Source organism: Nicotiana tomentosiformis, chromosome 12 (genome assembly GCF_000390325.3).
Source record: "Nicotiana tomentosiformis chromosome 12, ASM39032v3, whole genome shotgun sequence".
In the NCBI taxonomy this organism is placed as follows: domain Eukaryota; kingdom Viridiplantae; phylum Streptophyta; class Magnoliopsida; order Solanales; family Solanaceae; genus Nicotiana; species Nicotiana tomentosiformis.
Genome location: NC_090823.1, coordinates 3772851 through 3844939, shown reverse-complemented (window position 1 = coordinate 3844939; position 72089 = coordinate 3772851). Strand labels below are relative to the sequence as shown.

The 72089-nt window shown below is 38.2% G+C and overlaps 2 protein-coding genes across 2 annotated transcripts; both read left to right on the top strand.

Moving 5' to 3' along the window:
* The first annotated feature begins 3879 nt into the window (after positions 1-3879).
* On the top strand, positions 3880-4928 carry LOC138902176 (uncharacterized). The gene is made up of 4 exons (XM_070190013.1): positions 3880-3956; positions 4096-4332; positions 4533-4702; positions 4807-4928. The coding sequence occupies exons 1-4, from the start codon at positions 3880-3882 to the stop codon at positions 4926-4928; spliced, it is 606 nt and encodes a 201-aa protein (XP_070046114.1).
* A 28486-nt stretch (positions 4929-33414) lies between these two features.
* On the top strand, positions 33415-34790 carry LOC104112725 (ethylene-responsive transcription factor ERF027-like). Its single transcript, XM_009622730.4, has 2 exons — positions 33415-34073; positions 34476-34790. Exons 1-2 carry the CDS (start codon positions 33578-33580, stop codon positions 34631-34633), a joined length of 654 nt encoding a protein of 217 aa, XP_009621025.1. The 5' UTR covers positions 33415-33577; the 3' UTR covers positions 34634-34790.
* The last annotated feature ends 37299 nt before the right edge of the window (positions 34791-72089 follow it).

Genomic DNA, 72089 nt, shown 5'->3' with positions numbered 1-72089 from the left:
AAGATCTGATCATGGTACAAAATTCGACAATGCAAAGTTCGACGAGTTCTGTGCTGAAAATGGTATAAGTCACAATTTTTCAGCTCCAAGAACACCTCAACAAAACGGTGTCGTGGAGAGAAAAAATAGGACTCTTGAAGACATGACTAGGAAAATGCTGATTGATAGTGGTTTTGCAAAAGGTTTATGGGAAGAGGCAGTCAACACTGCATGCTACTTAGTGAACCGGTGCATGATCAGGTCCCTCATGAACAAAACCCCGTATGAACTGCTATATGGGAGAAAACCTAAGCTAACACACTTGAGGACATTTGGTTGCAAATGCTTTGTCCTCAACAATGGTAAGGAAGCTCTGGGAAAGTTTGATGACAATAGTGATGAAGGAATATTTCTTGGATATTCATCTCAAAGCAAAGCCTACAAGGTATACAACAAAAGAACTCAATGTGTTGAGGAAAGCATACATGTGATCTTTGACAAAGCACAACACCCTCATAGAAAAGCTGCACATGATAAGGCTGATCAAGATGGAGAGTTATCAAATGTACTTGGTGAAGTTATTAACATGGCAAATGGAAAGGACGATATGATAAGTCAGGTCAAGGAATCAAATGACAATGGCACATCTGAATCTCCAGTTGACATAGAGGAACCTGGTCCCTCAATCATAATAACTGAAGCATAAAACAGAGTTGTGGATGATGTACATGGAACTCCAGCTGTTGAGGTGAGGAACATGACACATGGATCATATGCAGAAGAACCTGGAACCTCTCAAAATGAGATTCAGGTGTCCAACTGGAAGCACAAAAGCTCACACCTTCTTCAAAATGTGATCACCCCCTTGACTTAAGAATTCAAACTAGATCAAAGTCTAGAAACTCACTTGCCTTATCTGCATTTCTCTCTCAAATTGAGCCCAAAAATATCAAAGAATCATTGAAAGATACTGACTGGATTACGGCTATGCAAGATGAGCTTCATCAATTTGAGAGGAACATTGTATGGCACTTAGTTCCTTGACCCGCTGACAGAACTGTCATAGGAACCCTGTGGGTATTTAGAAATGAACTTGATGAGTTTGGAAACACCACAAGAAATAAGGCAAGGTTAGTAGTTCAAGGTTATAATCAAGAAGAAGGAATCGACTATGATGAAACTTTTGCTCCAGTTGCTCGAATGGAGGCCATCAGAATCCTTATTGCCTTTGCATCTCATATGGAATTCAAATTGTTTCAAATAGATGTCAAAAGTTCATTTCTGAATGGCTTTCTGAAAGAAGAAGTTTTCGTCAAGCAACCACCTGGTTTCAAGTTCCATGAGCATCCTTAGCACGTCTTTAAACTTGACAAGACATTATATGGACTGAAGCAGGCTCCTCATGCATGGTATGAAAGGTTGTCCAAGTTTCTTCTAGAAAATGGCTTTACAAGAGGGAAAATTGACAATACTCTATTACTGAAGAAACGAGGAAGGAACTTGCTCATAGTGCAAGTCTATATTGATGAAATTATCTTCGGAGCAACAAATGACTCTTTGTGTGAAGAATTTGCAAGACTCATGGGAAATGAGTTTGAAATGTGCATGATGGGGTAATTGAATTTATTCTTGGGTCTACAAGTTATGCAAACTCCTAGGGGCACAATGATAAGTCAGCAAAAGTACATCAAACAGCTTCTGAAGAGATTTGAGATTGAGAGTTGAAAGATCATTGATACGCCTATTGCCACTACCACTCGCCTGAATATCGATGAACCTAGTTCTCCTGTAAACGATACTATGTATAGAGGCATTATTGGGTCACTTCTGTATCTCACAGCAAGTAGACCAGACATTGTTTTTAGTGTAGAACTCTGTGCCACGTTTCAATCCAATCCAAAAGAGTTTCATCTTAAGGCTGCAAAGAGAATTCTGAGGTATCTCAAAGGAACGCAGGACCTGATTCTCTACTATCCCTCAGGAGATAAGTTTGACTTAATATGGTATGCTGATGCTAACTATGCTGGTTATCTAGTGGATAGGAAAAACACTTCTAATATGGCACATTTTTTGGGTTCGTGTCTAATTTCATGGGCACTAGAAAACAAAACTCAGTGGCCCTTTCAACTGCTGAACACTACTAGAAATTCGGCAAAAAAAGACCAAGGTTGACCGACAAATTTTGGTCGGTCAAAAAATCGGCCAAAAAACCGACCAAAGTAGATTGATTTTTCAAAATATTTTATTTTTTAATTTTTTTAGTTGGTCGGTTTTCTTTGGCCCAAAAATGCCTAAAACTATTTTTGAGTCCCGCGAAATTTATATTTCAAGAAACCGACCAATTTTGGTCGGTTTTTCAATTAAAATAAATAAAAATTAATATTAAAAAAATAACCAAATTGGTCGGTTAATTCGGCCAGTCATTTTAAAAAAACGACCAACTTTGATCGGTAATTTTATTTTTTAATAAATCCGACCAACTTTGGTTGGTTATTTTCATGCAAAAATTCAATTAAAGGGTATAAATCAAATAAAAGACAGTCTTAAAGCAAAATGCACCAATGATCTAATGGTAGAATAGTATCCTACTACAGTACAGACCCCGGTTCGATTCTCAAATGGTGAATCTTTTGATTACATAATTAAAATACCGACCAACTTTGGTCGGTTGTTTTTGCAATATTATTTTTTGAATTTAATTGTTACCGACCAACTTTTGTCGGTATGCCTTTCCGACCTCTAAAATACCGTCCACACGTAAATGGATGTTTTGGACGGTTATTGGTTATTACCGACCAAAGTTGATCGGTTATTTTGGTCGGTATTTACCGTATTTCTAGTAGTAGAAGCTGTGCTCAACTGCTGTGGATCAAGCAGCAACTAGAAGATTTCGGTGTGTTTTCTGATTGTGTGCCCTTACTATGTGACAACACTAGTGCTCTCAACATGGCAAAAAATCTAGTTCAATATAAGAGAACAAAGCATATTTATGTGCGACATTACTTCCTCAGAGACAATGTTGAGAAAGGGCTCATATGCATGAAGTTTTGCAGCACAGAAGATCAAATTGCATATATCTTTACCAAAGCACTTAGCAGAGAACACTTTGAAAAGAATCGCTTGGCACTAGGGTTGATGAAATCTAGCTAGGTACCTGGTCCCTCGATGATTGGCTATGAAATAAATGTATAGGTAAAATAGCTAAAAAGTGTTTTCTGGCAAAGTCCAACTCATCTTTATACCATTGCAGGTAGACACACATGACGATTATTGAGAAAACAAGTTGCCAATGATATCGCATTTTAGTCAAAAGGATGAAGTTTACATTTACAAAATCTATCAGGGAACCTGGTTCCTTTGACACAGGTTAGTAGTTTCTATATACCCCCATCCACATCTTTTTAATGGCTGAAATGGTGCTACGCCATTAGAATGTCAATCTTTCCTTTATCTCTCTCTTTGGAACTCAAGCGTCCTACCCGTTATGAAACGACCCGTCTACCCAACTTGATACCCGTTCCTAACCGGTACCTCACCCCTCTTAAATAACCTTTCTCACGGTCACTATCATAACTGTTCATATCAAAGCCAAATATTTCCTTTTTTTCTTCAAACCAAACACTCTCTTCTTCCATCAAACTCTCACTATCCTTTGCCATGTCTAAAAATCTGGAGACTTGGACTATTCCAATAATCGTCCCCACTGTGTCTTCACCCATTGAAACTCCAGTACTAGAGCCTATAATCCCTACACCATCTAGTCCAAACCCTAAGCTAGAGTCACAAACACATACCGGTTCCTCTCCAACTCAGTCGAGTACTGGCTCTCATAGGAGTCGCAAAACCTTGACTCCCAAGAAATTTCTGGAAGCAACCCCTCATTTTGTCTCGTCGAAAAAAATGGTAGAAGCAGATACAGTGGCGGAAAAAGACAATCAGAAAATTTCTAGTCGACCAATGGAAAAATGTTCTGAGATGTAAGGACTGGGTTGTAACAGTGATAAATCGGCACAAACTACCCCAGGTCTTGACTTGAATGTCGTTGAGTCTACATGTAATGTCCTATGTCTTCTGAGTTTACTTCGGTTTGTAAGAACAAGATGCTATATAGAATAGGTTGTCAATCGCTGCTGAGGGCTGTGTAGTTGGTGAGTATGAAGGCGTGTCTGAAACAAATAGGTCTAAGGGGGAAGGTGATAGTCTACTGGTGGAGGGAAGGGAACTGGTGCCTGTCAAAAATCTGGCACCAGATAGTATTACTGGGGAACTTCCTGAGGGACCTGATCCATCCACACAAGAGGAGCACTATGCTCCTACTTGGGATGAAACTCCTTGTTCTTCTAAAGAACCCAAGTCAGTACTGATCCCGCTCCATCTCCTCATTTTTATGCTGAGCCATTGGCCATTGTTCCTCTCGAGATGAGATCTCCGTCGGAGGAGGAAAATGAAGGGAGTGAAGATGACTATAACAATGTGGCTTTTGCGAGCTTCATCAGGGAAAGGAGTAGAAAGGAAAGTCCCTAGGGGTCAACTTCTAAGAGACCTATCCCTAGGTTGCAGAAGAAGGAAGAACTTGAGTCAATTTTAAGGAAAAGAAAAAAGGAAAAGAAGAAGAAGAGGATATTGGTGAAATATGAAAAAGTTGTAAATAAGAAGATAGTGCCTCATGCACTAGTTGTTGATGTTGATGATGAGGTAGAAGAGGAACTTGGTTCCTTGGTTCGTAAGTCCTCAAAGAAACTTAATGTTCCAAAGTCCAAAACGGAGTCATTTGTGAGTGAAATGGTTTTGAGCAAGTTTGAGGGCAAAAAATCTTATGAAACGTAGCTGAGAAATCTGGTGAGAGAGTGGTTGAGGATTCTGGTGACAAAGTGGTTGAGGAGTCTGCTGAGAAGGTTTCCAAGAAATCTGCATACAAAGGAAATAGTGTAAGAAAATCAGTGAAGTAAAAGGCTGGTGCTAATGTGATGACCCAAAATATCATCTTTAAAGTTAATAATTAATTCTATATTCTAAGACCTCAAAAAACACTATTTATTATTACTCGACTTACGTGCGCAGTCCGTAAAATTTTTCGGAAAGTTTTTATGTGAAAAGTGGATTAAAATATGAATTAAGAGCTTTAAAACTCAACTAAGTTGACTTTGGTCAACATTTTGAGAAAACGGACTCAAATCAGTATTTTGACAGTTTTGGTAGGTCTGTATCGTGATTTGAGACTTGGGCGTATGCCCAAAATCAAAATCCGATGTCCCTAGTCCGAGATATGGAATTTTGATGAAAAATTAAAAGTTTAAGTTCAAATAGTGACCGGGTGTCGAATTATGTGCAAATGACCCTAGAATAGAATTTTGATGATTTCAATAGCTCTATATGGTAATTTTGGATTTAGGAGCATGATAGGAATTTTATTTGGAACTCCATAGTGAAATTAGGCTTGAAATGGCTAAAATAAGAATTTAAAGTTTGGAAGTTTGACCGGGGAGTTTTCTTTTTGATATCGGGGTCAGAATCTAGTTCTGAAAATTTTTATAGCTCCACTATATCATTTATGACTTGTGTGCAAAATTTGATGTCAATTGAACTTGATTTGATAGGTTTCGACATCGAATGTAGAAGTTGAAAATTCCAAGTTTCATTAAGCTTGAATTGGAGCATGATTCATGATTTTAGCATTATTTGATATGATTTGAGGTTTTAAATAAGTTTGTATAATGTTTTAGGACTTGTTGGTGTATTTGATTGAGGTCACGAGGGTCTCGGGTGAGTTTCGGATGGTTAACGAATCAAAAATAGGACTTAAACAGCTGCTGCAAAAGCTGTTGCAAATATTCTTCTACTGAGCAATCGAGCCCAGAAGTCGAGCCCAAAAATAATCGAAGGCCAAAAATCGAGCCCAGAAATCGAGGATCGAAGGCAAGGCTCGAGAGCCATAATCAAAGGCAGGCTCGAGAGCCATGATCTAAGGCAAGGCTCGAGGACCATGATCGAAGGCAAGCTCGAAGGCCACTGATCGATGGCCCACGATCGAGGCTCAGGATCGAAGGCTATGACCAAGGCCAGTGATCGAAGGCCATAAATATCGAAGCAATGATCGATAGCCAGGACCTATGGCTTTGATCAAGCCCCAGGGTCGAGGGCCATGATCGAAGGCCATGACCCAGGTCCAGCCCGGACAGATCTGTAAGTTTATAAAACTGGGGATTTCGTCCCATTTACCATTTTTGACGAACTTGAGCTTGAGCAGAAGCGATTTTTGATAGATTTTCAAGGAAAAACATTTGAGTAAGTGATTCTTAATCGGATTTGGTCAATATACATGAATATATCATTGTTTTCACCATTTAATTAGTGTATTGAGATGAAAATTTGGGAAAATTTTAGAAATCTCATAAAAATGAAGTTTTGAGATTTCTATGTCGATTCAGAGTCGGATTTGAGTGAAACTGGTATGGTTGGACTCATAATTAAATGGGTTGTCATATTTTATAAGTCTCACCAGATTCCAAGACGTGGGCCCCACGAGCGATGTTTTAACTAATTTCGGATTATATTGAAAATATAATATTTTCTGATGGAATTGATTCCTATAATTTTATTTGATTGTATCGAATTAATAATGACTAGATACAAGTTGATCAGAGTCAGAAAATCGAGGAAAAGGCATACTACTTGGTTAAATTGGAGCAAGTTGAGGTAAGTGACTTGTCTAACCTTGTGTGAGGGAAATTTTCTCTAGGATTGGTAATGTGTTAAAAGTCGTATACACTAGGTGACGAGTGTGTACACGGGCTAAATGTGAAAGATTATGTTTTTAAAATTTCGTAGATCATTGTTGCGCATTAATTAAACTATTTTATTCTGATATATTCTTCATCATTGATTTAATGTTTTAAAGTTGCTTGACCTTTTCCTGCTAATTGTTTTACCTGTTTAGTTGAAATTTGGTTTCTTTTATTTTGTGCATTATTTGAAGAAAATTTTCTTAAAATTAAATGTTATTAATATGAAGTATTTGACATTTTTAAATTTGGTATTGAAGCAACATATTAAAGATTTTGAAATATTATTTTGCTGAATCATTTATTCTTGAATATTTTTGTAAGATTTTCGTACTCATTGTGATGGAGGTATGAGCTCTTTATTGCGGAAAAATATTATTGATGATTTATGTTGGCATGAGCCGTTAGCTCTTTATTGTGAAAAAATATTGTTGTTGAAGTATTTTGGCAAGTTAAATTATTTGAGCACTTGAGGTGCATATTGTGATATATTGTGATGTTGATACGCATGCGGTGATATAAGGTCTGGGTATTGAAATAAATACAGTGATATAAGGGCGGCTTGATACGCGTGGCTAGTAGGGGAAACTACTAGAAATCATGCGGTGTGATAAGGATGACAAAAACGCGGGATGCTATTTCGTAAAAAATGTTTTCTTTAAAATAAATTATGAAGGCTCCCGCGGTGAGATAAGGAAATGAGATATTCTCGTGAGTGCCCTTGTTGATATTGATTTATGGCCATAGTTGCCTTTGATTATTTGTTGTGGTTTTCATAAAGTTGAAAGGAAATTCTGTTTTGATTCCTCGAGATATTATTTGCCATTATTTTGTTTAACTAAATGGTGACATGCTACTTGATTCATTTCCATTGTCATTTTATTTTATTATATTGTTAAAGATTTTACCATGAAATTATTATTTTCCAGTAGGGCCTGACCTAACCTCGTCACTACTCTACCAGTTTAGGCTTGGCACTTACTAGGTACCGCTGTGGTGTACTCATACTACACTTCTGCATATCTTTTTGTACAAATCCAGTACTCCTTACCAGCCCCGATATCAGTGAGTTACATGTACACGGAGACTTCGAGGTATATTTGTCAGCGTCCGCAGACTCCGGAGTCCCCTTCAATCATTATTGTGTTGCTTCTTTTTTTGTTTTAGACCTTGATATATATAGAGACATTGAGGATTAATTCTTAGAAGCTTGTGACTTATTTCTACCGGGTTTTGGGAGTTGAAATTGTTTGAATTGTAGTTTATTTATTTCAGATTTAAATTTTTATTTCTCATTGATAGGCTTACCTAGTCTTAGAGACTAGGTGCCATCAGGACATCCTACAAAATGGATTTGGGGTCGTAACAAGTTGGTATCAGAGCTCTAGGTTCATAGGTGTTATGAGTCACAAGCAGGTTTGGTAAAGTCTTGCGGATCGATACGGAGACATATGTACTTATCTTCGAGAGGCTATGGAACTGTTAGGAAATATTCACTTCTTTGATTCCTTATCGTGCGTATTTGTTGACTTCAAGATTTTAAACCATTGTCTTTCTCACGGATGGTGAGGACACACATAACTGGATATGATGATCAGACACCTGCGCCCCCTATTGGAGCTGCAAGAGGCGAGGGTCGGGGCAGAGGCCGAGGAAGACCACGTGGCGTAGCCAGAGCACCTGCACCTGAGCCACAAGTAGCTCAAGTTGGAGAGCAGGCACCTGGGACACCTGTTACTACTTCTGCACTTCAGGAGACTCTTGCCCAGTGTTTGAGCATGTTTGGCACTCTAGCTCAGGTAGGGTTGATTCCACTTGCTTCTGCCACATCTCAAGCCGGGGGAGGAGCACAGACTCCCGCCGCCCGTACTCCAGAACCACGGGCCCAAGTTGACCATGCCCCAGAGGTTATACCAGTGCAACCAGTTGTCCTAAATCGGCTTGATATTAGGACAGCAGTTTCAGGGGGGGAGCAACTCAGGCTCGAGAGGTACAAGAAGTACCACCCTCCCACTTTCAGCGGCTTAGCTTTAAAGGATGCTAAGGGTTTTCTGGAGGAATGTTATAGTATCCTTCGTACTATGGGTATTGTGGATTCTAGTGGGGTTTCTTTCACGGCATTCCAATTTAAAGGAGTAGCCTACCAGTGGTGGCAGGCGTATGAATTGGATAGTCCTCCTGAGGCATCTTCACTCACTTGGACTCAATTTTCAGATATGTTCTTAAAAGAGTATGTTCCTCAGAGTCTTAGAGATGCATGGCGAACAGAGTTTGAGCAGCTGCGCTAGGGTTCTATGACTGTGTCAGAGTATGCGGTCTGATTCAGTGATTTGGCGAGGCATGCACCAACCTTAGTTGCTACTATTCGAGAGCGGGTACGCAGATTTATTGAGGGTCTCCACCCTAATATCAGACATCGTATGGCCCGAGAGCTAGAGGTGGATATCGCATACCAGCAGGTGGTGTCAATCGCTAGGAGATTGGAAGGTATGCGGATCCGAGAGAGGGAAGAGAGGGAAGCTAAGAGACCCCAAGATTCTAGCACATATAATAATTCTCGTGCCCCAGTTGCAGCCCGTCATGGTAGAGGTTATGTGAGCCGTCCTATTCACTCAGCACTTCCATCTTCCAGTGGTATTCCGGCTACTCCCAGACCTCAAATTCTATATTATGCACCGCCAGTGTCTTCTGTACCTCCTGTACGGGGTGCTTTCAGTGGGCAGTGTAGTCGATCAGGCCCTAGTCAGTCCCAGCAGCCACGTCCTCTGAGGGCTTATTTTGAGTGTGGTGACACTCTTCATATCATGAGGGATTGCCCCAAACTTTGGAGGGGTGCACCTCTACGGATTTCTCAGGCCCCACCTATTCCACAGGGCCCTCAGGCTTCTCAGGCCATGATTACTGCATCAGTTGCTACTCCACTTGCACAACCAGCCAAAGGTGGAGGACGGACATGTAGAGGTCTCCCTAGAGGGGGAGGCTGAATAAGGCCAAACCTACACCACTATAGAGTAGCGAGGATGGTCGATGCAGTTTTACCCAACGAGGTCAGGATCAATTTCCATAGGAGTTAATTTGGCTTGGAGTTGGGTATCTAACTAATATAGATGTGCGTGTTGTTCCTAATTGCACCTCCAAACATTGTTTCGATTGATTCTATTCTAATTTTATACTGTTATATGCTAAGTGTAAGCTAAGTACAATATTTTTGGTGAAAGTTTTCAAGGATTTGGCTTTTTCAAGCCCAAATGGGTGTTCATACAATACAAGTAAAATTAGATCAAGTCGGGTATTACTATCTATAGGTTTAACCCTTTAATTGGGTCTATCAATCTCTTGAGTTCACCCCAATTCCTTGTTAGCCTAATTTTCCTAGACTTAGTCCCTCTTTCTCAAGAAGAGCCTAAGTCATAAAGGCATGAGTTAGTGTTTGCAACCACTAATTTTATAATTTTAGCATGAATTAGGATAAATATCACTAACTTATAAATAATAAAGCCCTAAAATTCAAGACCCATTAAATACCCACACTATGGTTGGGTCACAACCCTAGCTATGGGGTCTAGCTACTCATAATAACAGCAGAAATCAAAGATAAAGATGAAATATAAGCCATAATATTAAAGTACAAAATGAAAATCTAAAGTTTGAAGGTAAATCTACCCTAAAATTTTCCAAAAAGGGAAAAACCAGTCGTTCACGTGCTCTGCTAAAAAAAGCTTCTTTTAAAAATGTCAAAAAGGTTTATTTATACACAGCTAAACATTTCGGACAAAAATGCCCCTACGAAGGATTCGTGGACACGTAATTCTGACCGCGTCCACGCTTGAGCTTTTGCGGCCGCGTAATAATGAGCGCGGTCTGCATTTATTCAATACTGGACTTAGATTGGGCTTAATTTCACGGACCGCGTAATTTCAACCGTGTCCGCGTGTGCTTCCATCGCGGCCGCGTAATTTGGACACGGACCGCGTCCTACAGTTAAGCCCGACTTGTAGGGTCTCTGAACCTTAAGATGCGCTCTCAGCGGAATTCCCTTCGCGTCCGTGTAAGATTAATTCGCGGCCGCGTATTTTGGACGCGGGCCGCATTCTTCATTTGAGCCCAAATTGTAGAGTCTCTGAACGTTGAACCACGTTTTCAGCGAAAATCCCCTCGTGGCCGCGCCAAAGATTTCGTGGTCATGCCTTTCCAACGCGGTCAACGGTGATTTTAGTACTCAAAGCAGCTTCTCTGAATCTACTTTTGCGGACCGCGTAATAGTGGTCGCCTCAGTGGTGGTCCTTACGCGGCCGTGCTTTTCTGTCGCTCTCAGCGCTCCAGTCTCAGCCTTGGATTCGTGCAGGTTTAACTCCTTCGTGAGTTGATTATGGATTCTTTGCGTTATTTTGACCAAACCCTGCAAGCAAGCACATTAAGTTAGTTTTCGGAAATACCTTTACGCATTTTTGACCCAAAACCTAAGCAAAAGAGAGCAAATAATAGGCTAAAATCCCTAGTTATCAACTTCCCCAAACTTAAGCTTTTGCTTGTCCTCAATCAAACAAGGTAATTCCCACCTCCACAAGAAAAAGAAAGGAAAGTTTCAGCTTTCCTAAGGTGACTTCATTAAGCATCAATTAGGACTAACAATTACCCTCAACACAAATGCATTATCAACAACATCATGCTATGACTTCTTGAGTTCCATAGTTATAATGTGACACAAAAGTATCAAGAGTTGACTCCATTAATCAAGGAAGCTCGCTCTCTCACATAGGTCATTGTGGATACCAGACTCCTCCTCCTCTACTCCCCATGAGCTAATCTCACCTTATAGAATGTGACACTCAAAACAGGGATTGTAAAGAAGTGCGCTCATCACTCTCAAAAGAATGTCACAAGTCCGACTCTAAGTACCATAAGCTTGCCCCTCATATAAATCACCACTAATGTAAGCTCACTCAACTTGAAATCCTATAGCTTTAGCGGAATGTAATGAAGGCTTTTTGGATCAAGGTAGGACATAATAAACTATGACGGTATCATCTTTCCTTAAGCACTCCATTTTCTCATTGTGGCTCATATTTTCTTGACCATTTTGAGTCATTTTCTTCTTACTTAGGGGAACTAGAGAGACATATTGTCACTCTTTCTTCTTCATGATAATCATTTTTCTCGTCTTTCAACATTGTTGTTTTTTGAATCCCATGCCTTTCAACATTGTTTTCTTGAATCCTTTCAACCTTTACTTTCTTTTTGACATGCTTCTTTTTGGTTTTTCTTCCTTTTCTTTGCCTTTCCTTTTCATCAATTCTTTTTGTTCTTTGAAACTTTCATCACTTTGAAATTCCTCGTCTCTCCCCCAAACTTATATTTTTGCCAAATGTTCATCATGAATGCTAAGGAAAGATTGGGTGCCAAGAGAGGGTCATTATAAAACGGATGAGGGCTTGTAACGTGGTTATTGATTGAAAAAGGCTTAGGCTAAAGGGGTTTGACTAAGGATATCATAATGGTAGGCTATGGAAGTTTTCAAAGTTCAGATGAGACCAAAGAGAGCCTATAATCACTTCTCAAGTCGAGCTACACTTAGAATTTCGCCTAGAAAAGCATTTAGGGTAAGTTCTAGACTTGTTGGCATGAGACTTAGACTTGCAATTCAATACCTCACCTCTCAAGCTACTGGATTGTTAAAGAGAATAGAGTCGAGGGCCCACAAAAACCCCAACTAAGATTGAAGATCACATATGGCTCACAGAAACCACTTGATGATAGTTTTAGTCAACTCAAGAGTCTAAAGGTCACAACTAGAGCTAATCTCGTCAACAAACTTGTCTCTAACCATGAAGTCGAAGGTAAATGTGTTAGTTCCAAGTGAAGCCTACTTGAGACACTTTTATTCATTACTACTATATATCAAAATAGAAAGAAAAATAGACTCAATCCCTTAAGAAGGTTGTCACGTCATCCATCGTTGGGAAGAGCCACCCGGATCACACAACATCCACCTTTGGAAAGAACCGTGGCATTACAAAAACCAAAGGCTTATTGATCATGCAGAAATGTAAAAAGAGGCTACAAGCTCAAAAATAAGCTACTAAAAGAAATAAGAAGCTAAGTTATTGAGGAAAATTACAAAAGAAGTTATAAAGTAAAATATGAAAAGTAAAATAAATATGTACAATTGGGGAGTGAAATGAATATACACAAAATGGTGATGAATATATACATGGTATGGTAAAGTTATATACATACCAAAAGTGAAAAATAACGAAAATGAAAAATAACGATAAGTAAAAATAAAGAAAAATAGTATCATAATTATTACATGCCAGTCATCAAAGTCATCAAATCAAAATAAGACCCCCCCCCCCAAAAAAAATAGAAGTTAGCATTATCCTCAATGCTAAAAGTAAAAAATAAGATTAGGGGAGGGGTAGAGAGTAAAGAAAACTCCCTATGTGGTCTTTGTATGCATGAGATCAGGTACTCTAGTAGGGTCCTCAGACTGTGTAGGCTCATCAGATCCATCAGGATCCTCTAGCTGAATCTCCAAGTCCTCGGTCTGGGGTACCACAAATCTTCTCACCAGCTCTCTGTCAGCCTCCTGATCTGATTCCTGTGATGTTTGTGCTGATGAGGCAGTCTTCTCCATAAAGAGGTCCAAAGGAATATCTCCGGTGGAAGTAAGATTCTCCACTTCCTTCTTTAACAACTCTAGATTCTTCTTCACCTTCTTGACATGTTTTCCCATCTCCTTGATTACCTTCTCATGAGTACTCATAGTCTCCAGAATTTTCTTTTGGTTGTCAAGGATCTTCTTCAATAAATCCTCCACTGACGGAGGCATCTGAAGCTGTACTGGAGCTACCTGTGCTACGACTGCACTGGATAAGGCAGATAGCTTTGATGTAGCTACCTACATCCAGTTGTTAATGTTGGATAAAGTCTGATTAACCCGCAGTGCAGTCGGAGGGTAAGCTGAGGAGGAAGGCACAGATAGTGGGACAGAGACAGATGGCCCTGAGGAAGGAGGTGGCATAGCAGCAGATAAACCTTCGGCTGTGGAAGGTTCGGACCCAGTGGCCACTACCCTTGGCTCTTCAGACTGGCCAGCGGAGGTAGTGGCTTTGCCTTTGGACTTGGGATTGTTTGCTCCCTGAAGGCTATACCAAGAAAATGGCCTTTTTGGCTTCACCTTGATGTGAAAATCCCTCCCTTCTACATCTTGGTCCTCTAAATACATGGTGAGGAAGTTGGGGAATGGGTATGATGTTTCTTCCTTCCCTATAGCTTTGGTGATGTTTCTGGCCATGATGTTTCCCGCATTTTTCGGGTACCCTGCCATGATAGAAGCCACAACAATTTTTCGGGACACTTGGATATCACTGTCATGCTGAGATGGGTCTAGCCAACTGCAAATGAAGGTGCACCACCCTTTTGCTTCAAAGCTCAGAGTGTTTCTAGCAATTTGGACCCTAGGTGTAAGCCAAGCCGGTGTTGTCCCAGGGATGGCTATCACCTCTGCAAGCCATGGACGAGCTGCCTCATCTAATGCCACCTTCTCCAAGTACATGGATTCATCCACGTCATCGAACCCGGCATATGTGTTCAGTGTCTTGCCATTAAATCTGATCTTCTGGTTCCGTACCTTAGTCACATAGGTGCCCTTTTTTATGTAGGCAACATTGGCGTAGAATTCTTTGACTAAGTACTCATTGGCCTCTGGTAGCTTGCTAGTGAAGAATTCCCACCCCACTCTTTCATAAAATTGCTTCTTCACATTGGGATTATGGGGTAGAAAATATCTTTCTATGAAATCCCTCTCGAGGGTGAGCGACCTTTGTGGCCACCATTCCCGGAACTTGTGGTAGGCTTTCTCACTGACAAATCAATCTTGCCATACTGCGGGCTTTCTTGATCTCACCAAACCTCCAACCCGGGTATTACCACCTCTCCCGTCATTTGGGACATCCTCTTCATCATCAATATTAATTGGATCCGCTGTTAAGGCCGAGGTTGCAGCAGGTGGGGCAGGTGGTGTCGAAGTCTCACTACCTCCTCCTGAGCCATCAGACGACCCCGACAAGAAGGTAGATTCATTCATGAGGCGGTGGGGCTATGATTGAGCCTCTTGTTGGGGTTGTGCAGCTTCCCTTTTAGAAATCTCCTGGGATGGGACATATTCACTAGTCTCAGAAGAGTAGGGAGTGGGTCTTCGGAGGGTGCAGTTTGTTTCCCTCTACCCCGGCCTCGGGAGGATTCTCCCCTCCCTTGTGATTTCTCAAGAACGCCACGAGATCGCACTATTATCTGCATACACAATCAGTGAAAGCTCGTTAGTATTGTGGTTCAATGAATCAGCAAAGGAAAGCAGATGAAATGATCACAGTGTTTCTCAAAGCAGGGGTCTGCTGACAGCGTAAAAAGGAGCGCAACTGTTGAAGGGTCATCGCGGTCCGCATAAAAAGTAGCGCGACCGCGAAAAAGTTGGGACCAGACTACCAACTCTCTGAACATTGGTTTCCGCTGACCGCGAAATAATGGGCGCGGCGGCGAAACAACAGACGCGGACCGCGTAAAAATGAATGCGGCCGTGGAATCAATTTGTTAATTCTCTGAAGCTCATGAACGCGGTCCGCAAAACTATGGACGCGGCCACGTAAAGTCAACCACTGACCGCGGAAAAATCATCGCGTCCTCGAACATATAAGCCTACCCAATTCACACAAAAGTATGAACGCGAACATTGTAATTTGGACCGCGGTCCGCAAAATTCAAATCATACTGGCACTGATGAATTTTTTAAGACATAGAGTTTCACTTAGTGCAAAACTTTAGCCAATTAACAGGCATAATGAACAACTATATCCCCCATTAGGCATTAAACATTACCCACATGCAATTTTAGCATCAATCAAGCATCATTTTGAAATCATGACAGGTGTTAAACCTTAGAAAAGAAAAAGTAAAACTAGAAGAAAAGAAAATCAAAAGATGAAATTAATGTAAAGATTTGAGCATACCAGATGTGGATTTGTATTAGAAAATTGCTTCTTGATTAATGAGATATGAAATTGAAAGTGTAAGAAGGGGAAGATGAACAATGGTCTATTTTGATAAGAGTGCGAGGTTCGAAAAGTGTAAAAGCCCTAAGGATTTCCTATTCATACCAACCCAAGAGGTCCCACCGACTTACCTGAGCGCGGTCCGCTAAATTCCACCGCGGTCCGCGTTTTTTACCTTTCGAAGAGCCTTTTCAGAAACAGGTCCGCTGAGAGCGGATTAACGGGCGTGGCCACGTAAGATCAATGCTGACCGTGAAATTACGAATGTGGACGCGAATACAACTTCAGAGAGTTGATATTCTAGACTTTTCAAGTCCGTGTCCGCTGAGAATTTGCGCCCCAGCGAAAAGCTCTCGTTGACCGCAAAATTTTGAGCGCGGTCCGCGTAATTCCCCACACTTAGGCAAATGTTTCCAGCAACAGTCCTGTACTGCAAAAACAATTCCTACACAAAGCTCACACTAGGTAGTTCAAAATTAAGCCTGATTTAAGAAGAAAATCAAAAAAAGAAAGAAAAACACATGGGTTGCCTCCCAAGAAGCGCATGATCTAACGTCGCGGCACGACGCATGTTACCAACATCATTGGAAATTAATCAAGTCCACCACGTGGCTGTCATCAAACTTGTCATGGTAGTGCTTTACTCGGTTCCCATTAACTCTGAAGATTTCACCATTTTTGTTTTTCAAATCAAGAGCACCAAACAGAGTTACATGCACCACTTCAAAAGGGCCACTCCATTTTGACTTGAGCTTTCCCTGAAACAGTCTTAACCGAGAGTTGAATAGAAGAACCAAGTCACCCTCCTTGAATTTTTTGTTCCGGGCATATTTGTCATATAAGTACTTCATCTTGTCCTTATACAAGAACGAGCTAGAATAGGCATGAAATCGAAATTCATCAAGTTCATTGAGTTGCTCTACCCGGAGATTGGCTGCTACATCCTATTCAAGGTTTAACTTCTTGATCGCCTACATGGCCTTGTGCTCTAACTCAACCGGAATATGGCATGTAATCCCAAATACCAACCGGTATAGATACATACCAATTGGAGTCTTGTACGCAGTTTTATTAGCCCTAAAAGCATCGTCAAGTTTCCTTGACCATTCCGTCCGGTTTGCATTGGCAGATTTTGATAATATGCTCTTTATCTCCCTGTTGGAGACCTCAACTTGTCCACTAGCCTGGGGATGATAAGGGGTTGACACCTTATGATTAACACCATACTTGGAAAGTAAAGTGTCGAAGGCCTTGTTGCAGAAATGAGAACCCCCATCACTGATCATCGCCCTAGGAGTGCCAAACCTTGTGAAGATATTTTTTTTAAGAATGCCACCACACTCTGTGCCTCGTTGTTGGGCAAAGCTACAGCTTCAACCCACTTGGAAACATAATCAACAGCAATCAGAATGTAAGTGTTACCACAGGAACTCACAAATGGCCCCATGAAGTCTATGCCCCACACGTCAAAAATATCGATCTCAAGAATAGCGGTGAGAGGCATTTCATCCTTCTTGGAAATTCCATCATCTCTTTGGCATTCATCATACCTCTTAACTAGCTCACTTGCATCTTTATATAGGGTAGGCCAATAAAATCCACAGATAAGAGCCTTTAAAGCAGTTCTCGCCCCACCATGATGACTACCGTAGGGCGAGAAATGGCAAGCATCAAGAATATTCATTTGCTCCTCTTCCGGGACACATCTCCGGATCAAACCATCATTGCAAATCATGAAAATATAGGGCTCGTCCCAATAATAATAGAAGTTATCCCGTTTGAGTTTTTTTCTTTGGTTAGAAGAGAGCTCACTCAGGACAATGCCGGTCACAAGAAAGTTAGCCACATCGGCGAACCAAGGCATACCATTCAAATACACAGAGAGGAGTTGTTCATCCGGGAACGAATCATTAATTTCGAGGCCATCGTGGGGTCTCCCCTCCTCTGCTAAGTGGGACAAGTGGTCCGCCACTTGATTATCACTTCCTTTTCTATCAATGATTTTAAGGTCAAACTCTTGAAGCAGAAGAACCCATCTCATCAACCTAGCCTTCGAGTCCTTTTTGGTCATCAAGTAACGGAGTGCCGCGTGATCGGTGTGCACAATCACTTTGGCACCCATGAGATATGGCCTGAACTTTTCCATGGCAAAGACAATGGATAATAACTCTTTATCGGTCACCATATAATTGACTTGGGCGTCATACATCATTTTTCTTGCATAATAGATCGGATGAAATATCTTGTTGACCCTTTGCCCCAAAACCGCTCCTACCACATCGTCATTGGCATCGCACATGAGCTCAAATGGTAAGCTCCATTTGGGTGCGGTAATGATAGGAGTGGTTGTCAATTTATATTTTAGAAGCTCAAAAGATTTCATGCAATCTTTATTGAACACAAACTTTACATCCTTTTCTAGCAGCTTGCACAAGGGGTTCAACACTTTTGAGAAATCCTTGATGAACCTTCGGTAGAACCCCGCGTGCCCAAGAAAGCTCCTAACTCCCTTGACAGAAGTAGGAGGAGGGAGTTTTGAAATAACTTCAATCTTTTCTTTGTCCACTTCAATACCGTTCTTTGAGATCTTATGGCCGAGGACAATGCCCTCCTCGACCATAAAGTGGCATTTTTCCCAATTAAGCACCAGGTTGGTCTCTTCACATCGGGCCAACACTTTGTCAAGATTATCCAAGCATTCTTCAAATGAGTCCCCCATAACACTAAAATCATCCATGAACACTTCGAAGAAGTCCTCCACTATATCCATAACTATTGCCATCATACACCGCTGAAAGGTAGCCGGTGCATTACACAAACCAAATGGCATCCGTGAAAACGCAAATGTATCATACGGACATGTGAAAGTGGTTTTCTCTTGGTCTTCTGGTGCAATGAGAATCTGCTTGTACCCTGAGTACCCATCCAAAAAGCTATAACAGGCACGCCCGGTAAGTCTGTCCAACATTTGATCAAGAAAGGGCAATGGAAAGTGGTCTTTGCGGGTCACTTTGATCAGCTTTCTGTAGTCCATACATACCATCCATCCGGTGACAGTACGAGTGGGGATCAACTCATTTTTCTCATTTGTGACCACAATCATACCCCCTTCTTCAGCACACATTGTTCCGGTGAAGTTCATGAACTATACGAAATAGGGTACAAAACCCCTGCATCAAGCCACTTGATAATTTTCTTCTTGATGACCTCTTGCATAGCCTCGTTCAACCTCCTTTGATGTTCCACAGAGGGTTTGGCATCATCCTATAGTATAATTTTGTGCATGCAAAAGGCGGAGCTTATACCCCGAATGTCAGCCAAAGTCCATCCAATTGCCTTTTTCCTTCTTTGAAGTACCACAAGGGTGGAGTCTACCTGCACGTTAGTTAGGCAAGCAGAAAGAATAACAGGTAATGTGGAAGAAGGGACTAAGAATTCATACTTGAGGTGTGACGGCAAAGGCTTCAACTTCAATGTTGGTGGCTCCTCGATTGAGGGCTTTGTTGGTGGAGACTTTCGGTTTTCCAAGTCCAAGGAAAGTTTACGGGGCCTATATAAGTAGGATCCCATTCCTTGCAATGCATTTGCACATTCAACCAAGCATTCCTTTTCATCATCCTCATAGTTTAACAACACAGCTTCAAAGGGTCTTCCACATTGATCATGGAACTTGTGTCATCAACTATCACCTCTGTCACAAGATCCACAAAAGAGCAAACTTTATTGCTATTTGGTTGCCTCATTGATTTGCACACGTGGAATATAACTTTTTCATCGCCACTCGGAAGGTGAGCTCCCATGCTTCCACATCAACCAATGCCTTCCCTGCTCCTAGGAAAGATCTCCCCAATATTATAGGCACCTCATAGTCGACTTCGTAGTCGAGATCACAAAATAAGCAGGCAAAATAAATTTGTCGACCCGGACTAGAACATCATCAATAATACCAAACGGTCTTTTCATTGTCCGATCCGCCATTTGTAATCTCGTGAAAGTAGCTCTTGGTTGCCTAATACCTAGTGTCTTGAACACGAAATATGGCATCAAATTATACTTGCTCCCAAATCACACAAGGCTTTTGCAAAATCGGCGCTACCAATGGTGCATGAAATTGTAAAGGCACCGGGATCTTCAAGCTTTGGATCCATCGAGTGCACAATGGTACTCACTTGATGAGTCATTTTGATGGTCTCACAATTCATAGATCTCTTCTTAGTTACCAAGTCCTTCATGAACTTGGCATATCCCGACATTTGTTCGAGAGCTTCCACTAAGAGCACATTGATTGACAAACTTTTCATCATCTCAATAAACTTCTTGAATTGGTTTTCATTATTTTGCTTTGCAAGCCTTTGAAGGTACGGTGGAGGAGGCCTTGTTAAAGGGGCCTTGGCTTTAGGCACTACCGTTTCCGATATGTCTATCACGTGTTCCCTAGACGGGTTCACATCATTTTGTGTCTCCTCCATATTGTCATCAATATCGATCCTCACTTAATCATTCACATTATCATCATTGGCTTGAATCTCATCATCTTCTTGCAACCCAACATCATCACTCACAATCTTCTTTGGATTAGAGGTACTTGCATCTCCACCTCTACCGTTTCTTGTGGTCACCGCCATAGCATGGCCTCTATTGTTCCCACCCTTCAGGTTTACTACCGTATCACTTGGTAGTTCCCCCTTAGGGCGAGTATTCAATGCTTGAGAAATTTGACCCATTTGTACTTCCAAGTTGCGAATAGAGGTAGTATGAGAGGCTATTTGGGCATCGGAGTCAGTATTCATTTCCATCATTTGTTTGAACATACTCTTTATTCGCCTTATCTCATTGTTTGAAGAACTTTGCCCTTGACACGAATATGGAGGCGAATTATTGGGTTGTTGATACATCGGAGGCCTTTGAAAGCCCGACCCCCGGTGGCCTTGATTATTATTATTATTCTAACCCCCTTGGTTTCCGTTTCCGCCTCAATTGTTGTTGTTGTTCCCCCAATTCTGATTGTTGTTCCCCCAATTGTTCGAGTTGTTGTTGTTGACATTGTTCCAATTCCCTTGGCCTTGGTTGCCCCAATTTTGATTGTTCCCTTGCGATCTCCATTGTTGATTTGGAGCATTGCTCCGTTGACCTTGGTAGTTATTAGCATATAACACTTGCTCACTTTGATCATCATAAGAATCGTCTTGATTGCAACCACAACCACTTTGCTCATATTGATCTTGATTGTTTTGCACTTGTTAATCACGCTGTCACCTCTTGTCGACCATGACATTTATCCCTTCCATGGCATTTACTTGCTTTGTTCCTTGAACTTGCTGAAGCTGGGCCTTTGCTAACTGATTCATAGTAGTTGTCAACTCAGCTATGGTTTGTCCGTGATAAGAGAGATCCTTGTGAAGATAGATGAAATTAGGGTCACCCTGAGGAACATTTTCCCGACTCTGCCAAGCTGAGGATGTGTCACACATCTCACCAAGTATATCACAAGCATCGGCGTAAGGCATTTTCATAAAATTTCCCCCCAGCTAGCTAATTCACCACACACTGGTTGGTCGTGATGCCCCTATAGAATATCTGTTGAATCATTGCTTCAGTCATATCATTGTTTGGACATTCCTTGACCATTGTCCTGTATCGCTCCCAGATTTCATGTAGGGGTTCATTAGGTTCTTGTTTAAAGGATAAGATCTCATCCCTCAATGCTTCCATATGACCCGATGAGAAAAACTTGGCTATAAACTTTTCTGCCAACTCATCCCACGTGTGTATGGAGTGGTTGGGTAGCCTCTCGAGCCAATCCAAAGCTTTCCCTCTAAGTGAAAATGGGAAAAGTCTCAATCTCAGAGCATCCTCCGACACGTTCGTCTTCTTGCTCCCCCAGCATGTGTCTACAAAACCCTTTATATGCTTGTATGCATTCTGATGAGGAGCTCCTGTGAAGAAGCTTTTTTGCTCCAATAGGGTCAGCATGACATTTGTAATTTGAAAATTGCCTGCCCGAATCCGGGGCGGGACAATTGCACTTACGTAACCTTCATTGGGTAGCACCAGGTGTGCTTCCTATGGACGAGGGCTTGGAATGTTGTCAACACTGTCTAACTCCTCGGCAACGGTGCCAAGAAGTGATCAAGGCCAAACCTACACCACAATAAAGTAGTGAGGATAGTCGATGCAGTTTTACCCAACGAGGTCTGGATCGATTTCCACATGGAGTTAATTTGGCTTGGAGTTGGGTATCTAACTAATCTAGATGTGCCTGTTGTTCCTAATTGCACTTCCAAATTTGGTGAAAGTTTTCAAGTGCTAAAAGGCACTAGAGAACTGACTTCCGCCTAGGTGAGTATCTAATGGGTCCTCAAGATCTAGGACCAGCTTGTTATGATTGGGGTCGTGATATAACCATCACACATAAGTGCTCACTCTATACCTCTCGGTAGTTTGAGTGACTTTGCCCGATTTGGCTTTCTCAAGCCCAAATGGGTGTTCATACAATACAAGTAAAATTGGATTAAGTCGGGTATTACTATCTATAGGTTTAACCCTTTAATTGGGGCTATCAATCTCTTGAGTTCACCCTAATTCCTTGTTAGCCTAATTTTCCTAGACTCAGTCCCTCTTTCTCAAGAAGAGCCTAAGTCATAAAGGCATGAGTCAGTATTTGCAACCACTAATTTTATAATTTTAGCATGAATTAGGCTAAATCTCACTAACCCATAAATAATAAAGCCCTAAAATTTAAGACCAATTAAATATCCACACTAGGGTTGGGTCACAACCCTAGCTATGGGGTCTAGCTACGCATAATAACAGCAGAAATCAAAGATAAAGATGAAATATAAGCCATAATATTAAAGTACAAAATGAAAATCTAAAGTTTGAAGGTAAATCTACTCTAAAATTGCCCGAAAAAGGAAAAATCAGTCGTTCACGTGCTCTGCTAAAAATACTTCTTTTAAAAATGTCAAAAAGGTCTATTTATACACAACTGAAATTTTCGGACAAAAAAGCTCCTGCGGAGGATTCACGGATGCATAATTCTGATCGCGTTCGCGCTTGAGCTTTCGCGACCACGTAATAATGAGCGCGGTCCACGTTTCTTCAATACTGGGCTTGGATTGGGCTTAGTTTCGCAGATCGCATAATTTAAACTGCGTCCGCGTGTGCTTCCATCGCGACCGCATAAATTGGACGCGGACCGCGTTTTTCAGTTAAGCCAGACTTGAAGGATCTTTGAACCTCAAGATGCGCTCTCAGCGGAATTCCCTTCGCGTCCGCGTAAGATCAATTCGCGGCCGCGTAAGATCAATTCGCGGCCGCGTAAGATCAATTCGCGGTCGCGTAATTTGGACGCGGGCCGCATTCTTTATTTGAGCCCAAACAGTAGAGTCTCTGAACCTCGAACCATGCTCTCAGCGAAAATCTCCTCGCGGCCGCGCCAAAGATTTTGCGGTCGCGCCTTTCCAATGCGGTCAGCGGTGGTTTTAGTACTCAAAGCAGCTTCTGTGAATCTACTTTCGCGGACCGCGTAATAGTGGCCGCCTCAGTGGTGGTCCTTACACGGCCGCACTTTTCTGCCGCTCTCAGCGCTCTAGTCCCAGCCTTGGATTTGTGCAGGTTTGACTCATTCATGAGTTGATTATGGCTTCTTTGCCTCATTATGACCAAACCCTGCAAGCAAGCATATTAAGTTAGTTTTCGGGTATACCTTTACGCATTGTTTACCCAAAACCTAAGCAAAAGAGAGCAAATAATAGGCTAAAACCCCTAGTTATTAGAGGCCAGGCCAGATATTATACCCTTCCTGCTAGGATAGAGGTCGTTGCATCCGATTATATTATCACAGGTATTATTCCGGTCTGTCGTAGAGATGCATCAGTCTTATTTGATCCAGGCTCCACTTATTCTTATGTGTCATCTTATTTTGCCCCGTATTTGGACGTATCACGTGATTTCTTGAGTTCTTCTATTTATGTATCTACACCCGTAGGTGAATCTATTATTGCGGACCACGTATATCGGTCGTGTTTAATTGTTATCGGAGGTTTTGAGACCATAGCTGATTTATTATTGCTCAGTATGGTGGATTTCGATATTATTTTGGGCATGGACTAGTTGTCGCCCTATCATGCTATTCTTGATTGTTACGCCAAGACGGTGACGTTTGCTATGCGAGGTCTACCGTGGCTAGAGTGGAGAGGTACCTCGGATCATGTTCCTAGCAGGGTTGTTTCATTTCTTAAAGCTCAACGAATGGTTGAGAAGGGGTGTGATACGTATCTGGCCTATGTGAAATATGTTAGTGTTGATACTCCTACCGTGGAGTCAGTTCTTGTAGTAAGAGATTTTCCTAATGTATTTCCAGCAAATCTTCCGGGTATGCCATCCGATAGAGATATTGACTTTGGCATTGATTTATTACCGTGTACTCAGCCCATTTCTATTCCACCATATCGCATGGCCCTAGCAAAGTTGAAAGAATTAAAAGAACAGTTACATGAATTACTTGATAAAGGCTTCATTCGGCCCAGTGTATCGCCTTGGGGTGCTCCTGTCTTATTTGTGAAGAAGAAGGATGGTTCTATGCGGATGTGAATTGATTACCGCCAGCTGAACAAGGTTACAGTGAAGAACAAGTATAATTTGCCATGTATTGATGACCTATTTGATCAGCTTCAGGGTGCCAAAGTGTTTTCTAAGATCGACTTACATTCAAGCTATCATCAGTTGAAAATTCGGGAGCCAAATATCCCGAAGACTGCTTTTAGGACACGGTATGGTCATTATGAGTTCCTTGTAATGTCATTTGGGCTAACCAACACCCCAGCAACATTTATGCACTTAATGAATAGTGTATTTTAGCTCTATCTTGATTCTTTCATCATTATATTTATTGACGACATTCTGGTATATTCCCGGAGTCGGGAAGATCATGAAAAGCACTTGAGGACTGAGCTTCAGACCTTGAGAGAAAATAAGTTATATGCAAAATTTTCAAAGTGTGAATTCTGGCTTGATTCAGTGGAATTTTTGGGTCATATAGTTTCGTACGAGGGAATCAAGGTAGATCCGAAAAAGATTGAAGCAGTGCAGAGTTGGTCCAGACCATCCTCAACTACAGAGATCCGGAGTTTTCTTGGTTTGGTGGGGTATTACCGTCGCTTTGTAGAGGGATTCTCATCTATTGCAACACCTATGACTAGGTTAACCCAGAAGGGTGATCCGTTCAAGTGGACCAAGGAATGTGAGGAGAGCTTCCAAAAGCTCAAGACAGCTTTGACTACAGCCCCAATATTGGTGTTACCTACACTTTTTGGGTTTTATACTGTGTATTGTGACGCGTCACGTATTGGTCTCGGCGCAATGTTGATTCAAGACGGTAGGGTGATTGCCTACGCGTCCAGATAGTTAAAGGTACATGAGAAGAATTATCTGGTCCACGACCTTGAGTTAACAACTATTGTTCATGCCTTGAAGATTTGGTGGCATTATTTATACAGTGTCCATTGTGAGGTCTACACCGATCACCGGAGTCTTCAACATCTGTTTAAATAGAAGGATCTTAATTTGCGGCAGCGGAGATGGTTGGAGTTTCTTAAGGATTATGAAATCAACATTATTTATAATCCTACCAAGGCCAATATAGTGGCAGATGCCTTGAGTCGTAAGGCGGAGAGTTTGGGCAGCTTAGCATATTTACCGGTAGCAGATAGGCCTTTAGCCTTGGATGTTCAGGTCTTGGCCAACCAGTTTGTTAGACTGGATATTTTCGAGCCGAGCCGAGTTTTGTCTTGTGTGATTTCTCAGTCTTCCATTATGATCATATCAGGGAACGTCAGTATGATGATCCCCATCCGTTTGTCCTTAAGGATACAGTTCAGCACGGTGATGCCAAGGAAGTCACTATTGGAGATGATGATGTATTACGGATGCAGGTCAGGCTATGTGTGCCTAATGTAGATGGTTTGCGTGAGTTGATTCTCCAGGAGGCTCACAGTTCATGGTACTCCATTCATCCGGGTGCTGCAAAGATGTATTAGGACTTGAGACAACACTATTGGTGGAGGCGGATAAAGAAAGACATAGTGGAGTATGTAGCTCGGTGTCTAAATTGTCAATAGTGAAATATGAGCATCAACGACCAGGTGGATTGCTTCAGAAGTTAGATATTGCAGAATGGAAATAGGAGCGGATCACTATGGATTTCGTTGTTGGGCTAACACGGACTTAGAGAAAGTTCGATACAGTTTAGGTGATTGTGGATAGGTTAACCAAGTCAGCTCATTTCGTTCCTGTGATAACTACCTACTCATCCGAGCAGTTGGCTCAAATCTATATTCGCGAGATTATCAGACTTCATGGCGTACCGGTATCTATCATCTCTGATAGGGGTACACAGTTTACCTCATAGTTTTGGAGGGCTGTACAGCAAGAGTTGGGTACTCGGGTAGAGTTGAGTACAACATTTCACCCTCAGACAGACGGGAAGTCCGAACGCACTATTCAAATACTGGAGGATATGCTTCGTGCGTGTGTGATGGATTTTAGGGGTGCTTGGGACCAGTTCCTACCATTTGCTGAGTTTGCTTACAACAACAGTTACCAGTCGACCATTTAGATGGCTCCGTATGAGGCCTTGTATGGTAGGCGGTGTCGGTCTCTAGAAGGTTGGTTCGAACCGGGCGAGGCTAGACTATTGGGAATAGACTTGGTCCAGGATGCCTTGGAAAAGGTTAAGTTGTTTCAATGTGGATCGGAAGGTTCGTGATGTTGCATTCATGGTTGGTGAGTGGGTCCTGCTCCGGGTTTCGCCTATGAAGGGGTGATGAGGTTCGGGAAGAATGGCAAGTTGAGCCCTAGGTATATTGAACCTTTTGAGATTCTTGAGAGAGTTGGAGAGGTGGCTTACAGACTTGCACTACCACCTAGTATCTCTGCAGTTCATCCGGTATTCCATGTGTCTATGCTTCGGAAATATCACAGCGATCTGTCTCATGTGTTAGACTTCAGTTCGGTTCAGTTAGAAAAAGGATCTATCTTATGTTGAGGAACCAGTGACTATTTAAGATAGGCAAGTTCGAAAGCTAAGGTCAAAGAACATTGCTTCCGTGAAGGTTCAGTGGAGGGGTCATCCGGTCGAGGACGAACGTTTGTTTTAGAGGTGGAGAATGTGATGACCCAAAATATCATCTTTAAAGTTAATAATTAATTCTGTATTCTAAGACCTCGAAAAGTATTATTTATCATTACTCGACTTGCGTGCGCAGTCCGTAAATTTTTTGAAATTTTTTTATGTGAAAAATGGATTAAAATGTGAATTAAGAGCTTTAAACTCAACTGAGTTGACTTTGGTCAATATTTTGAGAAAACTGACTCGGATCAATGTTTTAACAGTTTCAGTATGTATGTATCGTGATTTGGGACTTGGGAGTATGCCCAGAATCAAATTCCGATGTCTCTAGCCCGAGATATGGAATTTTGATGAAAAATTAAAAGTTAAAGTTTAAATAGTGACCGAATGTTGAATTATGTGCAAAAGACTCCGGAATAGAATTTTGATGATTCCAACAGCTCCTTATGGTGATTTTGGACTTAGGAACGCGAGCAGAATTTTATTTGGAAGTCCGTAGTGAAAATAGGCTTGAAATGGCTAAAATAGGAATTTAAAATTTGGAAGTTTGATCGGGGAGTTGACTTTTTGATATCGGGGTCGGAATCCAGTTCCGAAATTTTTTATATCTCCATTATGTCATTTATTACTTGTGTGAAAATTTTGAGGTTAATCGGACTTGATTTGATAGGTTTCGACATCGAATGTAGAAGTTAAAAATTCTAAGCTTCATTAAGCTTGAATTAGAGCATGATTCATGATTTTAGCGTTGTTTGATATGATTTGAGGTTTAAAATAAGTTCGTATGATATTTTAGGACTTGCTGGTATATTTGGTTGAGGTCCCGAGGGCTTCGGGTGAGTTTCAGATGGTTAACGGATAAAAAATGGGGCTTAAACAACTCTTGTAAAAGTTGGTGCAAATTTTCTTGTGCTGAGCAATCGAGCCCAGAAGTCGAGCCCAAAAATAATCGAAGGCCAGAAATCGAGCCCAGAAATCAAGCCCAGAAGCCGAGGATCGAAGGCAAGGCTCGAGAGCCTTAATCGAAGGCAGGCTCGAGAGCCATGATCGAAGGCAAGACTCGAGGACCATGATCGAAGGCAAGCTCGAATGCTAGTGATCGAAGGCCCAGAATCGAGGGCTATGACCAAGGCCAGTGATCGAAGGCCATAAAGATCGAAGCCATCATCGATAGCCAGGATCGATGGCTGTGATCGAGCCCCAGGGTCGAGGGCCATGATCGAGGTCCAGCCCGGACAGATCTGTAAGTTTATAAAACTGAGGATTTCGTCCCATTTGTCATTTTTGACGAACCTGAGCTTGAGCATAAGCGATTTTTGACAGCTTTTCCAAGAAAAATATTTGGGTAAGTGATTCTAACTTGGATTTGGTCAATATACACAAATATATCATTGTTTTCCCCATTTAATTAGTGTATTGAGATGGAAATTTGGGACAATTTTGAAATCTCATAAAAAAGAATTTTTGAGATTTCTGTGTCGATTCGGAGTCGGATTTGAGTGAAACTGGTATGGTTGGACTCGCAATTGAATGAGTTATCGGATTTTATAAGTTTCGACGGATTCCGAGATGTGGGCCCCACGGGCGATTTTTGAACTAATTTCGAATTTTATTAAAAAATATAATATTTTCTTATGGAATTGATTCCTATAATTTTATTTGACTGTATCGAATTAATTATGACTAGATACGAGTCGATCGGAGTCAGAAAATCGAGGAAAAGACATACTACTTGGTTAAATTGGAGCAAGTCGAGGTAAGTGACTTGTCTAACCTTGTGTGGGGGAAATTTTCCCTAGGATTAGTATGGAAGTGATAAATTGTAATGTGTTGAAAATTATGTATACGAGGTGATGGGTGTGTACACCGGCTAAATGTGAAAGATTATATTTTTAAATTGCGTAGATCATTGTTGCGCATTAATTAAACTATTTTATTCTGATATATTCTTCATCATTGATTTAATGTTTTAAAGTTGCTTGACATTTTCCTGCTAATTGCTTTACTTGTTTAGTTGAAATTTGATTTCTTTTATTCTGTGCATTATTTGAAGAAACTTTTCTTTAAATTAAATTTTATTAATAAAAGTATTTGACATTTTTAAATTTGGTATTGAAGCAACATATTAAAGATTTTAAAATATTATTTTGCTGAATTATTTATTCCTAAATATTTTTGTAAGATTTTCCTACTCATTGTGATGGAGCTGTGAGATCTTTATTGTGAAAAAATATTATTGATGATTTATGTTGGCATGAGCCGTGAGCTCTTTATTGTGAAAAATATTATTGTTGAAGTATTTTGGCAAGTTAAATTATTTGATCACTTGAGGTGCAAATTGTGATATATTGTGATGTTGATACACATACGGTGGTATAAGGTCTGGGTATTGAAATGCATGCGGTGAGATAAGGGTGGCTTGATATGCGTGGCTAGTAGGGGGAACTACTAGAAGTCATGCGGTGTGATAAGGATGGCTAAAATACGGGATACTATTTCGAAAATAATATTTTCTTTAAAATAAATTGTGAAGGCTTCCGCGGTGAGATAAGAAAATGAGATATTGTGAATTTACTTATGATTTGGGACTACCAGGCGGTATCTCGTGAGTGCCCTTGTTGATATTGATCTATGGCCCATAGTTGCCTTTGATTATTTGTTGTGATTTTCATAAAGTTGAAAGGAAATTTTGTTTTGATTCCAAGATATATTATTTGCCATTATTTTGTTTAACTAAATGGTGACATGCTACTTGATTCATTTTCATTGTCATTTTATTTTATTATTTTGTTAAACATTTAACCATGAAATTATTATTTTCCAGTAGGGCCTGACCTGAATCACTTAAATTATAATTATTTAAGTGGTGTACTCATACTATGCTTCTGCACATCTTTTTGTGCAGATCCAGGTACTCCTTACTAGCCCCGAAATCAGTGAGTTACCTGTACACGGAGACTTCGAGGTATATCTGCCAGCGTCCGCAGACTCCGGAGTCCCCTTCTATCATTATTGTGTTGCTTCCTTATTTTCTTTAGACCTTGATATATATAGAGTCATTAAATTCTTATATATATATATATATAGAGAGAGAGAGAGAGAGAGAGAGAGAGAGAGAGAGACATTGAGAATAAATTCTTAGAAGCTTGTGAATTATTTCTACCGAGTTTTGGGAGTTGAAATTGTTTGAATTGTAGTTTATTTATTTCAGATTTAAATTTTTATTCCGCATTGATAGGCTTACCTAGTTTTAGAGAGTAGCTGCCATTACGACATCCTACGGAGGGAATTTGGGGTCGTGACAGCTAATGAGGAACCTGGTTCCTCTAAAATGGCTAGAGTGAATGTGGTCAGGGATGAGAAAAGGGAGAATTTGAGAAATCATAAGGTGCTTTGGGGCCGCACATTTGCCCATAATATCCTTGATATGTCAGGAATGCGTCAACTGGCTGACATATGTGAATATCAACAGTGGACACATTTGTTCATTAGTGACAGTCCCAAAGTTTATGAGGCAGAAGTGCGCAGTTTCTATGCCGACTTCTTCACAATTGAGGATGATAATATCTATCTGAAAGTGAATGGTGTTGATTTTGTGATGGAAACTACTATATTGGGAACCATTTTGGGCATGCCTACTGAGGGAATGTCCACCACTGAGGGAACCTGCTCTTCTAACTTCAGAAATGTCATCATGAAAGATAAGGCCATACAACAAGGGGAACGAGTACACAAGAAGGACCTCCTTATAGTGTATCAACTTATGTTTGAATTGGTGAACAAAGTTCTACTCCCACGCGTAGAAAGATGGTTCATTACTTCACGAGCAGACCTGGTTCTCATGGAAGCACTGGATGGCTACACCACTATAAACATGTCTGGTCTTATGATAGAACATATGAAGAAGGTGACAGAGTTGAAGGATGGTAATCATGGGTTGCGTTACGGGTTCTCCTCACTAAAGTTTTTGAATTTTTCAAAGTCCTTTTGGGAAAAGCTAAGGTGGGAACTCGCAAGCAAACCTTCTCCAAGACCACCCTAGAAGAGTGTGAGTGCATTGACCGAAGTGGAGGGGTTGGCAACAATTCTACTATCTCTCAGTTGATCACGCTCATAACAGTGCCACGAAAGAGATAAGGAAGCCGAAGGCAAGGAATGCCATTCTCGAAGGTATGCTCAGTCAGGTTCAGGAGACACCTGGTTCTAGCAGCTGTCACAACACAGAGGTTGCCCATCTGACAAAAGAAAATGCCGACCTCAGGAAACAGGTTGAGGACCTGAAGGAGAGACTGCTCAGCGAGCAGGTGTCAGCTAATGCTCGAATGGACATCCTTCTTAGAACCCTTGCCTCTTCATTTGGGCCTTCTCCTTCCGATGCTCCCTAAAAATTATTCCCTTCCCAATGTCAAGTTCCTAGTGTCCGCCCTCCATTTTTAGTCTTAATGATGTTTATGACTAGTACCATTTGTTGTTTTTATTTTGTGGATGTTTTGGTAATAATGAAACTGCTCCATGCTTAATTTCCAAAAATTAATGGACGATTCATCCTTTTGTTGTGTATGTCTTGCTCTTTTGCTCTGTTTTTAGTCATGATTGTGTGCACACATGTGGAATGAGTTAACCAAGCTAGACTTTTTTTTGCTTATTGCTTGCTGTTGATCTTTTTATGATGCCAAAAGGGGAGAAAATAATTGAGGGGGAACAAGCTAGGGTGAACAGATTCAGGAGGAATACAAGAAACTGATCTACCATTCAGGTTCTTAGGGAGAAATTCAATTATAAGTTTGTCATCATCAAAAAGAGGGAAATTGATAGGTTATATGTATCCATGTTATGTTTTGATGATCTAACAAACTTAATGATAAGAACCATATAAGGAACTTGTTACATATCCTCAAGTACTTAAAGAACAACAAGTCTCAAGTTGGAGACGTGGTTCAACTCTTCAGAGTCAAAGGAATAACATAGGGAAAAGATGGCCACCAGTTCCCTTGGTGAATGTACAAGTCAACTCCCCACAACTGTAAAGTTGCTGCCTGTACACGCATTAATGCAAAAATAGTGCAACAGTCAACTTTATGGGGAATGCGCTTTACCTAACTTGCTTGCATCATTCAAGTGATGTCACAAATGAATTATTAACATCAAGCAAAGGTAAATACAAAACATTTACACATTCAAGAATCGATCAAGCATTCTCTCAAGTGTGTGTCAATCTTGTAAGTGATTCTTAAGGGTATCAAGAACAAAGAACAATATAATAAATGACTAGTTTCCTGTATTGAGTCATTACATGTCCTTAGTTATGCTGCACATTTGTTAAAGCACTTACTTGTAATTCCTACTTAGCTTAGTTAGAAGCATTGTGTAGGAAATCTTTCTAAAATCATAAACCTTATGTTGGTGTCTTGGCTAGAGTTAGTCGAGTTATAAGTTTTGTAATAGAGTTATTACAAAGGGGCTTGTCATAGAGTTTTTACAAGTTAGTGAGGGATTAAGAGGTTAATTCCTAGGTTACAATAGTTTGTAATTTGAAGTTTGCTCAGTAGTGAAGTTGAAATCCTACAAGGGTAGGTCGTAATTTTTAATCCCGTGAGCTGGAAACTTTTCACGTAAAATTCCATTGTGTCACTTACTTACTGCAGTGTGCGTGTGTTATGTGAAAACTTATAGAGAACATGGTTCTCTACATAGTTTGGTGGACCTTTAGTTTCTATTAGATAAATACTTTGTTGAGTAATATTTTTGTATATAGCTAATCATGACATTAACGATACCATGGTTTTTAATACATGAATAAACATATATAAAGATAAAATTGGTTTTAATATACCAAATCAATAGTCGGTAAAAAATATTTTTAGCATAACTAATCTAACATTACTGATATACCTTATTCAATATTATTCTTATATCCCTACCAAAGGACCCCTAAGTTCAATGACCAAATAGCTAAAGATTATTGCAATATCCTTTGCTAGTACAATTCTTTTACCAAACGAGCCAAAGCTATTCTAGTGGACTAATCCAAGTTTCTATATTTCCAAAGAGTAAAAGAATTTAAAAAAACCAACAGCATTAGCACCTCCATTTGATATAATTTATTTGCAAATTGACAATACTATAGCAAAAAAAATAACGTCGACCATAAGAAAAATCTTCATACCATTAGATCATTTGGTTACAATAAAACACAACTTTCCCCCCTATTTGAATAAAAAGTACTCCCACTTTCATATTAAATTGTATGGGAAAATATTATTGCCAGCATGAAAATGGATTAAGCATAATAGATAACAGCTATTATTATACAAAAGCTGTAGTTCTTTCCAAATACGTGTGTCATTTTTGTCACAAGAAAACAAATAAAACCTTTTTGTAGCAACTTAACCACGAATTGCCCACGCTTTCACTTTTTTTAAATTAGACATATATATATCTTACAACTACCTCTTATATACCAAATATCACATTCCCCTTATGTATAGGTAGCTAGTGATGAGCACATAGACACCACTAAACATGCATCTCAAACCTTTAAACTTTAAATTTTGACTTCGTTCTACGTATGCATATATAACTAGGTGTTTAACTTTAGTGTACTAGTTAAAGTCGATACATCAACACGCATATATATGGCTGCCCTTTCACGCACTACCAAGTCTAGTCAACTATCAAACACTGTAGTTGAAAACAAACAGTCTGCTAGAACAAATACCAAACATCCTTTGTATAGAGGAATACGTTGCAGAAGTGGGAAATGGGTGTCTGAAATTAGAGAGCCACGTAAAACTACAAGAATATGGCTAGGAACATTTCCTACTCCAGAAATGGCAGCTGCTGCCTATGATGTTGCTGCCTTAGCTTTAAAAGGCAGTGATAATGTTGTACTAAACTTCCCTTGTCATGTCAACTCCTATCCACAGCTCCCTCCCTCACCTTCTCCGGCCGATATACAAAGCGCGGCCGCCACTGCGGCCGCGCTTATGAAGCAAGAAGCCGGAGAAGGTACAGTGGTGGCTCAGCAAGGCAATGATGATCAGTTATCAGGAAGCAATGGCGTCGGAGCTACATTTAATGAAGGGGATTCAGTTGAATTTCCTTCACTTGAAAATTATAACGTGCAAATAGGTAATGATATTTATTATTCCTACAAATGGTTGAATCTCTTAAACACTATATAAATGTTTTGTTAGGCATTTGTCCTAATTTTCTTACCATATTTGATTTTCCTATTTCTTGGAGAAAGTTCAACATATTTACCATAATTGATTTTTCCTATTACGAAAAGGAAAATCTAGCTTGCCACTTGTGTGTGCCTCTTTGTAAGGTTGCTCTCTCAATATTTTGTATGCTCTTTATATAGTGTATTGCTCATCTCCGCGTGTGGATGTAGGTCAATTGACCGAACCACGTTAAATATTTGTGTCTCTTTTGTTATCTGATTTATGATCGTTAAAGGTTTGCTTTGTTAGCTTTCGCATGATACCTACTAATTATTTCGATCCTAACATCTTTTCCATTTTTTTATAGGAGAGAAATATGTAGATGAGGATGATGTATTTTATATGCCTAATTTGCTTGTTGATATGGCGGAGGCAATGATGATGAGCCCTCCAAGAATAAACTCCTCAACATTGGAAGATTCAAAAGGAGATCCCTTGTATATTGAAAGTCTTTGGAGCTATTGAAGAGAATGAAGAAGAACACAATTCGCAAGTTCACTATAGTTTTTTGGTTAGTTAAAAATGTAATCACATGTTATAAACACGAACAATGATTAGCAGTTCAAAATTTGTTTGAGCTAAAACAATTCAAAGATATTCTTAACACAGTATTGATATTGTCCGCTTTGAGTCAAACCCTGAAATGATTTTCCTCAAAAGGTCTCGTACAATTAAAATCATTAAGAGTATCCAACTTTTTAATTATAAGTAGTATAGCTTCTTTTTCTCTTCTACTTTTTACGTGAAATTTTGTTCACACACATCCAACAAAATTTTGCGGGTTACAGAAGATTGATTTAATATGTAGTAAAAGATGTTATTGTATTTCTGTTAAATGGAGAAGATACTGGAACTCCTTTGATTCTTTTGAGTGATACAACGGAAGAGGTTCTCATGTTGTGTCTCTTCCTTTTTAGCAATATTACTATATATTATCATATAATTCGCTTATATATACACCGATAATATAAAAAAAGGTTACACATTAAAAATGAAAATCAGTACTGTTACGTTGGAAAATTTGATTTGTGACTAAACATTTGTTAATAATCTGACCTGCGTTGCCTCTCTTCCTTCTTCACTTCAACCGACACCCCTTCGTCGAAAAACTACACTGTTTAACTCGGTAATTTTTAAAAAAATGTGTATATATGCTATATAATGACACCCCTTGAATTCTTGGTGAGTTTATTTCTTTATATTTTGGCTCCACTTAATGAAAATCCTGATTCCGCCACTGAAGAATAGTAACGGTCAATGCTTAAGAAGGTTTTAGTTTAGAATTTAGTTTTTATATACTAACACTATTAAAAACTTTAATATTATTAGGTTTCCTAAAAAATAATTACATGTAATTATACTAATAAGTGAAATTAGTTATTCTTATAGAAAAATATAGCAGGCCATTTGTTGTACCACATTAAATTACACTAATATTATAAAAATAATTTACAGAAATTTATATAAATGAAATCCTTAATTTTTCACCTTCATCAATGATCCAGACACGTTAATTAAAAGAGATTTTTCTTTTCCGCAAATGAGAACGTTGTGAAATTAGCCTAGTCTACTGACTTTGTGAAGCAGATTTTAAAATCCAAAAATGAATCCACTTTAGGAATTAAATATAAATGACAAGGACCTTCATTGAAAATTAACTTAATTAAGTGAACTCATTGTGTGAGTGTCCTGGTTATTGAGATGGTTCGATTATGTCCTGTGTCGATTTACAAATAGTGATGACATAGACTTAAAATCACATGAAAGGAAACTGTCTCGAAAGACCTGCAAATTCTTAGAATATGTATAACACAATAAAAAAAAATGGTCTTAGTATATGATATCTAGACAATATTATTATTACATTTTTAAGAATTATTTCTTGAATATCTTGTTACCCAACAATTGATAATATCAATAAGCGTAATTTTTTTTACTTAATAGCGTGGCATGGAGAAGAAAGATAAGAAATATTTTACAACAGTTAAGTTCGATTGATAGTGTAAAAACCAAGTGTTTAATTTCTATCGTGTAAAGTACAAAATGCTTCATTTGACCGTAGATAATTAAAGGGATGCATGTAAGTAATTAAGCTAACTAACCCTATATATAAAAGATTATATACTATATATGTCTGAATTCACGCAATATTCTTTTTTTAAGTGCCCAAAAAAAATAATATATTTATACTTAGAAAACTTTTAACTTTAAGCTTTTTATTTTATTTTTATTGAGGTGTGAGGCAAAAGTCAAACCAAAATACAGTTACACAAATATTTTGATTTATTTTGAACTACAAATTTTAACTTCTTTTTTTCTGTTTTATATTTTGTGTTCAATCAAAAACCAACGTAAAGAGATTAACTTTAAATTTGAGAAATTTTAGGTGAATTACAGTGTCGACACGTTTGACCATATTATTACATCTTAAATGATGAATATTCAGTTATAGCTTATCAAATTCAAAGGAGATGGACATTATTAGTAGCAATCGTGTGTTCTGTTCTTGTCGAGATAAACGTGTCGGTGTTCTTATATTAATTCTATACGAGGATGTCTTATCCTTAGTTTCTTCCAAATATGATTAGCTGAAGATTTAAAATCCACCATTTGATGACACCTAAACTAAGAAATATGATGTTTTTAATTTCTAATTAACTTTTATAAACGTGATATTTTTAGTTGGGGTGAAATATATTTTTTTCATCCTTAATAAGAGGTTTCAAATTCGAGCATGCGAAATGTAAAATCGATTATGGCAAGGAGCGTGTCACCGGTCTTTAAGGGTCTTATACGGCACAAATCTAGATTAGTTGAGGCTCTAATGCGGATGTCGAATATAGGCCCAAAAAAATAAACTCATTTTTCTTTAATTGATACATCTTTTACTCATTTATGCTTTTGAATAATGGTTTTAAAGATTAAAATAATTAGGATCTTTTCTTTTTCAGCCGACACGTGAGATATTATGCTTCACAAAAATTGAAAAAGTAGACTTTGCTGTTATTTAAAGTTGTTAACTTATATATAGGAATAGACACAAGTGGAGGAATATAAGAAAGAGGGAGTAGGTAAAAGGTTGGCCAGGTGACAAACAGGTGCAGTTACAAGTTGAATAGGAAAAAATAAATTTACAAAGATATTTTGTGTTTAATTTATCTACTTTTTATGTTTATTTCTTGTTTTTATATTTATAAATATTTTATCAATCTTTTGTTAAAATGATCATATCACATATAACGAAAAGAACATCTATAACGACAATAAAATCTATCTCCAACAAAGACATAAGCTAAAACACTAGGGTTCATTTGGTTCGGAATAAAGATATATATCCCATATCTTATATCGAATAGAAAATATTAATATTTCATATAACATTTATATCAATTTTAGTTAATACCAATAACTAAATATAAAATAAAAATAATCTTAAATTTTATAACGAAAATAATATCGTAAATTCGACAAACAAATGACCCCTTAAAAGTTTCTTCCCATGTCTCGTCTAGTGGCGGAAAAATGAATAAAAAAATAGTTTAAAATTCATATAATTCACTAAAAATAGCTGGATAATCAAAAAATTTAAAAGTGGGTCATATATGGATAAATTTCATATTATCCACTAAAAAATGGATAATCAATATGTTTAACTTTTATATTTGCAAAGACTAATATAAATTAGAGGTTCCTCAAATTTGGAAGACTAGGAATTCTCCCAAAAGTAATCATATTCAAGAAACCATCGATAATATGAATATCTATATTATCTGTCTGATAATTCATTTTTATCAGTATTAAATAGTTGTAGAGCCGAATATTTTCTTTATTTTTATATTATTTATTTTTTACCCGTACATATCTGATCTGACCCGCTATATTGCCCAACTCCTAGTCTCGTCGGACAACCTTTTTTGAGTTTATTCATGAAATCATCAAAAAAAAGAAAAGGATGTCTCTCTTGTTGGACCATTTTCTTCTTTGTCTCTTTCAGAATCTGGTATTATAGTACAATAATATTGAGTAGCCGAAATTCTTTAGTCGTTGAAAAGATTAAAGAAAGTTTGACTTTACTTTTTAGCAACATATTCATGGCCGACTTAAACATCCCTTTCCTTCGCACTCTCTCGGATCCATCTTCCAATATTTATTCTTCATTTTAGGAGGTAAAACGCTCCCTATCATAAACTATGATGGTGACTTTATATTTAAAGAGTTGAATTCGAGCTTTTGAAATTAGAAATATGAAAGAGTATTTATTATTTTAACATAATCTTTAATAGTATGGTATGGGATATCAACCCACTATTTGTGTGTTTTTTGATAGTTTGGATGTAGTTAGGTTATCAGGATAAGGATATTAATTGTCCCGACATTAAATTTAAAATTATAGTTATCCGTATTTAATTGTGGGTATTAACTAATATCGGCAAAAATTTTATTTTAAAATATTGGTATTAGCTATTCCATATATGAGGTGGGATAGATAATCCCATGGGATATGACAAGAGTTATAATGCCAGTTATCGCAATCGTTAGAACACAATATACTATTTTGTGAGTAAATTAAAAATTATATGAGTAAACTTAGATCTAAGTCTAACATTGTCCAAAAGGAGTAATTTTACAAGAACTATATTTGCTTAACCTTTAAAATAGGGACGGATTTAATTAGTGTCCTAAAAAGAATATTTGCATAATCAGCCCATATATATGTAAAAAAAACATTGATCGGGCCATGTACTCCTTTAACTTCAGTTTCGATTAGATCCACATTTTTATGCAGAAGAATCAATCCAAATAGCGGCCTACTCAATTGCTTGTCAAATATATAATATGTATAATTTATTTATAATATATGTATAATTAGGAAGAAATTCAAAAATAGCTAGATTTACAAGTGGTAATTGAAAAATAGTCACAGTTTCAAAAGCAATCGAAATTTAGCCACTTTTTATGTAAAGATAAATTTGAACGAAAACACTGTTCAAAATCCAAAAAAATATTTCAGCATAATATACTGGAGTTCCAGTATAATATACCGGTCCAGCATAATATGCTAGAAGTTCATGCACATGTGCTCCAATCTCCAGTATATTATGCTGTAACTTTTCGCGTGTTGGAGTTCCAGCATAATATGCTGGAAGTTCATACACAGGTGCATCAATCTCCAGTATATTATGCTGGACCGGTCCGTATTGCAGCAAAATAGTGGCTATTTTTCAATGACTTTGCAAATGCTAGCTATTTTGATTTACCAGTCCGAAAAGTGGCTAGTCCGTACTATTTTTACGTATAATTAAGTACAATCAGTTAATAGTAGATTGAAAAAGTAATGGGAAAATGAAACAGTATAGCCGCTCTCAGAATGATTGCCGAAAAATAAATATTTTTTGTATATATAGCCACTCAAGAAAGGCCCAACTCGTTTTTCCCGAAAGGCCCAATTGTTTAGTTACTCAAATTATTGCAGTTTTGAGATAATTTCCTCCCTCCCTCCCACAAACTTAAAACATCCATTAAATTTAACATATGATATTATATTTAATATCTCAATTAACACAATAAATTCTCAAATTTTCAAATCAATTACACTAACAAAAATATCTGAGAAATCAAGTGATAGGGGATTATAGGGACTTACTTCTTTACTACTGTTTGTCCGGAGATCAAATTTTAAATATTTGAAATAATATTTGAAGATTATTTTTCTACTTTCAAATACTCTCTTTTAACTTAACTTCGAATATTAATCTTTTTCAATACTAACCAATTCATGTCCAAACGCCACAACTACAAGACATTTTAACATATAAGTCACGGGTTCGAACCGTGAAAGTAGTTATTAATGATTGCATCAGAGTAGACCGTCAACATCACACCTCTAAGGATGCGACTCTTCTCCGGACCTTGCCTGAATACGAAATACTTTATGCATCGGGCTGCCTTTTTCTGCTATATCAACCAAAGGCTGAAGTAAGCATGTATAGATCACAGGTTCGAGCCGTGGAAGTAGCCACTAATACTTGCATCAGGATAAACTATTTACATCGTCACATCTCTAGGAGTGCGACTCTTCCCCAAACCATACCTAAATACGAGATATTTTATGCACCGAATTGCTCTCTTTTTTTTTCGACGTATCAACAAAAGGCTGAAGTATGCATGTTAGCTGGACTAGTGGCAAAAGGGGATGGGACGTAGCTATTACGTGTAGTATTAAACCTTTAATAAAAGTGTCTGTATATTTGATTTCAGGAAACCCAACACTCAAATATAAAAGTGTGTTTTGTGAGAAACACGTTGTTATTTGAAGATGTGTAAGTTACTCCATCAATTTCAGTTACGTGTCTTAATTTTTCTAGGCACGAAATTTAAAAATATATCAAGTTAGAATCCATCCTAAACCAAAGATTGGTATCAAGGAAGATTTTTAAATTTTATAGTCTTAAACTAAATGTATGTGTAATATTATTAAATTACAGTTTAAAATTTGCGATCTTAGAAATGTTATTACATTCCTAAAGGGTGTATCATTAAAGATAAAATAAAAATGTTGGCTTTAAGAATTTACTAAATATAAAAACATAATATTCCTTTTTTTAAATAAATTAAAAAATATTCTATTTAACATAAACAAAAAAAGTAAAATACATAAATCGAAACAATACTTTATATGAGCGTGTATGTAGTACTTCGACCATGCTATTAAAAAGACTTCATCCTTATGTTATTTAATTTTAGCCAAAAATGATGTTATTACAAGGTTTTTTATCTTCTAGTTACGTCTGGATACTTAAAATGTGATACACAATATATCAAGAATAGTACTGAAAAAATACGTAATAATTAAAGAGATTGCAAATTGTTTATCCGTAAAACGGTACAGTTGAATTTATACGTGGTTTCGAGACAAGTGAACTAATTTGATCCTGAAATAATTGAAGAAAAATGTAGATGAAACAACAGAGATGATAGTTCCGGGAACAAAGTTTCTGGGCACAACAATGATGAGATCAAAAAGCGGAAAAGTAAGATTATATAAAGTTTTGTATAGAATATGATGTGAGTTTTTGCTAGACAATTTCGTATCCCCAACAATGATAACTTGACTCACTATTTATAGCTGCGTCTAGGGAAGGAGGTCCTAGGATCGTGCCCTCCTTTAAAGTTAATTATGAGGATCATTGATGAAAATGTCACGGTGAATAAATGTCAAATTCTTTGTAACAAGCCGTTGCTCTTAATGATGCAGAATATTCCTTATTAAATGCTACCGGAAGCAGATCATTTAATACACATTTATGAACGTTATCCCTTCCGGTGACAAGCGGAATGACTGTGTTCGGTCTTCAGCCATCCTCGTCTAGGGTTCCACGTGTCTTTCCTTTAGATAACCACGTGTCATATCATATTTCACCCTATACAGGTAGTTCCCCTGCTTTCCGATGACATAACTCTGTGCTATCGGAAAGTTGGTAGAAATACTTTTTTTGCGGGAATTACTATAACTCCCTCTGAAGGCTTCTGACGGTTGATTAGACGCACGTCTCTCCGCATTTAATGCCCCAAACACGCGTCATCCCATAATTCAGCACAACTTATGCCGATTATCGAGGTAATCATGGCCATGAATTTAGCCGCCAAAATTACACTTATACACATCATTATTTTCCTTTGCACTTCATAATTTCTCGAACTTCTGATTTGCATCTTTGTTCTCCATCATTTCTCTAATTCTCTTTAAACAAAAACCTTTTTCCTTCTTCTTATCCAATGGCTTCTTCCTCCGAGCGTGCCGGTTCTTTAAATAACAAGAATAAATACTAGGACTCTGCTCTTCCAACAGTGGGTTCCATCATCCCAAGGAGACTCTGTACCACAAAGGACTTAGAAAAGAAATCCTCTACTGCTAACCCTCGTACATGGGTTGCTAGTAGGTACCCTTCTTCCATTCGTCCTTCCAATATTCCTGTTCTGAAGGAATAATGTCGATGCCATTAGTTGGATATCATTACTCCTGATCTATCGGACCGAGTGACCCTTCCCAAGAAAGGTTTTACATACTTTTACACGTATCCTTTTACTTTGGGAGCATTTTCTTTGAGTGAAGAGCTTGTTTCTGTGATTGCGAAGTTTTGCCTTCGCTACCAGGTGTGTTTGGCACAGGTAATTTCTTTAGTGTGGAGGATTGTCGCCTGCCTTCGGCGCTTGTGCTAGGAAACTGGAGAGAAGCTAACCTTAGCTCATATGATGAATCTCTATTCTCCTAAAATCTTCTGCGGGGAAATGATATATCTCTGCAAGCGTAGCCACCATGCTCTGCTCTCTAGCATGTATGATGACAACGATCGTGTGTGGATGGAACGGTTCATTGCAGTCGCCACCAACGACATCATTCCGGCAACGGCTTCATATTTTTAGCCCGCTTGGAACCGCACTCGTAAGCTCTTTGTTTAGTATTTCCTTTTACTAAATATTTTTCTATAGACGTATTGATCCTCCATCCTTCATTTGTTTCAGCAACTCGATGGATCCCACTAGTGATAGAAGGCTTGGACCGGTGGGTTCAAAAGATCTTGGATGTCACGACGACCGAAAATCATTTTTGGAAAGAACTAACCCTTAAATACGGGTGGAAGGCCAAAAAGTATGGTAATTTTAACTTACCTTGCTTCCATTATTTTTTGTATATGGAGAACTTGGTTGAACCCTTCTGGCTTGTTCACATTAGGTCTACCTGTGAGCTTTGTTGCTGTCCTCGAGGAGGACGTCTTGGCTGATCCTGTTGATGCAGTGAGGCAACTTCAAGAGGCACTTACTCGAACAGGTATCTCCGGGACTGTTACGGGAGCAAACACTTCTTTACGGAGTCCCCGTCCGGAGGATAAACAACCGAAGAAAAGATGTTCCTCCGCAGTCGGGGAAAATAATAAGAGGGCAAGGATTGATGCCCCCGAGTCATCTCCGGTGGCGATGGTGACTGGTCCTCCTTCCGGGACGGTCATAGACACCGTGATGATTGATGATGATGAATATAGTGATGAGTGAGCTTCTCTACGTAGAAGACAACGATCCTCATCATCTAAATAGGATGCTCGACCTGTTGAGAGAGTTACACCAACCGAGGACGATGCCTCGACACTTGGGGAGAGTTTAATTTGGTAGAGAATGTGAACTTTCATTTTTGGGTCCCAATTGCTATACCCGGTACTGCTGGACTGAGTACTGGGTTCTTGCCGTCTTTGGTTGGCGAGCATCCAACAACCAGCCTTGCATTTGATGCAGCTGCTTCTCATTCTTCAACTCCATCAGCTTCATCTCTATCTTCACCAATACCAGCAACTGCTACATCACTTCCATCTTCATCCACTCTTCCACCAGTAGTTACTACATCGCCTCCACCGACCGTACCTTATAATGAAGAAGGTGTTCCTCTTCCACAGTCCCCAGTTCATGGGAATTTGGGGAAATATTATGTTGTCCCTTCTGAAGATCTACAAAGGAGAAGGAACGTTACTCTTTCGGTCTCTACCGTATGCAACTTGCTATCCCGGCAGGAGGAGCTTGCTAATTACCTAAAGCCTTTGGCTCAGAGAAATACTGGGAAACGATTCAGGCACTCTTGGGAGAGTGTTTGTTGAACAACTCCATGCACAATGCTGTAACGGCACATTCCTTTCTTACTTTGCTATTTCTTTTACTTTTGTATGAATGTATTCTAAGTTTTACTTCTTCTTATTTTGTAGGCCAACTTTCTTGATTCTGAGGGCCTTCGAAGGTTGATTCGCGAGAAGGAGGAACTTACTTTTGAACGAAATCAGCTTTTGGTGAAACGGGACCGAACTGTTCTCCGCCTCTCGGAACTGGAAACCAAAGCTACTAAGGTCGTTGTTTTGGAGGCTCGTTTGCAGCAAAGCGAGCAAGACTTGGTAACCCTTAGCCAAGAAATTAGTCCAGTGAGGGTTATATTTGATGAAGCCAAGGCCAAATGGGTAGAAGTCCAGGACGTCGTTCTTGCTAACCGAGCGCGAGGCTGCCTCTACTGAAAGAGTGATTAACTTAGAGGCATCCTTGAACTCCAAAATTAAAGAACTTGCTGTTGTAGGGGAGAAACACGCCCAGCTAGAAGAGAAGTACAGGAAAACTATCTAGCATAATAGGCTCTTTAGTTCAGCTGTCCGCGACCTTGATGCCAACCTCAAATCTGCTAAGTTCTCCCGGGAAAACCTTTCTGCCGAGGTAACCCAACGCAAAGAAGAACTCAAGCGCCGAGTGGGTTTCCTCGTTGTTGAAAAAACTTATGCCATGTATAGCATGAGGAGAAAAAACTTGTTAGAGGCCAAAGCTGGTGTCATTTACTTTGATGCCGAAATTGCTAAGGCATGCGAGCTTGAGTTAGCTGCTAAAAGTGGACTCCCATCGAGGTCTGATGTACCTGGCCCTTCTGCTTCTGGTTCCAAATTTTCGAGAACTGAAGAAGAATCGTAAAATGATGATGTCGAAGGCCAAACTGATGAAAATGTTGAGCCACTGGTGGACCCACCTACTTCTCTCGTGGATGCGGACACTTATTTTCCTCCTGGTTCCGGAGGCACTGCAGTTTAGCTTTTCTTTTCGTTTTCCCATTTTGTACTTTTACCGTTTTGGAATGTTCTTGTAAATAAAGACATATTTTTGCTCAAGTATTGTTTGAGTCTTACTTTCATTTGAATATCCATGCAAGTCTTTAACCTTTATATTTGCTTAATAAATCTGCGCATATTTTTCTGCTCGCACTTTACTATGTGTAGTCTCGGATGCATTTTCCTCTAAGCACTTTGGTTCCGAGCGTTATCCCTTTTACGTGAGGGTTTCTACAAGTATTTGCGCAAGTTTACTTTTTGCGTCCTTTCGTGTATGTCTTCGGGTGCATTTTTCCTCGAAGGCATTTTGATTTCGGGCATAAATTATTCTGAAACCAACCCTTTAACGTGAGGGTTTTCATAAGAGATAGACCTCTTATGTTTACGGTGCTCTTGAAGAGCACGTCTCGTGTTAATTACGGTGCTAACATTTGAAGTACTTATTTAACTTTCAAATGACAAAGTTAGTTCATCGTTCATACAAGAAACAAGATAAAAAAAGGATTTGTTTTCATTTAATTCCTTCTATTTTAAAAGGTACACAAACATTTATTATGCTAAGAAATTTCCATTACTTGTATCTAGCATTTGTTATGATAAAAAGAAATTGCCATTACTTGTGGCTATCTTGTACAACTTGTTTCGATGGAGCTGGCTGCGCAGTCCCCGATTTCGATGATGCATTTGGTTTCCGAATTTTTGCTTCCCAGTTAATGTGGCAGTCAATGTTGTTGTATCCTCATATCATCCCCCCCCACCCAATGTTCGAATGCGAATTGGAACACTGGAAGTCTTGTGTCTTCAAAGATCCCACCAATGAATTGCTAGATAATCCCTAACTCGGTAACATACCTTACTTCCCCTTAGGAATCCATGCTATCGAGCGAAACAATATCTAATAATCCTCTAGTAGTTTGGGCTCATGAACGGTTGGGTAACCTTTGTTCGGTAACAAGCTTAACTTCCCAGTGGAAATTTGCTATCGAACCAAAGATTATCTAACCGTCCCCGAGTGGAAGCTTGTTTGTTTGCCTTGCTATCAAAGGTTTTAGTATCGTTGTATTCGTAGTATGTTTTCTATCGTTGCTTCATTAAAAACCTTGCCAGAAAAAATCAATTGGGACAAAAACTGAACGAAGAGAAAAAGAGTGCAGCACATACTTTCCGCTTGAGTAATGTTTATCAGCAATAATATCTCTTGAGGTGTGCCACGTTCCAGTTGTTAGGCAACCTGTCTCCATTATGGTTCTCCAACTCGTATGAACCTTTCCCAGTGATAGCTGAAATCCGGTAGGGATCTTCCCACGTTGGACCTAGATTTCCCACGTTAAGCTCCCAAGTATTTTGGATTACTTTCCTCATAACCAAATCTCCTACTTTGAAATAACGAAGGTTGGCTCTTCGATTATAATATCGCTCCATTATCTGCTTTTGGGTTGCCATTCTTACACGCGCCAAGTTCCTGTGTTCCTCGAGTAGTTCCAAGTTGATTAAAATTTTTTCATTGTTCTATTCTTCATCTGCCCGAAAATATCTCAAAGTGGGTTCGCCCACTTCTACCGGGATTAGGGCTTCAACACTGTACACAAGGGGAAAGGGAGTTTCTCGTGTGCTCGATTTGGCCGTTGTTCGGTAGGCCCATAGAACTCCCGGCAATTCTTCAAGCCATTTGCCTTTTGCTGCTTCCAACCTTTTTTTGAGGTTTTGAATAATCACTTTGTTTGTTGACTCCGCTTGACCGTTTGCGCTCGGATGATAAGGAGACGATGTGATCCTCTTTATCTTCAAATATTCGATGAATTTTGTAAATTTTGCACAGATAAACTGTGGCTCATTGTCGCATGTAGGGGTAGGCATAAAATCTGAAAAATTAAATTTCGACCCGGACCGAATTAGTTCGGTATTTCAGTATCCGTTTATTCGGTATTTCAGTACTATTTCGGTTTTATGAATTTCAGTTCTTCGGTATTTTGGTACTGTCCTCGCTATGAAGGTTTCGATATCTCGGTATACCGAATTATACAAGTTCACCTTCCTTCACTACCCATCCCAAATTATAAATCTCCGGCCCAAAATTTTAACTTATTAGTTCTTACCCCTAGCGAGTAGCCCACTAAGATTAAGCCCAACACACCAACCTAGTGATAGTTTAGGCTTTCTTGGAATTTAGCTAATTGCTTTCAGCAGCACACTGGAAGGTCCCCTATGCCTAATTGTGATGCAAAATTCAATTACTAAGTGCTTGAAAAAATAGATAATGATGTGATTTCTATTATAAACTTATTAGAAGCAAAGGACACATTATGTTGGTATGCTCATGTAGTACTTTCTATTAGAAATTATTAGAAGGAATTGCTTACATTCTGTTGTTGCTATGCTCATTTATCATGTAATTATAAATTTTCTAATGAATTAGAATTCAGTAGTTTATCACTGTTTAGTTTACAAAGACTTGGTACGGTACCGAAATCATACCGAAACTGTACTGAACCATACAAGAAGATACCGAACTACTTTGGTACTATATTTGGTACGCACAATTGATATGCCGAATACCGAAGTACCGAACCATAGTTTTCAAATACCATACCGAAGTACAGAACGCCCACCCCTAGTCGCATGCTATCTCATTTGGTATTCTGAACCTGCAAACTATATTTTCAAACAAGAAATACACCACTTCGCGTTCTCCGATCTTCTGATAAGGACCTGCTTCCACCAATTTAGAAAAATAGTCAGTCAGAATTAAAAGAAACCTTACCTTTCCGCGAGCCGGTATTAGTGGTCCGACGATGTCCATCCCCCATTTCATGAATGGCCATTGGGATAAAACCGAATGTAAGGGTACTGCCGGTTGGTGTACTAGTAGTGCGTAGCGTTGGCACTTATCACATTTTCGTACAAAATCTTTGGCATCTCGTTCCATGCGAGGCCAATAATATCCTGTCCGTACCAACATCAGCACCAAAGAATTTGCGCTCGAGTGATTGGGTATTTTTGATTTACCAGTCCGAAAAGTGGCTAGCATGTGTTATTTTTACGTATAATTAAGTACAATCAGTTTATAGCATATTGAAAAAGTAATGGGAAAATGAAACAGTATAGCCTCTCTCAGAATGATTGTTGAAAAATAAATATTTTTTGTGTATATATATATATATTGTATGTTATATACATAAATTTTATGCACTTTTCCGGCTATCAAATATAAATAGTTTCTGTCAGGGGCTAAAAGTGAAAAAAGCCCAAAAGTAAATAGTAAAGTGGACCGGCTATTTGTATAAGATCCCTTTATGCACATGTATATATAGTCCAATGAAACTATGGGCTCGCCCACTCAAGAAAGGCCCAAGGCTTTTTTCCTGAAAGGCCCAATTCTTTAGTTACTCAAATTATTGAGTTTTTTACTCACTTGATCATTTTTAACTATTATTTAAAAAAATAGCATCATTTATTATTTATTTCATAAAGAGCATTTTTTTCATTATTAGCATATTACAAAAATTAAGCCCAACATTCATATTCTTCACTCCGTTTTTTAAAATCTGATGCATATGTGAATGCCACCTAAATTCAAATTGTATTGATTTATACGTCTTTTATACTTTGTATATCAAGTATCACTTAAATTCAAAATGTATTTTTATGTATATAATTTTTGTATATTTATTTGTGAAGTGCCATCTTATTTTAAGATGTATTTTTAATGTATATTTCAAATATATTTTATATGTCAATGCCACTTTTAATTCAGGATGTATTTTTTTATATATATATTTTGTATATTTATATGCCATCTTAATTAAATTTAAGATATATTTTTTTATGTATATTTCACATGTATTTTTTATGTATATATTTTATATGTGTTAATTCAATATATTTTTTTTATATACGTTTTGTATATATTAACGTATATTATTATCGAAGTAAAATCTTTATGTTAAGAAAAGAAGAAAGATGGAAGAGAAAAACTTTAAAAAAAATTAAAAAGAAAACAAATGGAACAAATTTAGAAAATATATTGGCTTCAGTAGAAAATAAAATTAAGAAGATGAAGAAAAAGAAGAAAAGCTACTAGATAAAGAGAAACAAAGACATGATTTTTGTACAAAGAATTATTGACTTTCCATTCAAATTGCTTATGCTTAGAGATTAATAATTAATATTCATATTTTAATGGAACTGTGTGGTACAAATATAAATATTTTCCTGCCACAACTGTAATATTGATTTCATGCTACGAATTTATTATATTTCTTTTAAATTGTGACAGTTACGTAAAGTTCCCCTTTTTTTTCCCGAAAGGCCCAATTCTTTAGTTACTCAAATTATTGCAGTTTTGAGATGATTTCCTCCCTCCCTCCCACAAACTTAAAACATCCATTAAATTTAACATGGGATATTATATTTAATATCTCAATTAACACAATAAATTCTTCAAATTTTCAAATCAATTACACTAACAAAAATATCTGAGAAATCACGTGACAGGGGATTACAGGGACTTACTTCTTTACAACTGTTTGTCCAGCAAATTTTAAATATTTGAAGATTATTTTTTTACTTTCAAATACTCTCTTTCAACTTAACTTCGAAGATTAATCTTTTTCAATACAAACCAATTCATGTCCAAACGCCTCAGCTAACAGACATTTTAACATATAAGTCACGGGTTCAAGTCATGAAAATAATTATTAATGCTTGCATCAGGGTAGACTGTCAACGTCACACCTTTATGGGTGCGACTCTTTCCCGGATCTTGCCTGAATACAAAATACTTTGTGCATCGGGTTGCCTTTTTTCCGTCGTATCAACCAAAGGCTTAAGTAAGCATGTATAGATCACGGGTTCGACCCGTGGAAGTAGCCACTAATACTTGCATCAGGATAAACTATTTACATCGTCACATCTCTAGAAGTGCGACTCTTTCCCGAACCATACCTAAATACGGGATATTTTATGCACCGAATTGCTCTCTTTTTTTGGGACGTATCAACCAAAGGCTGAAGTATGCATGTTAGCTGGACTAGTGGCAAAAGGGGATGGGACGTAGCTATTACGTGTAGTATTAAACCTTTAATAAAAGTATCTGTATATTTGATTTGAGGAAACCCAACACTCAAATATAAAAGTGTGTTTTGTGAGAAACACGTTGTTATTTGAAGATGTGTAAGTTACTCCATCAATTTCAGTTACGTGTCTTAATTTTTCTAGGCACGAAATTTAAAAATATATCAAGTTAGAATCCATCCTAAACCAAAGATTGGTATCAGTGAAGATTTTTAAATTTTATAGTCTTAAACTAAATGTATGTGTAATATTATTAAATTACAGTTTAAAATTTGCGATCTTAGAAATGTTATTACATTCCTAAAGGGTGTATCATTAAAGATAAAATAAAAATGTTGGCTTTAAGAATTTACTAAATATAAAAATATAATATTTCTTTTTTAAAATAAACTAAATGTATGTGCATTTCTAAATATGCACATGGTGTTTATTGACCTAGAGAAAGCATATGACAAGGTTCCTAGAGAAATTCTCTGGAGATGCGTGGAGGCAAAAGGTGTGTCGGTTCCCTACATTATAGCGATTAAGGATATGTATGATGGGGCTAAGACTCGGGTTAGGACAGTAGGAGGCGACTCTGAGCATTTTTCTGTTGTAATGGAGTTACACCAAGGTTCTGCACTCAGTCCGTTCTTATTCGCCCTGGTGATGGACACGTTAACACATCATATTCAAGGGGATGTGCCATGGTGCTTGCTATTCGCCGATGACATAGTTCTGATTGATGAGTCGCAAGCTGGTGTTAACGAGAGGCTGGAGGTTTGGAGACAGGCTCTTGAGTCTAAGGGTTTCAAGCTGAGCAGGACGAAGAAGGAATACATGCAGTGTAAGTTCAGCGCTGAGCCAGGGAAAGTGGGCGTGGATGTGAGGCTTGATTCGCAGGTCATCCCGAGTAGAGGCAGCTTCAAGTACCTTGGTTCGGTTATCCAGGGGGGAGGGGAGATCGTCGAGGATGTCACACACCGTATTGGGGTAGGATGGATGAAGTGGAGGTTAGCATCTGGAGTCTTGTGTGACAAGAGAGTGCCACCGATACTCAAAGGTAAGTTTTATAAAGCGGTGGTTAGACCAGCCATGATGTATGGGGCTGAGTGTTGGCCCGTTAAGAACTCACATATTCAGAAGATGAAAGTAGCAGAAATGAGGATGTTGCGGTGGATGTGCGGGCACACTAAGATAGATAAGATTAGGAATGATGATATTCGGGAGAAAGTGCATTTGGCTCCCATTGATGATAAGATGTGGGAAGTGAGGCTTAGATGGTTCGGACATGTTCAGAGGAGAAGCCCAGAAGCTCCGGTACGGAGGTGTGAGCAGTTGGTTATGGAGGGCACGAGTAGAGGTAGAGAGCGGCCTAAGAAGTATTGGGGAGAGGTAATCAGGCAGTATATGGCGAGGCTCCAGATTTCCGAGGACATGACACTTGATAGGAAGATGTGCAGGTCGAGTAGTAGGGTTGTAGGTTAGGAGGTGGTTGAGTCGTGCCTTATTTCGTAACATGGTGGGACTAGCCATGTAGGATTTTTGTCTAAGATAACTAGTGGGAATGTTGTGGCTTACTATTTCGCTTTTCAGTGCAGGTCCTTTTTACTAGCTATCGCTTTTGCTTTACATCTTTCTTCTAGATTTCATGATGTTCCTATTTTTTTTATGACTGTTGTGGTGATACTAATATTTACTAATATTGTTTCCCTTTACTTTGCATCTTTCTTTTGGATTTTATGGTGTTCCTATTTATCCTATGATTGTTGTTGTGATACTAATATTGTCTTCCTTTTTTCCCCTTTTTGTCTTTTTGTTTTTTTTGAGCCGAGGGTCTTTCGAAAATAGCATCTCTACTCCTTCGGGGTAGGGGTAAGGTCTGTGTACACACTACCCTCCCCACACCCCATTAGTGAGATTTTACTGGATTGTTGTTGTTGTTAACATAAACAAAAAAAGTAATATACATAAATCGAAACAATACTTTATATGATCGTGTATGTAGTACTTCGACCATGCTATTAAAAAGACCTCATCCTTATGTTATTTAATTTTAGCGAGAAATGATGTTATTACAAGGTTTTTTATCTTCTAGTTACGTCCGTACACTTAAAATGTGATACACAATAAATCAAGAATAGTACTAAAATAATACGTAATAATTAATGAGATTGCAAATTGTTTACCCGTAAAACGGTACACTTAAATTTATACGTGGTTTCGAGATAAGTGAACTAATTTGATCCTGAAATAATTGAAGAAAAATGTAGATGAAACAACAGAAATGATAGTTCCGGGAACAAGGTTTCTGGGCACAACAATGATGAGATCAAAAAGCGGAAAAGTAAGATTGTATAGAAAATGATGTAAGTTTTTGCTAGACAATTTCGTGTCCCCAACAATGATAACTGGACTCACTATTTATAGCTGCGTCTAGGGAAGGAGGTCCTAGGATCGTGCCCTCCTTTAAAGTTAATTATGAGGATCATTGATGAAGATGTAACGGTGAATATAAATGTCAAATTCTTTGTAACAAGCCGTTGCTCTTAATGCTGCAGAATATTCCTTATTAAATGCTACCGGACGTAGAGTATTTAATACACCTTTATGAACGTTATCCCTTCCGGTGACAAGCGGAATGACTGCGTTCGGTCTTCAGCCATCCCCATCTAGGGTTCCACGTGTCTTTTCTTTAGACGACCATGTGTTATATCATATTTCACCCTATACATATAGTTCCCCTGCTTTTCGATGACATAACTTTGTGCTATCGAGAAGTTGGTAGAAATATTCTTTTTGCGAGAATTACTATAACTCCCTTTGAAGGCTTCTGACGGTTCATTAGACGCACGTCTCTCCGCATTTAATGCCCCAAACACGCGTCATCCCACAATTCAGAGCAACTTATGCCGATTATCGAGGTAATCATGGCCATGAATTTAACAGTCAAAATTTCACTTATACGCATCATTCTTTTCCTTTGCACTTCATAATTTCTCGAACTTCTAATTTGCATCTTTGTTCTCCATACTTTCTCTAATTCTCTTTAAACAAAAACCTTTTCCTTCTTCTTATCCAATGACTTCTTCCTCCGAGCGTGCCGGTTCTTCAAATAACAAGAATAAAGACTAGGACTCTGCTCCTCCAACGGTGGGTTCCATCATCCCAAGGAGACTCAGTACCACAAAGGACTTAGAAAAGAAATTCCCTACTGCTAACCCTCGTACATGGGTTGCTAGTAGGTACCCTTCTTCCATTCGTCCTTCAAGTATTCCTATTGTGAAGTAAGACTGCTGCTACCATGAGTTGGATATCATTATTCCTGATCTATCGGACCGAGTGACCCTTCCCAAGAAATGTTTTACATACTTTTACACGTATCCTTTTACTTTGGGAGCATTTTCTTTGAGTGAAGAGCTTGATTCTGTGATTACGAAGTTTTGCCTTCGCTACCAGGTGTGTTTGGCACAGGTAATTTCTTTAGTGTGGAGGACTGTCGCCTGCCTTCGGCGCTTGTGCCAGAAAACTGGAGAGAAGCTAACCTTAGATCATATGATGAATCTCTATTCTCCTAAAATCTTCTGCGGGGGAATGATATACCTCTGCAAGCGTGGCCACCAGGCTCTGCTCTCTAGCATGGATTATGACAACGATTTTGGGTGTATGGAATGGTTCGTTGCAGTCTCCACCAACGACATCATTCCGGCAACGGCTTCATCTTTTTCGCCCGCTTGGAACCGCACTCGTAAGCTTTTTGTTTAGTATTTCCTTTTATTAAGTATTTTTCTATAGCCGTATTGATCCTCCATTCTTTATTTTTTTCAGCAACTCGATGGATCCCACTGGTGATAGAAGGCTTGGACCGGTGGGTTCAAAAGATCTTAGATGTCATAACGACCGAAACTCGTTTGTGGAAAGAACTGACCCTTAAATGCGGGTGGAAGGCCAAAAAGCATGGTAATTTTAACTTACCATGCTTTCATTATTTTTTGTATATGGAGAACTTGGTTGAACCCTTCTGGCTTGTTCACGAAATTAGATCTATCTACGGGCTTTGTTGCTGTTCTCGAAGAGGACGTCTTGGCTGATCTTGTAGATGCAACGAGGCAACTTCAAGAGGCACTTACTCGAACAGGTATCTCCTGGCCTGTTTCGGGCGCAAACACTTCTTTACGGAGTCCCCGTCCGGAGGATAAACAACTGAAGAAAAGATGTTCCTCCGCAGCCGGGGAAAATAATAAGAGGGCAAAGATTTGATGCCCCCGAGTCATCTCCGGTGGCGATGGTGACTCGTCCTCCTTCCGGACCGGTAATAGACACCGTGATGATTGATGATGATGATGAATATAGTGATGACGGAGCTTCTCTACATAGAAGACAACGATCCTCATCATCTCAACATGATGCTCGGCCTGTTGAGAGAGTAACACCAATCGAAGACGATGCCTCGACACTTGGGGAGAGTTTAATTTTGTAGAGAATGTTAACTCCCATTTTTGGACCCCAATTGCTATACCCGGTACTGCAGGACTGAGTACTGGGTTCTTGCCGTCTTTGGTTGGCGAGCATCCAACAACCAGCACTGCATTTGATGCAGCTGCTTCTCATTCTTCAACTCTATCAGCTTCATCTCTATCTTCACCAATACCAGCAACTGCTACATCACTTCCATCTTCATCCACTCTTCCACCAGCAATTACTACATCGCCTCCACCGACCGTACTTGACCATGAAGAAGGTGTTCCTCTTCCACAGTCCCCATTTCATGGGAATTTGGGGCAAAATTATGTTGTCCCTTCTGAAGATCTACAGAGGAGGAGGAGAGTTACTCTTTCGATCTCTACCGTATGTTATTTGCTATCCCGGCATGTAGAGCTTGCTAATTACCTGAAGCCTTTGGCTTAGACAAATACTGGGAAACGATTCCGGCACTCTTGGGAAAATGTTTGTTAAACAATTCCATTCACAACGCCGCAGCAGTACGTTCCTTTCTTACTTTGCTATTTCTTCTACTTTTGTATGAATGTATTCTAAGTTTTACTTCTTCTTATTTTGTAGGCCAACTTTCATGATTCTGTGGGCCTGCGGAGGTTGATTCGCGAGAAGGAGGAACTTACTTCTGAACGAAATAAGCTTTTGGTGGAACGGGACCGAACTGTTCTCCGCCTCTCAGAACTGGAAACTAAAGCTACTAAGGTAGTTATTTTGGAGGCTCATTTGCAGCAAAGCGAGCAAGACTTGGTAACCCTTACCCAGGAAATTAGTCTAGTGAGGGTTAGATTTGATGAAGCCAAGGCTAAATGGGTAGAAGTCGAGGACGTCGTTCTTGCTACAACCGAGCGCGAGGCTACCTCCGCTGAAAGAGTGATTAACTTAGAGACATCCTTGAACTCCAAAATTGAAGAGCTTGCTGTTGTATGGGAGAAACACGCCCAGCTAGAAGAGAAGTACAAGAAAACTATCTAGCTTAATAGGCTCTTTAGTTCAACTGTCCGCGACCTTGATGCCAACCTCAAATCTGCTAAGTTCTCCCGGGAAAACCTTTCTGCCGAGGTAACCCAACGCAAAGAAGAACTCAAGCGCCGAGTGGGTTTCCTCATTGTTGAAAAAAGTTATGCCATGTATAGCATGAGGAGAAAAAACTTGTTAGAGGCCAAAGCTGGTGTCATTTACTTTTATGCCGAAATTGCTAAGGCATGCGAGCTTGAGTTAGCTGCTAAAAGTGGACTCCCATCGAGGTCTGATGTACCTAGCCCTTCTGCTTCTGGTTCCAAAATTTTGAGAACTGAAGAAGAATCGTAAAATGATGATGTCGAAGGCCAAACTAATGAAAATGTTGAGCCACTAGTGGACCCACCTACTTCTCTCGTGGATGCAGACACTTATTTTCCTCCTGGTTCCGGAGGCACCGCAGTTTAGCTTTTCTTTTCGTTTTCCCATTTTGTACTTTTACCGTTTTGGCATGTTCTTGTAAATAAAGACATATTTTTGCTCAAGTATTGTTTGAGTCTTACTTTCATTTGAATATCCATGCAAGTCTTTAACCTTTATATTTGCTTAATAAATCTGCGCATATTTTTCTGCTCGCACTTTACTATGTGTAGTCTCGGATGCATTTTCCTCTAAGCACTTTGGTTCCGAGCGTTATCCCTTTTACGTGAGGGTTTCTACAAGTATTTGCGCAAGTTTACTTTTTGCGTCCTTTCGTGTATGTCTTCGGGTGCATTTTTCCTCGAAGGCATTTTGATTTCGGGCATAAATTATTCTGAAACCAACCCTTTAACGTGAGGGTTTTCATAAGAGATAGACCTCTTATGTTTACGGTGCTCTTGAAGAGCACGTCTCGTGTTAATTACGGTGCTAACATTTGAAGTACTTGTTTAACTTTCAAATGACAAAGTTAGTTCATCGTTCATACAAGAAACAAGATAAAAAAAGGATTTGTTTTCATTTAATTCCTTCTATTTTAAAAGGTACACAAGCATTTATTATGCTAAGAAATTTCCATTACTTGTATCTAGCATTTATTATGATAAAAAGAAATTGCCATTACTTGTGGCTATCTTGTACAACTTGTTTTGATGGAGCTGGCTGCGCAGTCCCCGATTTCGATGATGCATTTGATTTCCGAATTTTTTTCTTCCCAGTTAATGTGGCAGTCAATGTTGTTGTATCTTCATATCATCCCCCCACCCAGTGTTCGAATGTGAAGAGTGCAAATTGGAACAGTGGAAGTCTTGTATCTTCAAAGATCCCACCAATGAATTGCTAGATAATCCTTAACTCGGTAACATACCTTCCTTCCCCTTAAGAATCCATGCTATCAAGCGAAAAAAAATCTAATAATCCTCTAGCAGTTTGGCCTCATGAACGGTCGGGTAACCTTTGTTCGGTAGCAAGCTTAACTTCCTAGTGGGAATTTGCTATCGAACCAAAGATTATCTATCCGTCCCCGAGTGGAAGCTTGTTTGTTTGCCTTGCTATCAAAGGTTTTATTGTTGTTGTATTCATAATATGTTTTCTATCGTTGCTTTATTAAAAACCTTGCCAGAAAAAATCAATTGGGACAAAAACTGAACGAAGGAAAAAAGAGTGCAGCACATACTTTCCGCTTGAGAAATGTTTGTTAGCAATAATATCTCTTGAGGTGTGCCACGTTCCAGTTGTTAGGAAACCTCTCCATTCTGGTTCTCCAACTCGTATGAACCTTTCCCAGTGATAGCTGAAATCCGGTAGGGACCTTCCCACGTTGGACCTAGCTTTCCCACGTTAAGCTCCCAGGTATTTTGGGTTACTTTCCTCATAACCAAATCTCCTACTTTGAAATAACGGAGGTTGGCTCTTCGATTATAATATCGCTCCATTCTCTGCCTTTTGGTTGCCATTCTTACACGCGCCAAGTTCCTGCGATCCTCGAGTAGTTCCAAGTTGATTAATATTTTTTTGTTGTTCTATTCTTCATATGCCCGAAAATATCTCAAAGTAGGTTCGCCCACTTCCACCGAGATTAGGGCTTCAGCACCGTACACAAGGGGGAAAGGAGTTTCTCTTGTGCTCGATTTGGTCGTTGTTCGGTAGGCCCATAGAACTCCCAGCAATTCTTGAGGCCATTTGCCTTTTGGTTCTTCCAACCTTTTCTTGAGGTTTTGAATAATCACTTTGTTTGTTGACTCTGCTTGACCGTTTGTGCTCGGATGATAAGGAGACGATGTGATCCTCTTTATCTTCAAATCTTCGATGAATTTTGTAACTTTTGCACCGATAAACTGTGGCTCATTGTCGCATGTAGGGGTAGGCATAAAATTTGAAAAATCAAATTTAGAACCGGACCGAATTAGTTCAGTATTTCATTATCGATTTATTCGGTATTTCAGTACTATTTCGGTTCTTCGGTATTTTGGTACGGTCCTCGGTATGAAGGTTTCGATATTTCGGTATACCGAATTATACAAGTTCACCTTCCTTCACTACCCATCCCAAATTATAAATCTGTAGCCCAAAATTTCAACTTATTAGTTCTTACCCCTATCCAGTAGCCCACTAAGACTAAGCCCAATACGCCAACCTAGTGATAGTTTAGGCTTTCTTGGAATTTAGTTGATTGCTTTCAGCAGCACACTGGAAGGTCCCCTATGCCTAATTGTGATGCAAAATTCAATTACTAAGTGCTTGAGAAAATAGATAATGATGTGATTTCTATTATAAACTTATTAGAAGCATAGGACACATTATGTTGCTATGCTCATGTAGTGCTTTCTATTAGAAATTGTTAAAAGGAATTGCTTACATTCTATTGTTGCTATGCTCATTTATCATGTTATTATAAATTTTCTAATGAATTAGAATTCAGTAGGTCATCACTGTTTAGTTTACAAAGACTTGGTACGGTAGCGAAACCATACTGAAACCATACTGAAACTGTACTGAACCATACAAAAAAATATCTAACCATACCGAACTACTTTGGTACTGTATTTGGTACGCACAATTGATATGTCGAATACCGAAGTACCGAGCCTTAGTTTTCAAATACCATATCGAAGTATAGAACGCCCACTCCTAGTCGCATGATATCTCCTTTGGTATTCTGAACATGCAAACTATATTTTCAAACAAGAAATCCACCACTTCGTGTTCTACGATCTTCTGATAAGGACCTGCTTCCACCCATTTAGAAGACTAGTCAGTCAAAATTAAAAGAAACCTTACCTTTTCGCGAGACAGTGTCAGTGGTCCGACGATGTCCATCCCCCATTTGATGAATGGCCATGGGGACAGAACCGAATGTAAGGGTTCTGTCGGTTGGTGTACTAGTGGTGCGTAGCGTTGGCACTCATCACATTTTCGTATGAAATCTTTGGCATCTTGTTCCATGCGAGGCCAATAATATCTTGCCCCTACCAACATCAACACCAAAGAATTTGCGCTCGAGTGATTGGCGCATATCCCTTCGTGGACTTCTCTCATGACATAATTAGCTTATGATGCTCCTAAGCATCGGGCCAGCGGGCCTTGGAAGGATTTTCTATACAATTGGCCTCTCTTGAAGCTATAACGTGCAGCTTTGGCGCGTAATGCCCGTAATGCTTTGGGATCTTCGGGCAACTTCCCGTTCTTGAGGTAGTCGATTATTTCACTTCTCCAGTCCCAGACTAGACTAGTCGAATTTACCTCATAATAACCATCTGTATCCAGGACTGAGTTCATCAGTTGTACTACAATCCCGGACTCCGATCTCTTTATTTCTGTCGATGATCCTAAGTTCGCTAATGCATCCGCTTCTGCATTATCCTCCCTTGGTATATGAGTAATTGACCACTCCCGGAATCGTGCCAAAAGATCCTGGACCTTTACCACTTATTGTTGTATACGTTCTTCTTTGGTATCAAAGATCCGGTAGACCTGATTCACTACTAGCTGCGATTCACATTTGATTTCGACAACCTCAGAGTCAAGTCCCCGGGCCAATTCGAGCCTTACAATCAATGCTTCATACTCTGATTCATTGTTAGTTAAAAAGATCATCCTGATGGCTTGCCTTAAGATTCCCCCGAAGGCGTGATTAAGACTATTCCGAGTCTGGACCTTTTTATGTTAGAAGCTCCATCCGTAAATAAGGTCCAAACCCCCGATGTCAATTCTGACACCATTACTGCCTCCTTGGTTGCCAGAGGCAGTAGTCCCAGACTAAAATCGGCCACGAAGTCAACCAAGACTTGCGACTTAATTGCAGTCCTTGATTTATATTCTATGTTGAACTCACTCATTTTGATGGCCCATTTGGCCAATCTGACCGAGAGCTCGAATTTATGGAGGATGTTTCGCAAAGAAAAAGTAGTCACCACAACTAACGGGTGGCATTGGAAATAGGGCCTCAACTTTTGAGCGGCGACTACGAGGGCTAAGGCTAATTTTTTCAAATGTGGGTATCGAGTTTCTGCTCCCGTTAAAAATTTTCTATAATAAATGGGAAATTACGTACCCTCGTCCTTCCGGACTAAAATCGCAATTACCGCAACTTCTGAAATTGCGAGGTAGACTACCAATATTTCACATTATTTTGGTTTTGAGAGTAATGGAGGGCTTGATAAGTACTTCTTCAGATCCCTTAGAGCCTTCTAGCACTCCGGTGTCCATTCGAAATTATTTTTCTTTTTGAGTAGTGTGAAGAAGCGATGATATTTTTCCGACGACCGGGAAATGAACCTGCTCAAAGCTGCTAATCTTCATGTGAGACTTTAGACTTAACGAGCATATCGTCTATATAAACTTCAATAGTCTTTCCTATTAGCTTTTCAAACATCTTATTTACGAGTCGTTGATAAGTGGCTCCGATGTTTTTCAACCCGAAGGGCATCACATTGTAACTATATGTACCGAAATTTGTTATAAACGAAGTCTTTTCCTGATCTTCTGAGTTCATCTTGATTTGGTTGTACCCGAAATAAGCATCGAGGAAACTCATTAACTCGTGCCCGGCTGTGGCATCAATCATTTGATCGATATTTAGAAGTGGGAACGAATCTTTCGGGCACGCCTTATTGAGGTCTTTATAGTCTACACACATGCCAAATTTATTGTTCTTCTTAGGAACTACTACTACATTGGCTAGCCAGTCCGAATATCTTACCTCTCGGATCGAACCGATATTAAGCAAGTGGGTTACCTCTTCTTTGACAAATATATTCTTGGCCTAGGCAATAGGGCATTTATTTTGTCTTATTGGAGGTATGCTGGGATCCAAACTCAGCTTGTACATGGCTACTTCCATCGGGAAACCTTTCATATCCTCGTGCGACCGTGCAAAATAATCAGCATTAAATTTAAGGAATTCAATAAAACCATACATGGAATTTTCTTTCTAGGAATTCTTCGAACAATGCAACTTGCTCTAGTTCCTCCGTCTTGGACTTTGTTGAGTCCATCTCTTCTGGAACTTGGAAATATCTCGGCACCTGATAATGTTCTGACGACTCTGCTCCCGGACTAACTTTTTCTAGCTCAGGAGTAGGTGTCGGTTCCTGTAATTGCTATGCCGTGTGTTCCTTACCTTTGCCACTGGAAACCGAGATTACATTCATCTCCCTTGTTGTCGGTTGATCACCTCTTATCTGCTTGATTTCTTCGGGCGATGGAAACTTCAACAATTGGTGATACGTTGAGGGTACAACTTTCATCTCGTGTAACCATGGCCTTCCCAAGATGACATTGTATCTCATGTCACCATCTACTACTTCGAAGAGAGTTGTTTTCATTGCTCCTTCAGCATTCGTGAGTAGAAAAATCTCTCCCGGGTTGTCACGCTCGCAAGGTTAAATCCAGCGAGGAGCTTTGTTGCCGGAATAATGCTTCCGGTGAGTTTAGCTTGCTCCAGTACTTTCCATTGTATGATATTATTCGAACTTCCTGGATCCACTAGAATAAATTTAATCTTAAAATCCAACACATTTAAAGAAATTACCACTGTATCGTTATGTGGGAACAACAATCTGTCTATGTCCTCCTCCGTGAAAGTGATATCGTCTTCTCGGAATCTTTTACTATGAGTTATTGATACTTTCATCTTCTTTGTTGCCATAAAGGTATCCCCGTTAATCTCATTCCCTCCGAAGATTATATTGATCGTTTTGCGTGGGGTTCTTCTCCTGCTTTCGAAGGTTCTGTGTTGTCTCTGTTATGACCATAATTGTTCTTAGCTTGGTCACTCAAGAATTCTCTGAGGTGGCCATTCTTTAATAGTGTTTCCACCTCTTCCTGGAGATGTCGGTAGTCCCCTATTCGGTGGACGTTTGTCGCATGGTATTCATACCATAAATTGGGATCCCTCTGGATGGGATCACATCTCATAGGTCTCAGAAATCGTACATCTTTAATGTTTCTCATGGCTGACACCAACTCCACTATACTGACGTTGAAGTTATATTCTGATAACTTGGGGTAAGAAGGATCCTGACACCAAATCCTCGAAGTCCGTCTGTCCACGTCGTAGCTATCCTTTGATTTTTCTCTGCTCTTATCCCATCCCTTGGCCGACGATGTAGAACCTACCTGGTCATCTTCGATCCTTATCTTTGACTCATACCAGTAGTGGAAATCTGCCCAACTTGTTGCTTGAAACTCAAGCAGGCTCTCCTTCAACTTCCGAGAAGCATTTGAGCTTCTCGGATTCAACCCTTTTGTGAATGCTTCAGCTGCCCATTCATCCGGGACAGTCGGGAGAAACATTCTTTCTTTCTGGAATCAGGTAATGAACTCTCGTAAAAATTCGGATTCTCCCTGTGCGACCCTGAATAAGGCCTTCCGGGGTAGTGCTTTTCTGGCCACAGCATTAGCCTTGATGAAAGAATCCGCGAGCATCTCAAAGGAATCTATGGAATGCTCGGGTAATAATGAATACCACGTTAGAGCTCCCCTCGTGAGAGTTTCTCCAAATTTCTTTTGCAACACAGATTCGATTTCGTGAGGAGCTAAATCATTTCCTTTTACCGCCGTTATGTAGGTGGTAATATTCTCTTGTGGGTTTGAAGTCCCATACTTTGGCACTTCATGCATTTTGAACCGCTTCGGGATTAGTTATGGTGCCGCACTCGGCTTGTACGACAATTGAGTATACTTCTTCGAGTCTGGGCCTTTCAATACTGGTGTCGCGCCTGGAATTTGGTCCATGTGGGCATTTACTTCCCTCATAAACCTTAAAAGTTTATTTTTGAGCGGGTCATTCTCGTTGTTGAGACCATATCCGCTCCACCAAGCTCCGTCGGAGCCGACTTTACCCCTGGGAGTGTTGTTATCGACTCTCTACGTTATTTGATTTGCGGAAATACCGGAAGGAATTGAATCTCGTCTGTTTGCATTATTCGAAGCCCCCGATAGTGCATGCTTCAGCTCCGTCATAACTTTATGTTGTCGCATGAGGTGGCGTAGAATGATCGCTTGTTGCTCTTGTAGGACCCTCACCATATCCACAACATGCTCCTCATCAGCATCATCGGGAGTTATCTGCCGCACCTGTCGAGCGTACTGCATGTCATGCACCGGTGTGGCATCATTCCCCTCATTGCGGGTGTCACTGATTGAATCCTCGAAATGAGGTTGATCCCCTCGAATTTCAGGGTTGTGCGTGTTGTTAACAGTGTTATCTGGGGCATTTTTTTATGATTTTTTTAAAGACAAAAATAATCAAATCGCGTTAGTAAAAAGGCAATGATCAATTTAATTGCACGGATGTCTAGGCCCCACGGTAGGCGCCAAACTGTTTACCCGTAAAATGATACAGTTGAATTTATACATGATTTCTAGACAAGTGAACTAATTTGATCTTGAAATAATGCAATAATTGAAGAAATATATAATACTTAGCCTTAAAATGTAGATGAAACAGCAGAGATGATAGTTCCGAGAACAAGGTTTCCGGACACAACAATGATGAGATCAAAAAGCGGAAAAGTAAGATTGTATTAAGCTTTGTATGGAATATGGTGTAAGTTTTTGCCACACAATTTCATGTCCCCAACAATAATAATTGGACTCACTATTTATAGTTGCGTCTAGAGAAGGAGGTCCTAGGATCGTGCCCTCCTTTAAAATCAATTATGAGGGTCATTGATGAAGATGTAATGATGAATATAAATGTCAAATTCTCTGTAACGGGTTGTTGCTCTTAATGCTGCAGAATATTCCTTATTAAATGCTACCGGACGCAGAGCATTTAATACACCTTTATGAATATTATCCCTTCCGGTGACAAGCGCAATGGTTGCGTTCGGTCTTCAGTCATCCCCATCTAGGGTTCCACGTGTCTTTCCTTTAGATGATTACGTGTCATATCATATTTCACCCTATACACAAATCAAAGACAATATTGTAAAATTTAACTCATTATATGTTCCCTAGTTTAATATGATCAACCAAACCCTCAACGATATACATATAACTATTTTTTAATATGTTCTAATCTATTTAATAAATCTTTACATTGTAATTATAAGGTAGATGTGAGCACCTAATTTTTGACTATATTTAAATTTTTATTACCCTTTACTATGTAAATACTTTTAGAAATTTAATATATATTTTTTTAGATTTGTTATATTTTTTTAATATAGGGAAAGAATTAAAAATAAATTAAAAGTAAAATTATTACTATTAGTATTTTTTTTATCTTTATTTTAAAATAAAATAAATTAAAAATACGAAAACAATAAATATTTTTTAAAATTTTCGGATGGAAATAAAATAATAGGAAAATTAAATATATGGAATTAAAAAGTTAAAAGTAAAAATAGGTGGAAATTATTTTTTAATAAAAGTAAAGGTAGCTGAAAATTTAAAAACAAATAGTAAAAGTAAGTGGAAATTAAAAAAAGAAAAGTAAAATAAGTGAAAAATTAAAAATAAAAAAAAGTTAAAAAGTGGAAATTTAAATATAATAAAATTAAAAAAATGGGAAATTAAAAAATAAAAGTAAAGGAAAGTGGGGAATTATTTTTTTTTAAAAAGAAGAAAAGTGGGAAGTGGGAATTCTTTTTAATTAAAAATAATAATAAAATTAAAAAATTAAAAACAAATCTGAAAAATTTTGAACTTTTTTCTATAAATAGAAGAGAAATGTGAGGAGAAAAAGGAGGGAGAAGGAAGGAAAAATAGAGGAGAGAATTGAGAGAAAAAAAAATTCTTCTTTTGCGCTAAGTGAATTTCTACTCGTTTCATTATTTCTTTCGAAAATTCAAGCAATTCATCACCCTGTTTAAGACCCAAAAATGCCTCAAATTCAAACCTATTAACACCTTGTGAAGTTTCATTGATAGTCACCTCTCTCACGCCAAAAACCAGCAGCCTCACGAGGTACGGTCGAGTTTCGGTCCGGGCTCGAATTCTAGAAGGTTCGTCGCTAGATTTTCTGCTCATCTGCCGATTTTCCCTTGGTTTGGTATATTTGCTCGGCTCAGAATTATTTTTGCATTAATCAAGTTCTGAAGAAATTTTTTTGCTTAAAGGTTCATTGCTTATCCTCCTTTTGTTAATTATTTCATTGTTTTGTGTGATGTTCTTATAGAGGTTCATGTGATAATTTTTTGTGTTGTTTTATTTATACACATTATCATGTTGTAATTTTTTTTTTTTACATGTTTCAAGCGATTTGTCAACAGATTATTTGAACAGGATTTCATCTTAATGAGATTTGTTATTTAGAATTAAGAATGAAGATCTTGCCGTATTAATGGACCATGCATTAGAGTTCAAGTAAATGAAGCAGAAATGAGTTACCACATTTAATAGGAAAGAAAGAATTAGACATGGGTTGGATTGAATATAAATCTGTGAGGCCCAATAATTTTGTCACTAGACTAATAATTAGCTCGTTCTTCCATAATGGATAAATGTCTCCTAATTTCAAAGATAGAGTAATAAGTAGTAAATATTTCTAAGTGTGGATGACTTTTCAATACTTTAAATAACTAATATATTTTCCGACTTTCAAATAATTTTCTATCCATAAACTCTTGGTCTTACAATAATTTCAAATTAGTTTAGAAAAATAATACAAGTGCGCGTTCACATGACTTGACAAATCAACTTCGAATAATAATAAATGTATTATTGATTGTGTACACGTACGCGTGATATGATTCTTAACGCCAAACAAAAATGAGTACACGTACGCGTGACTTATTTCAAGATAATTTTTATAAATCTAATCAAGCAATAAAAGCGGACATAGGTAAAACATAAGAACCAATAAAACACAGGTTATTCAAAAATAATATAAGCCAAATGCAGTCAATAAAGCGACCTGCTAGAACCACGGGACTCGGGGAATGCCTTACACCTTCTTCCCAGTCAACAAAATTCCTTACCCGGACTTTATTTTTGCAGATCAATAATAATAGAGTCAAACCTTCCTTTGACTAGGGATTCAAATAAATGGTGACTTGGAACACCCAAAAAATCAATTCCAAGTGGCGACTCTGTAAATAAAATAATTCCTACTCAAATTTATCACTTTAATTGAAAAAACTCTTTAACCCACAACAATCCATAACACATATACCTTTTGTGCAGTTCTTAATTTATTCATCTATGTTTTCGTAGTGCATTTTGGTTTGATTCATTAAAAATCTAGTTTTTATCCTAGTGCCTGTAGTTTTTATTTGTTGACACATTTAAAAACTTTTCAGAACCAACGAGTATTGCTATAAGATATGATTATAAACTGAATATCTACATGCCTTCTGTTCTTTCTTTTCTACCTTTAATTTGTTACCCTCATGACTATGGCGAGTTAATAAAATGACTGGAATATTTTTTAGGCTGACAAAATTCCGAAAAAAGAACATAAAGATATACCTTAGGCGAATTATTCGAGTGTGAATGTAAAAGAAAAAGAAAATATTTTATAAGGCATATCACAAGTTCACGTCATATATATATTCCTATATCGAAATTCAACAATGAGTTGGACTTAAAATGTGTCAAATATGTAGTGACAATTAAATCAGAAATAACCAAGTCAAGGGGAATGTATGTTTGAATGCAAGAACTTGAATGCCTTTTGGTTCTAAAGAAAATTCATTGCATCCCTATCTAGCCTTGTCTATATATATATAGTTGCAATTAATTCGAATTAGCACTATATAAAGTTTTATCAAAAACAATTTAATGTCAGAACTTAAACCGAAACCTCTGGTAAAGATGAAGGGATGCTATATCCATCCCAATCAGTGACGGAGCCACGTGTACTCAAGGGGTGTCGGAAAATTATACTGTGTAGTTAGGTAATTTTAAAATACAAATATATATATATATATATATATATATATATATATATATATATATATATATATATACACTATGTATTGACACCCCTTGGGTTCTTGATGAATTTATTTTTTTATATTTTGATCCTCTTATTAAAAATTCTGGCTCCGCCACCGATGCAACTTCTTACTTTGCTCATACTTTGACTCTTGTCTCAACCTCTTACTTTGCTCATATTTTGACTCTCATTCCTATAAATTATTATTCAACCATATTTGACTAGGGAGTCATAGGCCATATAATAACAAGTTTTATGAAGTAAACAATGAGGTGAATATAAGTGGAATTTGTTAGGTATCTTTCCATGTCAACTTTTTCTAGCCGCTTTTAAATTGTACATAGATGATAAATTTTATTCATTAATAATTAAATAACTAATTTTTCACCAAAATAAGTAAATTATCCTTTTCTTTTACATTACTATGATAAAACTAAACATAGTATTAAGACACTTCACATTTCCTTACTGCCACTTCCCCAAATGTGTCATATCCTTATCTATATACAACTCTTCTAATTATATAATTGGATTTTCTCAACTTAGTGATAAGTAATTATGTAAAAAGAACATTATTGTACTTTTCGAAATTATACAATTATGGCGTTGTGCCGAAAGATTGAGAAATATAGTTTAATACATTGAATTGAATAAATGGAGCTGTCATAACTTGATTAAAGTAAAAGAAAATGTATAAGATACAAAGTGCTTAACAATTTTTAAAACAAAAGTACACAACAACACCCTCAGAGAGAAAATAGTGCTAGTAATTAATACTAAAGGAAAAAGGTTTAAATTTGTCAATATACTAATTGAAATCGAGCAATTAGTTAAACTTTTGGTCAAACATTACTTTTGTTGTTAGGAAACAATCTCTTTTTTTCCTTGACCTCAAACGGAACTCCAACTTGCACTTTTAGATTATAGTTCGAAGTTGAGGGGTAAATTTGGGTTTTCTTTTTCTTGAAGAATTTAGACACAAGTCCATCCATTTCATGTTGTAGCTCTCCTAATGGAATGATAAAGTACGAGATAATATACTAACGACAAGAAAATGAATGGACCAGAAGTATAGTCAGTGCAAAATTGAATAATTTCAAATAATATGGAAAAGATTCGCGCATTTTCCTATTACAAATAGATATATAAACTTATTTTAAATTGAATTTAAAGAAGCCTATGAACAAAGGAAACCTGTCGTGAGTTGCAATTTAACATGCTGTGAGACACATCGTAGGTTTCCCCAAGAGCACAAAGAACAATAAATTAAGGTGTTTAACTGTTTAATGAAAGTTAGATCATTTCTAGTAAAATACGACCCAAGCTATCCTTTCAACCCCACCACCACCGCCTCCCAACAACAAAAATAATGAATTAAAAATAAGAAATTTGGAGCAACGATAAAGTTATCCTCGTATAATTTATGAATCACGGGTTTGAGTTGTGAAAATTGTCATTACTGCTTACATTACATACGGTAGGGCGTTTACATTACCTCTCTTGGGATACAACCCTTCCTCAAACTATATGTGAACGCGGGAAACAGTACAACGGGCTGCCCTTAAGAGTCGTGAATGTGTTACTTATTAATCTTGGCAGTAAAGCAAACTCTTATGTTCCTACTGGCTATATCTGATGTAAATTCGATGGGTCACTGTTTCTACCTATCCCGTCTTATTAATCTTGGCAGTAAAGCAAACTCTTATGGTTGCTTTATATATATATATATAAAATCTTGAAAGTGTAATATAAGTGTGGGAGGAAGAGCAAAAGAAAGAAAAACGAATATAAACTTAGAAGACTTTTTCCAGTTAAAATTTCAATACCTCAATTTTTTCCGGCGTGGAAAGGTTTTTCGACGATGAATTTTTCCCCCAAATCTGAGTGTATTTTGCTTTGCTTATGAATATATCTTTTTGAGAGTTTAATTTGTGTGTGAAAAGGGCAGAAAGAGAAAAAAGAAAAATAGAATAAATGGAAGAAAAACGGTTAGACAAAGTCATCGGTAAATGAATATCCGCCGAAATTAGAGAAGAACCGAAAAAAGAAGTAAAAGAAAAGGACAAAGAAAAAGGAAAAGGAAAAAAAAGTAAGAAAAATGGTAAAAAAAACAAAAGGAAAAATTTGAAAATAGTTTTTTCTTGTTTCTCACTCTCCCATGGAGAGTGAAATACACACACTCTGTCTCGTCAACTTTAATGGTGCAGATATTTCTACTTTAAAATAATTTAGGGGGTAATAAAAATCCCGCAAAGATAGAGTGTGTAGTTAGGAATTCGGATATAGATCAGGGGGTATTTATGCATTTTTCCAAAGGAAAAAAGATTTAAATTTGTCAATATACTATTTGAAATTGAGCAATTACAAATATTACCTTCGTTATTAGGAAACAATCTCTTTTTTTCCTTAACCTCAAAACGGAACTCCAACCTGCACTCTTAGACTATAGTTCGAAGTTGAGAGGTGGATTTGAGTTTTCTTTTTTTCTTGAAGAATTTAGATACAAGTCGTCCATTTCACGTTGTAGATCATTTCAAGTAACCAGTTCAGAGTCACGACATCTTTGGTATATTCACCCGCAACACTTTTAGCATAATAGGCACGCAACATATCTTGATCTATCGGTAACAGAGCCACCGAGGGAATCGAGTGCTGCTAATGGTACGATAAAATACAAGATGAATAATTTCAAATAATACGGGAAAAAATGGCACATTTTCCCCTATTACAAATAGATATATAAACTTATTTTTGATTGACTCTAAAGAAGCCTTCCTAAGTCGAGGGTTTATCAGAAATAACATTTATGTCTTTTTAAAAATAGGGAGAGTTATGCGTATACACTATTTTCTTTGGACCCCGCTTGTAGTAGTTGTTGTTAAAAGAAGCCTATGAAAAAACGAAACCTCTCACAAGTTGCAAACATGTAGTGAGACACATGGTACATTTCCTCAAGAGCACAAAGTACAATAAATTAAGGTGTTTAACTGTCTCACGAAGTTAGTTAATTTCTAGTATAATACGACCCAACCTATCCTTTCAACCCCACCACCACCGCCATCCAACAACAAAAATAATGAATTAAATAAGAGTTTTGGAGTAACCGTAAAGTTATTTTTGTGTAAATTATAGGTTAGCGATTCGAGCTGTAAAAACAGTCACTAATGCTTGTATTATGATAGATCGTCTATATTACATGACCTTGGAGTATGATCTTTTTTCGGACCTTGTGTGAATGTAGGTTGCCATGTGCATCAGCTCGTCCTTAAAGAATAGGGAATGTGTTACCTATTAATCTTGACGTTAAAGTAAACTCTTTTATTATGGATTAAAGAATTTTTATAATTAATATTTTTAGGTAAGAATAGAATTTATGACTAATCAGTTATAATTAACTATTTAGTTATATCATTGAGCTATTAAGAATTAGATTAATTTTTGTTCCCATCCTATGACTAATATAATCTCTCAACTTTATTTGTATCCCTCAAAACTTCACATAAATAGCTCGCTTATATGCCTCATTTTAGAGTGATCCTCAAACGTAACACTATTTTACTAATTCTATTCATATTCCAATTTCATTCATTTCCTATCCTTTTGACAATTGGCAGTTTGGAAATTTTCGTCCTGTTCCTTTTAGCCCTTTAAAATTTCATCCCTTTAAATTTTCGTCTCGTCCCGTCCCGTCGTCCTGTCTTTTCTCGTTGGACAGCTATAATCTAGTGACACACCAACCATACTCGTATCATTGACATAAATCGTTTCTAGTCTATCTCTTTCAATTTCTTTTCTATATATATATATATATGGGAAGTTCAATTCTCCTATGAATGAAGGATTTCTATTATCATAAGTTGCAATCTTATATGTTGTTAGACACATGGTTCATTCCCCTAAATCTGAAAGAGAACAATAACTTCTTAACTGTTAATGGAATTTATTTTTCGTAAAACTTTGCACTAGCCATCCTTTAATATCAACCCCACCACCATTGCTTAAAAACAAGAAATTAAAAACAAATGTGTTGAACATATTCTAGTGTTTGTCTTTTTTGTTGTCTTTTCTTGAATCTAAGTTAAGACAGGACAAAACATAAAAATAGAAAAGAATCGTTTCCGTATTTCACTTTCCACTACTTAGATTACTTTCTCATTCCAAATTATTTGGTATTTTATCTTCAAAGTAACGGTGAGATTGATAAGTTCTCTTCCCCTTACTCCGAGAATCAAGTTTGAATCCCCATTATGAAAAAACTTTTGACAGGGAATGTATCCCCTTGAATGAGTTTTGCACGGTGTAAATTTAAATTAGTCGAGAGTTCAATGCTAATATCAGACACCAAATGAAAATCAAATATTTTTATGGGGTATTTTTCACTTATCTTGAATAATTTAATCAAACTCTTAAAAGTTAAATTAAGATATATCAATTTATGTTTAGAGATTGCATTAGTTATTCAGAAGCAAAGATAATGGAGATCCTGTAAGTTGGGATTTTCTAAAAGGTTCACTTCGTTTAACACTTTAACTTTTCAAAAGTGAAAAGTGACAAATATTTTGAAGTGAATATTCCCTCTCTTTTTTTTTCTTTTTTCTTTTTACTAGTTGTTGAGGAAAGTGCACGAGTCAAAGGATTATAGATTTAGACAAAAAGAGGACGCCAAATTTGGGCCATTGGCAGCAACAACATTTTATATGTGGGTTTAATGATGGATTAGAGACCTACCTAACAAATAATATTAATCCAATTAAATTAAATATAAGAAAAAGTAGAGCTAAACAAATTTCAAGTTCATAAATTAAGAATTAAGATAATAATTTTATTTGATTTGGACTACTTTTGAGTTAATATTGATTTTTCACAATAAAAGGAAGAAGTTTGATTGGTGATTTCTTTAGGGGTATATCTATTATACAAACACAGTTTAAAGAATTATCTTTGTTCTTTTCCCATATGATAAACTCAATTTTATAACGTATTAGTACAACATATGGCGATAGGATATTGAATTATGATTGGAAAATTAAGTATGTTATAGCCATCATTTAGGTTCAACAGTGACAAGTTTAGGATCAAGCATTTACCATCGTTCCCAAAGTTATAGATGCTAGTAGGGTATACTTTATTTTCTTAACGGAACCATAAAACAAGCGTCATGTTCGATCATTACTACGATCTATTTAACAAGTGTCATGCTAGTAGGGTGTAACTTTATTTCTTAATTAAATACATTACCCGGGCATTTCCGACATTGTCACGATCCGGAATTCCGACCTTCGGGACCGTGATGACACATAACATTTCACTTGTTAGGCAAGCCAACGTTAGAATAATATTAGTCATTTTAAAATAATTTTTTAATTAATTAATAACAAAGGAACAAATGCGGAAACAAAGTCTGAAATAAAGTGAATAATCCATA

Bases quoted from the DNA above. Each gene is read 5' to 3' on its own strand.
- LOC138902176 (XM_070190013.1), top strand. From the start codon at position 3,880: ATGGTAGAAGCAGATACAGTGGCGGAAAAAGACAATCAGAAAATTTCT. The intron at 4,333-4,532 runs GTCAGTACTGAT...ACCTATCCCTAG, and splicing joins TGTTCTTCTAAAGAACCCAA to GTTGCAGAAGAAGGAAGAAC. The intron at 4,703-4,806 runs GTAAGTCCTCAA...TATGAAACGTAG, and splicing joins GGAACTTGGTTCCTTGGTTC to CTGAGAAATCTGGTGAGAGA.
- LOC104112725 (XM_009622730.4), top strand. From the start codon at position 33,578: ATGGCTGCCCTTTCACGCACTACCAAGTCTAGTCAACTATCAAACACT. The intron at 34,074-34,475 runs GTAATGATATTT...ATTTTTTTATAG, and splicing joins AAATTATAACGTGCAAATAG to GAGAGAAATATGTAGATGAG.